Raw genomic sequence first — 72,089 nt, 5'->3', positions numbered from 1 at the left:
TATATTCATTAGCCACTTTTTGTTGATGATTCTGTTCGTCATTGTCTGCAAGGAAGGCAATGAATAAAATACTAAACCATCTTGCTTCAAACCCTAATTTTGAATTTAATAGATGACCCAATGGGTACCCTCAACCAAGTTTCAAAGTATTGATACACCTCTTCAATACTAAAAAATAGTGTTTTTATATATTTTTAGTTTTTTTTAAATTGATTGTTAGATTTTTTTTATATTTTTTTATTTTTTATTAAAAAAGAGGGGTCTTGAAACACTCGTAACGGGATTTGATCCTTGCCATCAACCCAACCCACCCTAACCCTTTTCCCCTAACCCTAATGAGTCGCATGACCCATATTGACCCACAAGTGGAATGGATGGGCATGGGTTGGGGCTTGGATCTACATGGGTCTAAGTTGAGCTGGGCATATATATATATATATATCATGGCTTGAGCTTTCTCCCTTACCCCAAATGAGAACTTTCAACCCCTCTTCATTTTAGCTTTCCTTGCTCCCTCATGAAACAACCTCATCACTCCCTTTTCCCTTTCTCATTTTGACATTTCAGCATGCCTGGCCCATCCCTATTTTCCTCTATGTTTATCTCTTTAGATATCCCTTCTTAAAACTATATCTAAAATCTCTCTATACCAAAATCTAATATAATCTAGCCAAGTGGCACCATTATCCCCCACTTTCTCCTAAATCATCTATAATTCCTATTTATCTCTAATTTCTACTTATCCTATCCCCAACTTTTCATCTATATCTATCAAAAGAAAGTATGAATTAAAAAAAATTAAGAATTATTTAAATATTATAATTAAATTATGTAATAACTTTAAAATATTTATTAAAAACACAAAAAAAATCATAGATTAAATAGTATTCATATTATTAATAATTTTATACTTTTATGAAATTCATAACAAAATTATGTACTAACAATATAAATTATAATTTTACGAATTGTTCAAATAATAAAAATTTAAAATTAAAAAATATATTATTTAAAATTTTCAATAACTCAATATTATAAATAACCAAATATTAAAAATAGATAAATATTATATAAAAATATTTATTATTATGTAATAAACTTAAAATAAATAAAATTTAAATAATGATATTTTATATTTTATTTAAATATTTAAATAACTAAATATTTTAAATAATAAAATATTTAACATAACTAAATTCTAAATAGTTAAAAAACGAATTTATGTAATAAACTTAAAAGTTTATTAAAAATAAAAAATCATTATAATAGATTTCATAATATTTTAATTAATAATAATTTATATTTTATAAAATTAATAACGAAATTATGTAATAATAGTATAACTTATAATTTTATGGATTATGGAATTCGATAAATAAGTAATATTGAAATAACTAAATAATGACATTATTTAAATAAATAAATAATATTACAAATAACTAATTTTAAATATTAAAAAATTAATAACTAAATAATATTTTATTAAAAACAAAAAATAATAATTATAATAGATTTAATAATACTTGATAATAAGAATATATATATATATATATGTATGTATAGAGAGAGAGAGAGAGAGAGAGAGAGAGAGAGAGAGGTAGATGGTTGGGTAAGTTTGCTTTTTGTCAATTTACAAATGACCAAACTAAACCAAAACCCACCAGAAATAATAGAAAACCGACTAACTAAAGTCGAGTTGGATCGTGTTGGTCGGTTTCACTGGTTTGATGAACAACTTAGTTGAAATATTGTAAAAAAATATTAAGAGTATTATATAAAATATAACTAAGTATTAATTATTTAAAAGGTTAAAGTGTGAAGCAATTGTCTACTCTTATGTACTTTTATTATTTAGCTTTCACTTAACAAAGCCCGTGCATTGCATGGGTCCTTGGTAGGTGCAACTTGAGTGGGTTGGGTTGGGTTAGTGGTCAATCCAATCATAAGTCTCAAACCTCAAGCTCAAGCTTGGTCCAAATCAAGGTTAAACTTGTGTTTACCAACCTAGGCCCAACTCAACCATAACTAAGCATCTCAGGCTTAGGGATGGAAACTTCTTCCCTATCTAGTGGATATCCACCCCTACCCACCTCAACGTGGTGAGTTTTTTTGTTTGAAGGATGGATTTTGGGGCAAGTTGGGTTTTGGGATTCTACAACCCGTACGTTACGGGTAGGATACAATATTAGGCTAAACCCAACCCCTCAACTTGCATATTGTTGGAAAGAATATAAACTTGAACTACATGTTGAATTTAATAATATTTTGAATTAGATGTAAAGGACAATTGATAGTTTATGTGTTATTTTATATCTTAATCAAATAATTGAAAATTTTGTTGTTTATTTATGTTATTTGACTTATTTATTGCTTTTATATAACAAGAAATAATAGGAAATTAGGGGAGTCTTGGCAGGTAGAGTCTAAAATTTACAAAACCCTCTTGAACCCACTATATTGCCATCCCTGCTCGGATTAGGCTTGGGTTTGGGCATATTGAGCTTTGTAGCTCAATTTCCAAATAGAATAGGTTGATAATATATATACCATAAAATGTTGGACAAACTTAAATTGCATCAGGTACCCGAGGCCTCAACCTAAGCCCAATTTGAGTTTAGTTTTGGCTCAAGTTTTTTGGCTCAAGCCCATCTTAAAATTCAAAAACTCAAACCTGACTTGCGCAAAAGCTTTGATTGAATTGGGTACACCCCACTTGCATCCCTAGCTCTATTGCCTGAAATTGTTTTAACAAAGCCTGTGCGCACGCATGGGTCCATGCTAGTTTATATATAAAATATAATATAATACAATATAATATGTGTACATATATACATTATATATAAAATATATATGTTTAAATATCTGAAGGCTAGGCTTAAGCACAAAAATCCAAGCCAAAGCCCAGAATTTTTCGACGGGGTTGGGCCAAGCTGAAATGATCACTCCTAAATAGTACCTGATATAAAGAACCTAAGCATTGGGCTTGGGCCCTTGGGCCTAGCCATTTAAATTTTAAAAAATCCTCAACCGTCCAAGTTTTAACCTAAGCATTGGGTCAGAATATGCTACAAAGAAGGCATATACAACATCTTAAGTAATCCAACCAAAAGTGGACAATCAATGATCCATACAACCATCAGTTATACAAATTCGTGACAAGTTTACTCTTCATTGGGTTTTATATCCCGTTGTGTACAACTTAGTTTAGTTGATCCAAGGTCTTTTAAACATTAGTCAAATGGTTCAACTTACTGCTTATAATTGAAGAATTTTTTGAGCCCAAAAATTGAGAATAAGATGGCATCAACTTGGAAATAAAATTGGCTTTTTCACACCTCTACGATCATTAGTAGATAAATATAAATTCTTCCAAGTGAAAGAACTAGATGTTAGGAAAAAAAAGAATAAAATAAATTATGAAAGAGAGAAAGAGAGAAAGGTCTAAAAGGTCAAATAAAGAATGAGTAAAACTCCAACATGGTCTAGGTTAGCCCAAACCCAACCTAAACACAGCCCGAAAAAAAAAAAGGATTATGTTGAATTTCAGGTTAGGGTTAGGGTTGAAAGGTACGGATTCAACTTTACTTTGGGTTGGGTTAGGATTGAGGCCTTGACCAACCCAACCCAATTTGTATATGATTTAACTTCATATTTATAAGTATAAATATGTATTTATACATGCAAGTATTTATGTATATGTGTGTATCAAGGTTCAAAATATTGCTACAACATGATACGTCAGTAGGGGCGTATCGGGTTGTATCAGCACTCGCTACTCTTTTTTTTTTCTTTGTGAACCTAGTTCATAGGGGTCGGTCTAAGGCCCTTCTACCCCTTGAACTGGGATAAACCCCGATACACCCCCCCTTGTAGGGGTGTATTGGGAGGCTCCTGATACATTACGTATTGGCCAATACGATTCAATAAGTATCTAAATTTCGAACCTTGGCATGTATATGCAACTATGCATCAACAATGTATAAATCTATCTATTTGTATATTTTTTCGTTGCTAGTATTTATATATTTTGGTTTGATAAGTGATGGAGCGCAATCCGGCTGGTCTTAGCTGTCAACGGTTTCGCCTCTGAACTGAAGCGATAGGGAGCCTGAAACGGGAAAAAATGAGGGAACTCCGGGGGGAACCCGGTGAGATAACTCCAAAGCTCAAGTTAGTATTCTCTCAAAGGCAAAGTATAGACCAGATGGCGCAAAGTTCACATACCTTGTTGTTGGGGGTAGGGGCCTTTTATAATCACTTTGTGCACTCGCTCCGAAGCCCTTGTCAGGTCGGGTATGATTATCCTTGCATCTGTTAGTTTAGGTGTCGCACTTTCTGCTAGGGCAGAACCATCACTGCCTTTTGCCGGAACCGTCTCTCTAACTGGAGATGGCGGTGTCAGGAGGCGGGGGCAGGTGGTCGTTTGGAATGTGGCCGTCAAGCGTCAGATCCCAAGTCAGTTAGGTGCGCCGCCCTTGGGTACAGATTTCCTCGGTGTCAGGCATAGTACGATTTTTTGGTTTTGGTGCCCTGAGGGCGATGTGGTGGAGTGGTGAGCAAGGCAAAGTCTTGAGTTCGGAGGTATGTCCTGTATTGCTATAGGGCAGGTTAGTTCCGTGAGGTGTATCTCGAACTGTTCTAAAGCAGGCCAGTTCGGCGAGGTGTATCCCGAACTGTTATAAGGCAGGCCAGTTCGACAAGGTATGTTCCGAACTATTACAAGGCAGGCCAGTTCGGCGAGGTATGTCCCGAACTGTTACATGCAGGCCAGTTCGGATTACTGTCTGGTTTGGGGCCGAAGGGTGAGTTCGGGCCCCTAGTAGGGAGTTCAGACCGCTGGTAGGAGGGTTCGGTCAGCCGGTTTCTCCCCCTGGTACTCGCACCTTAGGCATGCTTTTGTGCCGAGCTGTTGCCTTTGCCACGTGTTGCGTAACTGTGAGGTCGGGCCAAATCTTCCCTCATCAATTACCCCCCACTCCTCGCACCAAGGGTCTTGCCCTAGCACAGGGAGTTTTGCGAGGTGGTAGGTGGATTTGTCCCGTTCTTTGAATCTTGATTGCGCGAGGTGCTTTGCCAGGGTTCTCTGGTTTTCTGGAGCGTCCGAAAAGGTGGGAGACGTGCCTATTGCTTTTGACAGACGTGGCGACGTGCGTTTATTTTAAATTTCAAAAAATTCACACCACTGGGACGTGACAACAAATCTTTTAATTTTGAAAAAAGTGCACCACTGCCGTTTTGAGGAGACGTGCGCTGGCAGTTGTCAGTTGTAGAGACGTGTGTGGCATGCTGGCAGTTTCTGAAAGACGTGTGTCGGTGCATCGTCGGTTTCAAAAAGACGTGCGTTGATGTTTTGATCTTTTTGGAAAGACGTGCACCAATGACGTCTCGATCTCAGGGGATGTGCGGTCGGCGTGAATGCGGGCCATCGAATTTGGCTTTGATCTGCACTGCGGTTCTTGGTTACTGTATCTATAAATAGTAGGGGACCCCAGTTGATTTGTCACTTCTGCATTTTGCTTCTTGAGCCCGTGTCCAACTTTTCAGCTCGCATCAAGGCCTTTCAGTTCACGTCTAGGCTTGTTACTTTGCCTTCAAGGTTTTTGGGTTGTTCCAGTCTCCGTAGTCTTCAAAACTTTCTTCCAGTGAGTACTTTCCTGAATCCACCTCTTCTCCTCAATGTCTAGCTTTGATAACTCAGACGATTCTTCAAGTAGGACTGATGTAGGTTCTATGAACCAAGCCGTATCTCTCGACTGCTTTAGTGATCCTGAGGTGGAACTTGAGGATGACTTCGAACCCGTAGGCCGAGCTGCTACGGGAAATTTGGCATCTACCTCTCGTCGAGGTCAGATGCTAGACAGGTTTGGTCCTTCGACCATGACGCCCGAGGGGCTCCAATCTCTACTTATTTCTTACAACCTGCCTGGGGGATACACCTATTTCATTCCTTCGGGTAGTTTTCCTTGGGAACACGGTCCTGATTAGATCGTGATTTTTCGAGAGTAGCTCGCTGTGGGGCTGCCACTGCCTTTCCACCCACTTCTCGTCGAGGTCATAAACCACTTCGGCGTTACCATTGGCCAGCTTCATCCGAACTCTATTTGGAACTTGGTGGGGACAGTCTCCCTTTTTTGTGAACAAAACTTTCCTTTTAGACTTGGAGATATTCTCCTCTATCTTAATGCTCAAGAAACAAGTGGGTTCTCTTCCTAGGGGAAGACGGGCGTATTACCTGTCTCCTCACCTGGGCTTTAAGCTTCTGCACGAACTTCCTAATAAGGTCCCAGAGTGGAAGCGGGACTACTTCGGGGTGCAAAGTGCATAAGGGTGGCCTTTTCAGACCGGGAAGACAGGCGTATTACCTGTCTCCTCGCCCAGGCTTTAAGCTTCTGCACGAACTTCCTAATAAGGGCCCAGCGTGGAAGCGAGACTACTTCGGGGTGCGAAGTGCACAAGGTTGGCCTTTTCAGACCGGGTGGGGTGAGGCCGCTCCTGATTCTGGTGTCACTCTCGATAAAGAGATGGTGATGCTCATTCTGGGTCCGCTCATACGCGGGTTGGGCCCTCGGGTTCGGGAGCTCAAGGGGAGTTCTGGAGTGTGTTGATGCCGAACTACGCTCTTCAGAAGAGTAGGGAGGCTACTTTCCCCGAGGAGATCGCGGCATGGACCGATCTTCCTTTGAATCAGGTCGCCTACCATGCCGTAACTCATGCTATGGTGGTAAGTCAAATTTCGTCTACCTTCTTCATTTTCTATCATTCTTGCTGTTATCGCTCACTTGTTTCTTTTGGTAGGTAAATTCTTCTATTCACGCCTTAGCAGCCCAGGTGGAGAGGAGCTCACGACAGGCGCGAGCTGCTGAGGCGGCCGCTCATGCTGCCGAAGAGGCTTTCTGTGCCGCCGAGGCGAATACCCGAGCTGCTGAGGCGGCCGCTTATGTGCTGAAGAGGCTGCTTGCACTGCCATGGCTAGGCAGGCGATGTCTCAGCGGGATGCCGAGGCCATGGGGGTAGTCGTCAAGCACATGGCGGACTTGAGGTTGGACCTGCAGCATCAGGTCGAATATCTTCAGGAGGATCAGGGAGAAAATGCAGATCTTTTCCCAAGGTATTGAAGACGCCAAAAAGAAGGCCATTGAAAACTACATTGCCTCTTCGCGTTTTGACGACCTGATGGTGGATTCTTACAAAAGGGGATTCAAGCTGAGCCGGTGGATGATCCGGAACACGTATCCCGACCTCGATGTTAGTGCCATATCCACTTCGCGTATAACCCAGGAGATGGCCAATGCTGCCGATGGCGAGCCGGATTCTGAGGGCGAGGCAGGGCCTTCGGGTGTTGTTGAAGTGCCTTTTGATGGGGAAGAAGTAGCTCCGGGCATGTAATTTTTTTATGTACTCTCATTTTTCTTGCAATGGAATAGACAATCTTTTCGGTTGAAGTGTTGCTCTTATTTCTGAACTGATTTTTTGTCGAAGTGATAATATGTCAATATGTTTCTTGCCTGGGTTATTGTACTCGCGCGACCTGTTTCGGCCCTAAGGCTCTTGTAGTGAACTGATTTTTTCCAAGCTGATAATATGCCTGACTTTTCTTTGCTTGCTTATGCCGAGGTTCCTCTTGTTGGCTCTGCATCCTGGCCCTAAGTCTCTTGTAGTGATTTTGTCCACTTCGCTTGGCGGTTTATAGGTAGTATCGCCTTAAGTTAACAATGTTCCATGCTCGGGGTACTTGTTTGCCTTCTAAGGTTTCGAGCTCGTATGCCCCCCCGAGCCCTCTCTTTACTTTATAGGGCCCTTCCCAATTTGGACCAAGTTTGCCCACACTGGGTTCGGGCACCATAATCTTACGAAGGACCAGGTCGCCGACCCAGAAGCTTCGCTGCTTTACTCTGGCATTGTAGTAGTGAGCTACCTGCTGTTGGTAGGCCACTGTATGAATGTGTGCGAGGTCCCTTACCTCATCCAGTAGGTCAAGGTTGGTACGTAACTCATCTCCGTTTGTCTGATCGTCATATGTTTATAGTCGCAATGTTGGTACTTCGATTTCCGCCGGGATTACTGCTTCAGTGCCATAGGTGAGGTTGAAGGGGGTTTCTCCCATGGCGGTTTTTTCTATAGTTCAGTGAGCCCATAAAACACTTGGTAGCTCTTCCGCCCACAATCCCTTAGCTCGATCTAAATGTGCTTTCAGTCCGCGCAGGATGACTCGAACTGCTTGCCGTTGTCGGAGATCAGTACCCGAGGTAACCCGAAGCGACATACTATGTTCTTCCGAAAGAAGTTCTATATGTTTCGGGCCGTAACTGTTGCCAGAGGTTTGACTTCTATCCACTTTGTGAAGTAATCTACTGCCACCACTAGGAAATTTCTCCCACTTGTTGCTGGCGGGAATGGCCCCAGGAGGTCGATGCTCCATTGTGCAAAAGGCCATGGACTGGCAAGGTATTTGAGGTTAGAAGTAGGCTGATGGTGGATATTGGCGTGCTTCTGACACTTGTCGCATTTTTTGACGAGCTTGATGACTTCTACCTTCATCGTTGGCCAGTAGTATCCCTGTCGAAGTGCTTTTTGGGCGGGTGATCTGCCCCCCAGGTGTCCGCCGCACAGGCCTTCATGAGTGTCACGGAGTACGAGCTCGGCTTCGGCAGGTCGCAGGCAACACAAGTAAGGGAGCGTGTAGGACCGTCGGTACAACCGTTCGTCAATTATGACGTATTTGGTTGCCTGGCGCTGCACCCTCTTGGCTGCATTGCGGTCTGTAGGGAGGGTTCCGTCTAGCAAGAAGCTCGCGAGTGGGTCGATCCAGCTCGGCTCTGCTTCAAGGACGGGAGCGATCTCCTCTGCCCCACTGAGAATACTAGGTCGAGGTAAGTCCTCTATGTACACGGTTCTCATGTTGTTGTGACTTGTGCTGGCTAACCGGGACAGAGCGTCAGCCTAAGTGTTCTCTGACCTCAGGATTTGCCTGATGAAGTGTGACTGGAAGTTGAGCAGGGCCTCTTTTACTTTCACCAAGTATGCGATCATGGAGAGCTCGCGTGCTTCGTACTCACTCGTAACCTGGTTGACCACGAGCTAGGAATCGCTGCAGATGACTAAGTGCTTTGCTCTTACCTTTTGTGCTAGGTTCAGCCCGGCTATCAATGCTTCGTATTCTGCCTCGTTGTTAGATGCCGCGAACTCAAAGTGTAGTGCGTATTCCAATTTTGTGCCACCCGGGCCGCATAAGACTATTCCAGCCCCGCTGCCTTTCTGGTTCGAGGAACCATCTACGTGAAGGACCCAGGGCTCCTCATCCCAGTTCGCGCTTGGCTTGACAAGGAGAGAAGCCACACTGGCTACTACTTCAAGGGGTTCAGACTCTTTTGGCTTGAGAGCTCTGGGTTCGCCCGAACTGGGGACCTTGGGCTCAACCTGTTGAGGGGCTTCGAGGCTAAAAGTGCACTCGGCGATAAAATCTGCTAAGGCTTGACCCTTAATTGCGGTCTGTGGTTTGTACTGGAGATCGTACTCGCTGAGTTCGATGGCCCACTTCGCCAGTCGATCGGAGACATCGAGCTTCAGCAAGACTTGTCTTAGGGGTTTGTCGGTTAAGACGATGATGGTGTGAGCTTGGAAGTACGGGCAGAGTTTTCGAGCTGAAGTCACCAGTGCATACGCTATTTTTTCTATCTGCGGGTATCTCGTCTCTGCTCCCTACAGGATTTTACTAACGTAATAGACGGGCCGCTGAACCCGATCTACTTCCTTTACTAGTACCGAACTGACCACCTCATCGCTCGTCGAGAGGTACAGTTCTAAGACCTCGCCCTCCTCGGGTCTGACTAAGGTTGGCACAGTGGCGAGGTAGGTCTTTAGATCGTCGAATGCGAGCTGGCAATCTTTGGTCCATTCGAATCCTTTGCCTTTGATTGCCTTAAAGAAAGGCAGGTAGCGGTATGCCGATTTGGACATGAAGCGGCTCAGAGCGGCTATGCGGCCGTTTAGCCTTTGAACTTCTTTTACTTTCCGGGGTGGTCTCATATCAATGATGGCCTTTATTTTGTCTGGGTTGGCCTCAATACCGCATTGGTTGACAATGTACCTTAGAAAATTACCCGATGTGACACCAAAGACACACTTGTTTGGGTTTAGTCTCATTTTATACTAACGTAGAATTTGGAAAACAGAATCCAAGTCTTTTATCAATTCTTAGGAGAACTGTGTTTTGACGACCATGTCGTCTACATAACATTCTATTTTCGTGCCGATTAAGGGCCAAAAAAGCTTATTTACAAGTCTTTGGAAGGTCGCCCCAACATTCTTTAGCCTGAAGGAAATGACCTTGTAACAGTACAAGCCAAATTCGGTAATGAAGCTGGTTTTTTTTTTGTCGGATTGGTCCATCTTGATTTGGTTGTAGCCTGAGTATGCGTCCAGGAAGCTGAGCAACTCATGTCCCGAGGTCGCATCCACTAGGGGGTCAATTCGAGGCAGGGGGAAGCAGTCTTTTGGGCAAGCTCGGTTCAGGTCGGTGTAGTCGACGCACATGCGCCACTTGCCGTTAGCTTTTTTCACTAGCACTGGGTTGGCTACCCAGCTTGGGTAATGAACTTCCCTTATGAAGTCCGCTACGAGGAGCTTTTCGAATTCTTCGTCGACCGCCCTCCAGTGCTCTGGGGCTAAGTTACGTTTCTTCTGTCTAATGGGTCTGATTGCAGGGTCAGTGCTAAGCTTGTGAGTTATAAGGCCAGGGTCAATACCGAGCATATCCGCCGCGGACCATGCAAAAATATATAAATTTTGAAGTAAGAAACTCACCAGTTCAGTTCGCAAAGGCTCCTTGACGGAAGCACCGATTTGTAGTGTTCGCGTCGGATCTGTAGCCGAGGTCGAGACTGTGACTGTTTCCTCAGTGGGCGAAGCTCGTTCCTCGCCCTGCTCCGCAGGCCGCTCCAGTTCGAGGTCGTCGGCTACCTTAGTTTTTCCCTTTAGGGCAGCAACATAGCATTTGCAGGACTCAAGTTGGTCGCCCCGCGCTACCCCCACACCGAAGTCCGTGGGGAACTTTGCCAGATAATAGGTGGAGACCACTGCATGCAGAATATGCATAATTGGTCACCCTATTATGGCGTTGTATGGGAAGGAGGTCGCGACGACCAGGAAATCGTGGTTGAGTCTTACTACGCACGGCCATGTGTCGACTTCCATAGGTACTATTATTTTCCCCAGGGGCCTGACTTCCTCTCCGCTGAAGCCCACTAGAGGAGTGTGCACGGGTTTCAACTCGCTTTTATGCAACTGTAATTGGTCGAACACTGATTTGAATAGGATGTCCGCCGAACTGCCTGAGTCCACGAGTACGCGCCAGACTTCGAAGTCGCTGATCCTTAGCTTTATGATGAGCACGTCATCGTGGGGGTAGTGAACACCTCGCGCGTCATCTTCTGTAAAAAAGATTGGTTATTCTGTCTTCGGCCTCTTGGGAGGGTTCTGCTCCTCTCGGGCTGCTTCGCGAACTAACATCCGTGTTGCTGCCAAAGTGCATCCTACCACCACCGAACCGCCCACTATCACGTGGATGGTTCCCCAGACTGGCCTCTCTTCTAGGGGAGGTCGCTGCAAGGTTTTGGTCGATCTGCTACTCGACTCGGGGACATCCTTCCCGTGTTCACCTTGCCGACCTGCTTTATTACTATTGTCATAATGTACAAAATTTCTCAAGTACCCGCGACGGATGAGTCCCTCTATCTCATCGCGGAGATTATTACATTGCTCGGTACTATGACCGTGATCTTTATGAAAACTACAATATAGATTTTTGTTCCTTTCGTTTGAGTTGCTCTTTATGCGAGGTGGCACTTTACATAGGGGGCGTCTTTGATCGTCATCAAGATCTCGGTCCGCCTTGTGTTCAACGGCATGTAATCCGTCCGAACTGCTAAGGGAGCTCGGGACGGCTGGCTTGGCTTCGCCTCTCGGGTCTGGCTTCTTTTGTTGCCAGGGTTGGAGGACTCGCCTTCTCTTTTTCTTTTTTCAACCCCACCTTCGGTTCTCTGGTTGATCTCTTCCTCTGTTCTCATAAACTTGTCCGCAAGCTTGAGGAAGTCGGCTACGGTTGCTGGTTGGCTGGCCACCATGTGCCATTTGAATTCTTTATGCGTCACCCCTCTTTTGGCCGCAGCAAGCTGTACCGCAGGGTCTAACCGAGGGATCTACAAGCATGCTTCATTGAACCGCTTGATGTAACTCCGGATTGGTTCTCCCTCTCTTTGGATTACCCTGAAGATACTTTCCTCGGTTTTGGGGCACCTCTTGCTGGTAACAAAGTGTGCAGTGAAGATCTGCACGATCTGGGCCCAACTTCTTATTGATCCGGAAGCTAGGTTCCGGTACCAGGTGTGGACCACCCCTCTGAAGGTGATGGTGAAGGCCACGCACATGCATGACTCGCTAGACCTAGCGAGGTGCATTTGTGATTGGAATGCGTTGATGTGGTCGTTGGGGACAAAGGACCCATTGTACTTGTCCAGAGAAGGAAGTTTGAAGTCTCGGGGCAGGGGGACTGCCAGAAGTTCTGATGAAAGGGGGGAAGGGACTTAGAGAATGGGGACGGTTTTTACCTCGTTCGAGCTCATCTCTTCCTTTCCTCTAAGCTCGAGTAGGACACGGGTAGCAGTTCGGCGACTTCGTCGGTGCCTTCTTTGAGTGGGCCTGGTGCTGGCGCTGCTGGCCTTTGTATTGCCGAGCTTGATGGGCCCGGACTGCTGGCTTGCTGCTAGGGCGCTGAACCGGTTCTCCGTGAGTGGAAACTCGGGCCTGGAGCGCCAAGATGATTGTGGGCGAGGTTCCTGACCCACTTGTGAGCTGCGAGGTGGGGGCGATTTTTCTTTTCTTTCGGCTTGGGGATGAGGCCTGGCTATTAGGGTGGTTCTAGGGTTGGGAAGCTTCTCCTTGGTGAGGTCGTCCACCTTGAGGGGAGACCTTGTCCGGCTTCGAAACAGGGTGCCGGGGGGGCAGTGACTGGTTTAAGGGTAGCTGAGGGAACTGCTGCTGATAATGGTGTTGGGAGAGGTGGTGCAGTACCTGGTGTTGCTGGAGTTGGTGCTGCTTGAATTGCTACATTTGGGCTTGCATTGCTCGCATGCATTGCATTAGATCATCCAGTTGGTTCTACTGGGTGCCAGTGGGACAGCAATTGGTTCAGCGAAGTTCGTTTCGATGGGGAGTGGAAGAGGGATGTTCAACGAATGAGGGTTCAGAGGCACCACTGCTTGTGGCACATTCAAACTGGGGATCCCATCCACTGAAAGAGGGATGGTGAACTGCCCAATGCACACCGCGGAAACATGGAGTTGTTCTCCGGTGGTGGTCGTTTTTGTTCCACGTTCGACACTGTTGGAGGAGGCCATGGGTGTTGGAGTTTTTGAAAGAAGGGTAGGTAAGAGAGATTTAGAGGGAGGCTTTTAGAAGCATTCCCACAGATGGCGCCAATTGATGGAGCGCAATCCGGCCGGTCTTAGCTGTCAACGGTTTTGCCTCTGAACTAGAGCAACAGGGAGCCTGAAGCGGGAAAAAATGAGGGAACTCCGGGGGGAACCCGGTGAGATAACTCCAAAGCTCAAGTTAGTATTCTCTCAAAGGCAAAGTATAGACCAGATGGCGCAAAGTTCACATTCCTTGTTGTTGGGGGTAGGGGGCCTTTTATAATCACTTCGTGCACTCGCTCCGAAGCCCTTGTCAGGTCGGGTATGATTATCCTTGCATCTGTTAGTTTGGGTGTCGTCCTTTCTGCTGGGGCAAAACCGTCACTGCCTTTTGTCAGAATCGTCTCTCTAACTGGAGATGGTGGTGTCAGGAGGCGGGGGCAGGTGGCCGTTTGGAATGCGGCCGTCAAGCATCAGATCCCAAGTCAGTTAGGTGCCCCGCCCTTGGGTACGAACTTCCTCGGTGTCAGGCATAGTACGATTTGTTTGGTTTTGGTGCCCTGAGGGCGATGTGGTGGAGTGGTGAGCGAGACGAAGTCTTGAGTTCGGAGGTATGTCCTATATTGCTATAGGGCAGGTCAGTTCGGCGAGGCGTATACCGAACTGTTATAAAGCAGGCCAGTTCGGCGAGGTGTATCCCGAACTGTTATAAGGCAGGCCAGTTCGGCGAAGTGTATCCCGAACTGTTATAAGGCAGGCCAGTTTGGCGAGGTATGTTCCGAACTGTTACAAGGCAGGCCAATTCGGCGAGGTATGTCCCGAACTGTTACATGCAGGCCAGTTCGAATTACTGTCTGGTTTGGGGGCGAAGGGTGAGTTCGGGCCCCTAGTAGGGAATTCGGACCGCTAGTAGGGGAGTTTGGTCAGCCGGTTTCTCCCCCTGGTACTCGCGCATTAGGCATGCTTTTGTGCCGAGCTGTTGCCTTTGTCACGTGTTGCGTAATTGTGAGGTCTGGCCAAATCTTCCTTCATCAGTAAGAGTACAAAAATACAAATATGTATGGTGTAAAACCTGGTATAATATATTTCTAAACCTTGTATTTTCACTATATATATACATATTCTCGTGTATATATACATATTTATATTTGTACTCTTCCCAAACATAGTCTCATGTATATATACATATTTATCTATTTATACATGTATACATGCATATTGTATGTCAGAAGTTTTAAGTTTAAAGGCAATTTTTTTTTTCTAAAATGTGATAATTATGTTCTTTTACACACAATAATAATAGTACTGTTACTGAACTAACGTGAATCCTTAGAGTCTTCTATATGCTAAAAATATTTGTATGGACAAATTTGAATAGTTTTTTTTTTCTACCAAGGGAATGGACTTTTTGACAGAGGTAATACTTGAATCAAAAGTAGTTGGAAAGAAATATCTAGCAATGGCCATTTTTAATTTTATTTGAAAAGTCCCATAAAAGTTATGACCCTTGATTTGAGAGGCAATGGAAAGCTTATAAAGAAGGGATCATAAGAATGGTAGGAAACGGGAAAAAATGTTAACATCTCTAGGGATATTTGGGTAACAAATGATCTGCGTTACAAATTCTTTGTTAGAGAATAAAAAGCTATTCAGAGGCCTTACCTAATAGCTTAAGCTTTTAAGTTAAACAATTCCTTAATACTCTTGAATGAAAGGAAACTTAGCAATATTACTCTCAATACCAAAGTAGACCAGAGTTGAAGATTCCAGATCTTGGGGTACAGTCATGTTGACCCAAGTGGTACACTCAAGATGTTGAACAATCTAAGGCGATCCACTTCCCTAATTGGACACTAAAGGCATGCCTTGTAGGGACTTGAGAGTGAAAATAGTAAAATCTTTAAACCAGATTTGCCGTTTGGTTGGATGCTATCCCAAAAGTTGATAACCAAATGCTACCCCATATGAAAAGATTTGAAAAATCAAAACCATACCCAAAATCAAAATTTTCTATGGTTTCATCCAAGAGAAAAACTTCCCACCCTTCAAAGATATTGCATGATCCAGGCATGATTGTGAACCTACTATGCAGGATGTGTTAGGAAGATATTGAAAATGAAAATGTCATCTTCTTCAAATGTCAAATAGCCAAACAAGTCTGGTCTTTGATGAATCATCAACATTTTTTTTCCATGAAAAAAGAAGCAGCCTTCATTAAGTTACAGATAACTGTACATAATTGATTACAAGTTGCCCTTTACAAGTTACATGGGCTAATATCACACGGGATCTGCTAGGCCTACCCACAAAATGTTCCCACATCTATACCCAGGAAAACCACTGCTGTGTATTTGGGAACACCTCCCCATGAATGAAAAGGGAGATATTCCAAATTATGCGCAACTGTAATGTCCCGTCGGTAGAGATGTAGGAACAACTTGTGACTGGCAGATCCGAGCCCAGCTAATATATGAGCTGCTGTATTAAAAGATCTATTTACATGAGAGTAGGAAATAAAAGAGAAAGATGACAGTAGTTTACTAATACTTGTCTAGTTAAGCTGCTCAATCCAATACGTAGGCGCTTTATAACTGATGCTCAAAAAGTTTAGCTGTATGTAAGGAGTGTGATGAAACAATATGAAGCTTAATCTGTAAGTCCATGACCTTGGGCTGTTTCCAATACACTGACCAATGACGACCCAACATGGTCTTCCTTATGCTAAAATGATGCCTTCAGAGGAACCTTGGATGATGAAACATCTTCCTTGCATAGCTTGTATGTATTATCATGATAACCATCAATGAGTAACTGGGGTACTGGGCCTATGGTAACTGTTTAGTTTTGTAGGTGGGAGTTAGTGACTATTTTGGTACTGATGAGACAGCTCCAGTTGATAAGTTTTGGCTTTGTCTATTAGATCAATTGGAACCCAAAAGGGTTTAAAAAATGGCTATGTTTCGAGCTTCCCAGATGTCTGTTTGATATTCACACCAAGTCGCTATGGCAAACCGACAAATAAAGATCTGAGATGCTTACTGTTTTTTGTGGTTTGCTTACAAAAGATGCAAAGTAAGTCATCCTTCTTTAACCATTATTTGATACACTTATCTTTGGTAAGAAGACCATCCCAAAGGAGCTTCGAAACTAAAAAGGATACAATGATAGGAGACCTTGAGCTTCCAGAGATTTGACCATTTGAGGTGAGAAACATAAGTAGGTGGGTTTGAGGACAAGAAAGCTCAGTGAGTTGATTCAATAGTATATTCACCACTGTTATTCCTTTTCCAAATTAAAGGAGCTTATCTAATTCTATGCGTGGGTTCGGTGTGACGTGAGGGTGATGATTTTATTGAAAGTAGTTGTATCTTACGGTTCCTGTAACAAGTGGCTATCCTTGCCATGATGTTGTATCACTCAAAAGGTTCGCCATTGTGAACTGTTTAAACTGTGAGGAAACCGAAGACAAGAGCTGTGGTAAAGAAGGAACCCAAGGGTCTTCGCAGGCAGAGATAGATAAACTATCTTTAATCATCCAAAGAGAATTTTCTTTCAAAGTAGGAAGGGACCATAAGGACACTTAATCTTCCTTTTTTTAGCTGAAAATAGGTTACCATTGTGGAAATACTCCTCTCTCATAGCTGACCGGACTCCATATGGAGTTAGAGTAGTAGCTTAATCTCCAAATTTTCTTACCAAATATAGTTTTATTCATTGGTTGCCATTGCTTGAGCCCTAGAGATTTTGGGCTGCAAAAATTTCCCCAAGCAATAATGTGTTTAGTTTGACCATGTTTTCCCATGCCTCCAATAGTCTCTAGATAACTTAAATCGTGGTCACTATTGAGTAGATGGGAATAGCTTGAACCACTGATCGTATTAATGTTGTTTTGCCAACTTGTGAAAGAAGTCTAAAACTCCCAGAATTAATTCTTGAATTGATTTCTCCAAAACATCTTTTGGAGAGGTAATGCGACTTTTGGATGTGAACTCTTGATGGATGATGAGGTAAATATTTGGAGCCAACCACTGACTTTTTTTCTTTTTTTTTTTTTTTTAATTTCGAGGGCATGTGAAAAGAATTTTTTATGATGAATCATCAATACTTAAACCTTTGTCTTCATAACGCATTGGATTAATTATTAAATGACTGTAATTTTAGTTTCAACTAGACTTGAGCAAGTGACTCCAAATAATTTTGAGATTTTGTTTTATATTTATTAGGCTGATCCAGTCCAACATGACCCGACCCAACCATATAAGAATTGGGTTATTTGGGTTGGGTTTCATGAATTGACCTCAACCCGACATAACTCAGCCCAAATTGCATTCACCCCTAAGTGATGGGGAGTGATTGACTGAATGTGTCACTAGAAAGTAGAAACCACTTGTGAAAAATATTCTTAGCAAAACCTGAGACATTGGAAAATCAACAATCAAATGTTGTTAGCCGGTTCCCTTTAGTATAAACACGAATTCGATTCCCATAATCACCAACTTTGGGAATGGGGGAGAAAACAGTCAAATTAAATGTTGTTGAGCCTTTGGAAGCTTTAGAGGAGTAGATGCCCTTAGACCAATCAGAGGAAGCTTGAATATAGGATGACTCCCAACTTGTGAAAAACTGTGTTACTGGAGTAGCTCAAATCCCTTGGAATATAAAAAATATATATCCTCAACAACATAAACATGGCCACTTGTCAACACATTGCAAGGTTTTTCATCTTCTAATTTTTAAAGAAGAAATCAAGTAGGGGGCCATCATGCAAACTTAGGTCAGACAATTCTTGCTCTACATGTCTAAAGACAAACCTTCCAATTCTTGAGGTAGGTGTAGCCCTAGTTTTTTTTTTTTTTTTGGACAAAACTCCAATTGTTTGATTTGTGGATGCTTTTTTTTTTTTTTTTCAATAAGGATGAGGTGCTATGGTACATGCTATATCTGTTAGTGGGTTAGTAGCGTTAGTGATAGGGTGCATATGGAATCCACTGTAACCATCCGTGGTTTAAATCTGCACGTATTTGTTGCGAGGGATAATGCCTAATAACCAAGTTGACTACAAGCGAATTGGCCCTCCTGTATGAAAAAAAAAAAAAAACCTCCATGGAAGTTTTTTAAACCATCTATATGACATAAAAAACAAAGGGGAATTATACTCTTTGGCAGAAGCTTGAAGTTTTAAAAAAGGTTAACTTTTTACAACAACATAAGGCAAAGGAGCACAAAACAAACAACAATATAAGGGTTGCTTTTTGAAAACAAAAAGAGCTGCCGCATCCGAAAAAGAATATGATTTTGTAGATTATCAGTTGCTTTTAGTTTTGGAAATCAGTCATACATATTGATGGAAAACCCCATGGAGTCGGAAAAACAATTGTTGGTTTCATTTCATTTATATCAACATTTTATATATAACCTAAAAGCAGAAGGTTGTATGATTAATTAATGTGCATTTGTCAAATAGAATCCTTTTTTATATAACCTAAATGAAATCTTATAATCGTATAATCTTTCTCTTTTCATGCTTTTAATCATTGCTATTGTATATTTAAACTTCTACCTTTTTCATATTTGTTAAAAATTGTCTTTATCTCTTGTTTTATTTATAAATAAACCGTGCTAGGTCATGCCATGTGGGTTATGCTTTCCTCCCTTGAGATACTTTAAGAAATCGACCCAAGACAGTTAGGGATGATAAGTTTACCCACAAAACCGGATCTCCAATTTGACCCGCCCCGAACAAGATAAATTTTCCCTGATCATAAATGGGGACGGGTCGGGTTCGGTGATTTTTCTTTTGCCCCGGACCGGGGATGGGATCTGCGTATAAATCCCCAACCCCGGTTGTAAATTACAATAATAATACCCTTTTTTATACATGGGTAATAGGTAAATTAGGTTTTGGCATTTTGCAATTTTGTTTCTCTTCAGTCTTCGGCGACTCTTCCTTCGTAGATTACAGACTTTGCCTGCCGCCAGAGAAGAGAAGGTTTTGCACTTTGCACTTTTGGCTTCATTCTTCCTCTCTCCATTCGTCCGCTGACCGCTGGGTGCCACCGCCACCGTAACAGCAATGACCAGTTACAGAGGAACCGTTGTATGCCAGTATCTCTCCATCGTTCTTACTCTCTCCGTTCATCTGCCGACCATTGGGCACTGCCACCACCATAGCAGCAGTGACCAGTTACAGAGGAACCGCACGCCGTATCTATCATTCTTCCTCTCTTCGTTCGTCCGCCAAGTTTCTCCCTCTGTAACTGTGTTTACCGGTGAGACCGGTAAAAACAGTATCCCTCCGATTCATTTTTTCAAAACATTACTTAACAACCAAGCATTATTTTGTAGTAAGTGTTTCTTCTACAATGCTAATGTCAGCATTACACTAACCATATTCCTTATTGTGATACCATCTCAAATTATGTCCACTAGTGACTGCAAGCTCCCAGTTTGTAAAATCTAGTTGTTATCTAAAAATTTCCAATCAGGTTGTTTTAGAGGCAAGAGGAGATTTTGTTGAATGAGGTTTACCGCCCCTTATGATCAAATCCTTATGTACTTCCGTTCTTAATGATTCTCAATTATCATTCAGGTTTTGTTTCTTTTCATGATCCTATGCAGTGACAGAATCCTTTTCGGGTTTTAATAAGTTGAATAATGTGATTTGTGAAATGCTGTTGAGATTTCAAAAAGCTTTAATGTCAAGAACATTTTTTGTTCTCTACCCTCTTGCTTATAGGTGCAGTATGAACTTTTGCCATTAAGTAATACAATGGCATTTTTTTTTTCTTGCATTAAGATTAATAGAATAGATTTTGATTTTCGGAGCAAATTATTCATTGGGGTGGGGATATGTCGACGATTACCCCTCCCCAAGTTCAATGGTTGCGGACCGGGACATGTTGGGGATTCCCCATACCCGACAAGGCCGGGGATGGGGGTTGAATCTTTACCCTGATATCAGGGACAGGGCGGGTATGGATTTTAGGGGATTTTAGCCAGATGGGGACGGGGTGCCTTGCCCCGTACCCGCCCCGTTGCCATTCCTAGACATAGACCTCGGTCTGAGCCTACGGGCCGGGCTGGTTCGTGAGCCAAGTCTTAGGCTAGATCGGGCCACAAATTGGGATAATCCATGTTTTTAAAAATTTTTGAAAAAAATAATGAAAAAATTAACATAAATTAAAAAATAGATTATTTTATATGAATTTGATGTATACAATTGTTTATATATATAATAATAAAATGAAATAATATAATAAAATTATATATATTAATATAATATATAATTATTGTAAATAATATATGACCCGAGCCTGTGCAAGTCTGTGCCGGGCCACGAAGTAGGCTAAGCCATGCTTCTTTAAAAAAAATGAAAATAATAATAAAAATTTTAACATAAATTAAAAAATAGTAAAAAATTAAAGAAGATCTTAAAATTTTGTTCTAGCCCGAGCCCGCACAGGCCCATGCCATGCCACAGGCCAGGTTGGTCCGCGGGCCAAATCTTAGGCTAGGTTCGGCCACGAATCAAACTAAGCCTATTCATGGGCTCGGTAGCCCAATAGTTCAACCCGACCCATTAACATCACTAAATTAATTAATTAAGTAATTCGAGATAGTCTTTATCAATCTTGTGTTGATAATACATAAAGTTTTATTTATTTATTTTACTAAATTATTTAATTATTTAATAATTTAATAATCTAACAAATTATTACTGCTAGCAAAGTAAGACATAGAATCATATATATATTTATATATATTTACTCTCTCACTTGATTGTCTACTTATCTCATTTATTTATTATTAAATTAAATTAATTATTATTTAACTATTTACAATTATTCTACTATATAAAACAAACATACAATGACAAAAGTCATCTCTCCCTCTTTCACTCTATTGCCCAATAACCATAATTATTTATTTATTTTATTAAATTAAATATATTATTATCCATAAATTTTTATTTGTTTTAAATAAATCATGCCCTACCGCTAGTCTTATCATAATTGGGCGAAGTCCCCAAACTTTTAGGGGTAAGCATGCTTTTGAGTTTTGAGACTTCCAGAACATCATTGAATGACAATGGACGCCCACTTTGATGTATCGAAAAAATGAAAAGACAAACACTTTTTTCATGAATTGTCACATCTTAATACCATTTGGATTGGGCTTGGACACTTTTTCTAAATGGTCAGGCATGAGCAACCAGTATGCAATGTACATTTGGATTAGGCTTGTACAACAGATGTTACGCCTATCATGGGACATTGGTCCTGTATATTCCTTGCGAATTGAATTATTTCAATTAAACACACCAATACCCTATCAACCCCCCCAAGCAGAGCATATTAACACCCCAAAAAATGGACAATTGCTTTCTTCCTCTGTCATTGTTTCTGGACTAGGCCCCACATCCACTTCCCCTGCCCATGACCTTGCATTAGAAATTCGCAATTGATATTAGCATTCCTGTGTTTCTATTTGAAAAAGATAGTAATGGGCTTATTTTGTAGCAAGAGTTTTCTTGGCTGAATTTTTTTCATGAAAAATTGGTTTTGAGAGGAGCAAGTGGGGTTCTTTTGGTCTTTCAAGTTCCAACCCAGTTTCATTGGATGGGCAAACTAGTCAAGAAACCTGGCAAAATCTTCCCTAGGGGTGATCATTTCAGCCTAGCCCAGCCTAAAAATTCTGGGCTTAGGCTTGGGTTTTGTGTTCAGACCCGGCCCAAACCAATATCAGACTCGCAAATTTTAGGGTCGGGTTTGAGTTTAATACTTCAAGCCTGGTCTGACTTGCATATATTTAAACTTACACATTTTGCGTATAATATATATATATATATATATATATATATATATATATATATATATATATATATATATTACTTTACATTATATTATATATTTTATATATAAATATTATAATATGACATGTATAATTTATACTATATAATATATAAAATAAAAGTTTATATGCATGTTATGTCATTTAATATAAAATATTATAAATAAATAATATTTTATATATGAAAGACATTGGCTCGGAATCAGGTCCGGCCCGACCTAGGCCCATGTAGACCAGGGCTAGGGCTTATGTTATAGGCCCAAAACCCCAGGCCAGGCCAGGCCCGAGTCTAATTTTTAGCCCTTCCCATAAGTGCAAAGCCCGGCCTAGCCCATGATCACCCCTACTTCCATCTGAGAGAAAGCCAAAATGGGCTCCCAATGTTTGCCAGAGTGAGAGAATTACAGCATGCCATTCTAGGCCAACTGAGCCTAAATCAGCTATTTCCGTATTTAGTTGAGCCAAGTAGGTGTGCCAAATTGGACCTGTTTTGGATTGGATCGATCCCATCCAAATCAAAATCAATTTGGACGGGCCAATAAAACATTAAAATGGACCAGTCCAGACTTAATGGTCTAAAATATTTATTGGATTGGGTTGGACTTAGATGATCCATATTGGATTGGGTCTTATTGAAGCAATGTTCGGTCCATTGATAGAAGATAAACATACAGGTGTCAATTAATCAAATTTGGGTTGGAACCGATTTGAACACATTGAACAGTTCAGACATTAAATTAAACGTGTCCAAAATTATTCAAAGTATTCATCGGATTGGACGGGCCTAGGGCCAAGCAGGCAAGCCTCAAACACATCCCCCTTCGGTTTAGACGGGCATAGTTTTTAAAGTTGGTTCGCTGGGTCTTCGGTCTAGTCCATGTACGTCTAATGTATATACCTGAGTGCTATTTTCTTCACTAGGGGTTAGACTAAGAAGAACATGAGTTAATTTCCTCAATTTTTATTTTAAATGATAATATATATATATATATATATATATATATATATTATTTTTAAAAGCTGGTGCAGTTAAGCTCTGTTATTCTCAAATGGGGCCCTATTCAAGTACTACATAGATGGCCCACCGGCTCACGGATTGAACTAGTTCCTTAGTTGGACGTGCACAGAATTGAAGCAGAGAGACGAATAAGGTTATGGACTATGGTTAATAACTATTGATTTCATGCATTGACATCTGTAAAGCTTAAATGAATTAGATAATCTGATGGTTTCTCCTCTTATGTTGAGGCCCACTTGGAACCATCCGAAACTAAAAGGCAGTTGATCCATATCTAGGGAGGGAACAAAGGACGGGATGGGACAAGCCAACCAGACTGGCACCAGGTTGTATTGTGAAGGGGTTCACGGTTCACCCAGGCTCCACTCCCCATGGTTTCCCTTTCCTACCTACTACTACCGTCCCAGAAGCTTGAGCCCGTGATCTCTCTCTCTCTCTCAAGGAGTGGACACACTGCAAGCATCCAAACAAAGTGTTGTTGGCCTGTCTTGGGTGTCGGTCAATTTGTGGGCCACAGATTGACGATGATGGGCCTTTTTATGCCACCTATGCTCACTCCTTGAGAAAAAGGCAAAGGTTTAGTACATGGGCTTATATATAAACTAAATTTGAGGTTAACTGTAATCTCTTCCCTATTTGAAGGGCATAAAAAGTACATGGGACAAATTTCTATGACCCTCAATGGACTCATTCTATGGCCCACAAACTCATCTACCTCTGAAGAGCCAATTTCCAACCACCCCTTGACTAGTTCTGGCCCATTCATTTACTCCTTGTGATTCAAATTTCTGAGATGTTAGGGATAGAAGAATTCCTTGTCTTGGGTAATAGAGCCTGGATAAGCATTCCAAATAGTGGTATGGAATCACTCTGAGGCCAGAGGACCTGTTTTAACCACTCAATAAGAGACAATATAGTGGGTCCACCAAATAAGAGACAATTTTAGTGGCCAAATACATATCACAATAATCTATTTGTCTCTTTTAATCGTCAAAGCCTGATTGAGTGGTTGCTTATCCAAAAGGAAAGCAATTTAGCTTTTTTTTTTTTTCCTCCATATATTTAGCTTAAGCTTGGGTTGCTGTTTATTATGCATTATTGGATGAATTTGGCTATTTGCTTCAGCTGAGGGAAAACGCGTACAAGAATAGGATAGATTGATTCACTGGGAATTATATATGGAAGAAGAAATCTGGAATAGGATAGATTGATTCTCTTTCTCTCTATCTCTCTCTGCCCCCAAAGAAGTCTGGACATTTTTGTTCTGCCCCTTAGAGAGCATGTATGGATTTTCAAGAGGCTCAAGAATTTATTTTTGTAGAGAGATTAGGTAATGCTTCAAAGTGGTACAAGGCCAAGTTTTGGTAACTGTGAGAGAGAGTATATACATATTACTGAAATTTGTGTAAGGAATGAAGAATCAGGAGAAAATAATCAAACAATAAGAAAACACTAACCATATGTGATCTGCAATCCCAGCTACTACTTGCTCTGTTAGAGAAAGAACCTATGACATCAGTGAACACCATTAATCATCAATTAACCAACATGCATTCCCTTGAGTGAGAGAAAAGAAGCATGCATGAAAATAAATTATTAAATACATTTCATTCTATGAAAGAGAAAAAAATATATATAGACTATAATTTAATCTGAAATAAACAAATTAGTTATCTAAAACTTGGCAGATCAAAAAGTGGATTTTTGTCATGCATCTTCCTAATAGTATTGTAGGTGTTGATTGCTTGGGTATTTTCAGTTTCCTTGGGAGAGAGACAGGTTCCTAGCTATCCCAAATATGATCTTTTACCTCCAAGGGAAAAAATGAAAAGAAAATGAAAAAGAATCATAACTAGGTTTGGAAAAATGAATCTCGAAGACCAGCTCAGCCTATAGACCTAGTCTCCTAGCCCAAACTGAGCCATGAGCAGGAGAACCTTAGAGAATATTGGATTGGCTCTCTCTCTCTCTCTCTCTCTCTCTCTCTCTCTCTCCCTTTTATATTTGATTATCAGATTCAATTCCAAACACCATCAACGAAACAATTGTCAGTGGCCAGTGGATATTATTGTTTCACGATTTCAGTGGATAGCACCAATTTTCTAGGTTGTTCCAAAAGAGCAGAAAATTTGGTTAAAAAAAAAAGAGAAGGAAAAGGAAAATAATTCTTTCTCGTAAGATGATTTCTGTCCAGCCAGACACAAAGGACAGGCTCAAAAATGAATTCCGTATTAAAAACTGATACATTAGGTTATTATTAGGATCAAAATTCATCGATTAAGAGGCCCAAACAGGTACAAAGCATGCCTGTTCATCGCAGGAAGAAGCAGTACACTCACAAGCAAAGAATTCCAACCATATCTCTAGGGACAAATCGAGTGACAGTGGGCCTCCAGACCCTATCTTTAGAGACAAAACCAATCTAAAGCACCTCCAAACTCCAAAGCAACAATCAAGCGCATTCCAAAGCCAAAAAGGAAATTCTAGCAAAATCTCCCTCTCTAAGTGGATTCAATTGCCACCCAAATTCTTTCAGTGTTTTCCTTTAAAGCTGTAGTTGCCTTTAAAATCTTTAAATTTCGAGAAAAGCTTTATTCTTGGTGGATATTTCATGGGTGCCCATTACGTGACGAGGTCGCTTTCTTTCTCCTTCCATGACTATGATTTGATTTGCAGCTCTCCTTATTTCAATGGACACCATTCCTCTCTCTCTCTCTCTCTCTCTCTCTCTCTCACACACACACACGAAAAGGTAACCGTAGGTTTTATTACTGTCTTTCCATCTTTCAATCTATCCATAAGAGAGGTGCTCAGCTGCTTTGCTTCCAAAGCAAAACGAGAATCTTTTTTCTTATTTGTAAATGATACTACGTGGGCACATTTTCATCTGGCTGTTGGATCATAGTGGTCTCTCTTCTTTCTTTTTTCTTTTTCTTTACTAAAATATTACTATAGGGTCGCACTCAACAAATGATAGCTACTTAACATTTTCCTTTTCTTAATATTATCACTTAACCACATGGTACTTTTAATTTGACCAACATGAATCCATCAATCATCAGAGAGAGAGAGAGAGAGAGAGAGAGAGAGAGAGAGAGAGAGAGAGAGAGGGAGAGAGAGAGAGAGAGAGAGAGAGAGAGAGGGAGAGATGATATTGACTAGATTCCATTATCATTCACTAGTGGACATGGACATACGTACTCTTATCTTGTGTTGTGAGAAGTAATATGAATTTGTCACTTACAGAACCTAGTCCCACTGAGAGTAGATATCTGTTAGCCCGCGACACTGTAACATGCACGCATATACTAGCAGCTAATTTCTCTACATTCTCTGCCAAAGCCATTTGGTACGAGATGATTGTTGAACTCACGAGGTCACTTGTCTTCTTCAACGTCGTATGATCCTAATTGCGAAGTCTGTGACTCTGTGTACGATGCTTTACTTGGTTCAGGACGTGAAGAAGCTCTGTCGTCCATGGATATGGTGCCCACGACCCATGGCCCACTCTTCTCTCTGCTCTACTCAGACGTCAGACCCAAACTCACTCACCATTTAGTGGCCCCAGCGTAGTTTAGGAAACAAACGATCTTCTCTGTTGAAGGCAGGCTGTGTGATGATGTGATGGGTTGATTGGTTCGACTAGCTAGTTTCTGTTTGGGAGTCCAAATCTGAAATCCCCTTGCATCCATCTGCTGTTCAACATAAATCATACCCAAGTCAAAAGGAATGCTACTTCAGTTCTGTCATCTGTGCCACTGAAATTATTCATCAGATGCAGCCATACGTGAAAGAAATTAATGGCTCCAGTATATAGTAGAAAGAGTATATACTTAGAAGTCAGTACATAGTAATTACTACCATAACCAAACACCCTTTGACTTAAGGATTAGTGTGTTCTCTGCAACCCTAAATCTTGATTGAGAATGAGATAGGGCGGTTTTTGCTTTCCAGAAGTGGCATATGTCGAGGCTGTTTTACCTGCAAAAACCCTATCCCAGGTTGGTCTTTACAGATCAACCTAACCAGAGTTAGCAAAGAAAAAAACAAAGTGAAGGAAAAAGGATCCAAGGGAAAATACAAAAGACTATCACCTTATTCCCACATAGGATGCCACGACAGAGGAGCCTTCCACATGTCAAATTAATAAAAAATAATTATATTAAAAGGCATTTATTCTCCAATTGCTGAGCACAAGCACGTGTACTAGATCCAGAGCCCCTCCCTTTTTTTAATGGACGATCACTTTGGACAAGATTTTGAGTTTAATTAAATGGGCATCTGCAGTCATCTGCTGCCCCTGGAGTGCACCATTACGATCATATTGTGTCCATATTATAATAGGGTTACTGTAATTAACTATTTAATAGCTTGAATGGGGAAAAATGGCCTTCAAAAACCTAATTTGCTATTTCTTCTTTATCATAGAATGCTGATTTTACTCGATTCTTAATTAAATAACTAAGAAGTGATATAAAAGTATATTTTTTCTTTAACACTCAATGATGCCCGATAGCTGAGATGACGGTCACTCGGCGTCCCTCCAAATAGATGTTTCAAATGCACGCTGAGATATACATGTGGGGCACCCTTTGTGGGGCGCTGATGTGATCTCCCAAACTAAAGGCACACGATCAAGTCTATATAATGGCAGGCTTTCCGTGGTAAGTGGACCTCATATGCACCCTGCTTTGCACCCATCCCCTTAAATACAGTGTAGTATGTAATACCCAGAAGAAGAAAATAGAAACCAAAATGGAATAAAGGTAACAGTAGAATCTCAAATGAACCGTGTATTTGTTCTTTTATGGGAAGCTGATGGAGTTGGGGACAGGTTCACCCTTGGAATTAGAAAATACTTTTGAAGCTTGTTTGGATTACAATAAATAACTTATCTAACAATCCAAGATAAAAAAACAACCACAGAAACAAACATACCCTCGGTGACAACATTTTGCTTTTCCCTAAACCCTATACTCCTCACTGTTTCTAGCCTTTTAACTTGCTAGAGAAGGTTTATTAGAGTAACAATAACAAATTATTTATACAAAGTTACAGACATAGAGAGAGAGAGATTACAAATTACAATAGGACTTTCCCTACTAGAAGTTCAGTAGACTTATGTGGGGGTTTGTAAAAGAATCTCATAAATCTTGAAAGTAGAAACCCTTGAGGGTGTTGGGGAAGGAGAGAATATTCTTGGGCCACCAAAGTTCAACAGCAAAACTCCAAAAATTAAATCATAAAAAATTAACAAAGCAAAAAACATCATTAGATTATGATTAAGGTTATTAGGAAAAGTCAGCCCACAAGGGGACGCCTGCTCACACTTCTAAAAATTCACTGCCTTTGTCAGTTCGCTGTCTTTTAACATCTTCCCTTCTTTGTCATTAACACTATTATTAATCAAATTACATTCAATATTATTTACTCTTATCTTAATACAATATAATATAGTAGTAGTAGTAGATAGCCATCCATTTAATGAGAAATTCCAGTATTAAGTTTGATTTTCCATCAAGTTTTATTTGGAGAAAAATGCCTAAATGGAAAGTTTATTGAATTTTATTAGTGGGGTTGATTTTATTATTTAAATTGGATAAGTTTATTTTAAAAAGGCTGTCAAGTGGGATCACAAATCCAGTCAATGTGAGGTGGAGAGCCTCATGGTCATATGGACGACTATTCCCTTTTTTGGTTGTGCACATTCAAGCCGTTTCCTTCTAATTGTAGTTTTCTCACAGTTCATGAGCACGTGCATGGCCCGCACGGAGTTTTTGAATCCATGAAAATTTTTATTTTTATTTTTTTATACATCCTCTTATTCTTACTCATTAATGGTAGTACTCAGAATTTGCTTTTTACTGACTCGGTTTTATATATAGTACAAATACATACAAAATATAAGGTTTTGTGTATTTATACTCCTTTCAAAATGAGCCTAACTTATTCGTTAATGATCAGATGTTGTAAGCGTTGATCAATTGTATTATAACTCATTTGGGAGGGGGAGGGCTTCTGCGTTGATTGAGCTGCATTGATAGATGACTGGATCTGCTTGTTACAGTGACTTCACAGCCACATTCCACCCTATATTAGGAATATCTCCCATGAATAATAATGTACAAGTATGGAAGATGTTCCCAATATGCAGTTGGAACATGTAAGGTTAGTGTGAGGAGTGCTCTGTGAGGAACAGATTTAACAGATTTAAGATAACTTCACCAAAAAGTAGATTTTATGACTCGTGTAGCTTATATGTTTTTGACTTTCTGGATTTTTAACCAAACATGACTTAATGGTATTTTGGTAGGGCACTTATGTGGTTAAGTGCCCTACCAAACGGGCACTTAACGGTATGTAGGTACGTGTGTAGCTTTAAGAAAAGCAGAGATGATGATACAAAGCTACAGTTGACGAGGGGGACGACGACAACGTACCTTTCTTGGTAAATGGCTAAATGCTTCTCGCTTTCATTTTGACCTGGGAGACATTAAAAAGATGTTGCTTTTGTGAAATGTGAGGAACCAAAAGAAAAGAAAAGGTGTGGAATGGGATTAATTAAGCAAGTAATTAAGGTGTTCCAAATCTAGGCAAGAAAAAAAATCTAGACAAAGCTCCAAAATTGGGTTTAACACTTAAACGATTTTCATGCATGGCAAGGAATTTATTCATGTTTAATAAATACTTGCCTTGGCTTCATGTCCAGATAGGCTACCAAACCAAAAATTATTGTTAGCGCATTTTCTTTTCCTCTTTTCGCCCCCTTCCCTCCTCTCACTCTCTTGCATGATTTATCCCTTTCATGATCAGGATTCAGGATATACAAGCCTGTATTATTTGGTTTAATAAAGTATTAATGCTCAAGGGGTTCGGATTTCATATACTAACTTAATTCTCTTGTGAAGGGGATGACTGTTCAGTGCAAGGTCAGAATTTTTAAGCCTAAAATACAGTTGGGGAAGGTGCTAGTTTGGTATTGATGCCAATTTATAGGTGGGCATTGAAGTATAGAGTGAAGGTATTTAACATTTTAAATGTTTATAGGTCTGCATTAGAATTCAGAAATCTGCATTTGGTCTGTTCTTATTTTTCTGCCCAATTTTTGAATATCCTATATGTGTATTTTAACGAGATCAATTTTTTTACTGAAACTGAAATTTTGAAAAAAAAAATAATAAACTATACCCCTGCAGCAAGGTTTAAAGTATCGACAAGTATCGGCTCGTATCGACTGATACGTATCGTTCTAGGACCCCTCCAATACACCCTTACAGTGAATGTATCAGAGGTCTAACCGGTTCAGGGTGTGGAAAAGGCCTAAACCGACTCCCGTAAACCAGTTATAAAAATAAAAAATAAAAAAAGAGCACCAAAAGCTATATCAATTCGCCCGATATGCCTATAACGGTTAATCGGACATATCTGCCTTGCAATTGATAGACAAGGATGTATTGATTCTTTAAATCATGGTTATAACTGGATCAAACTGTAATGCACTGTAATTTAAGGCTTACGTGCTAGTTTGAGAGAGAGAGAGAGGTGTACACGGCTGGGTACACTCTACAGTAAGAATTGGTTATACATGGGGAGGTGAACGCATATGTCGGTACTGTTAAGGTTTGAAAAGAAAGTGTGTTCGGATTGTTGTTCAATTAATGATATTTAGTTTCGGTTATGGGATTACTGGCAACTCCCGATATATCAATAAGAACTAATGGTGAACTGAAAGAGAGTTAAGAGTTTGGTGAAAAAACAAATGAGAAGTCTGAAGGCAAGAAAATTATGGGATAATCATTCCAAATAGGAAAAGCATGAATATTAGCTTTCTCCCGATCTCATCATATGTGTCATCATGCACCTTTGGGTTTTCGACATCCCCTCTCTCCCTCTCTCTTCACCCCTTCCAACTTTACTTTATCTTTTAACCGCATTCATTGAATATTATTTTTCTATTCAGACTTCAGAGAGAGAGAGAGAGAGACTTCCATTTATCATCAGCTTATGCAATTAACACTGAAGCCATAACAAACCCATGCTTTTGGGTTTCCTCTCGATTAATTTCATCCTTATATCACTCCCTCGGTTTTCTTCTTTTTCTTATAGATTGAGTCAATAGGAAAAAAGATTGAGAGTTTGAGATGTTAGAGAAGATGGCAGGAGAAGAAATCACAAGTAGTGCTACCACCCAGGACACAGTTGTTGGATCCAATCCGCCGCCCGTCGTCAAGAAGAAGAGAAATTTACCAGGAAACCCAGGCAATAATCTTCTCTCTTCATCAAAAACTAGTAGCTTCTGTAATTATTTTCTGTACATGTAAAATTTGGTGATTATTGTGTGTATATTCATAGATCGATCATATCTTCATCATTCTTTTTTTTTTCTTTTTGTGACTGATGATGATGATTCCATTTGACAAATATGGGTGTTAAACAGATCCTGCTGCCGAGGTCATCGCCCTCTCGCCGAAGACTCTAATGGCAACAAACAGATTCTTGTGTGAAATATGTGGGAAGGGGTTCCAAAGAGATCAGAACCTTCAACTTCATCGGCGAGGGCATAACCTTCCATGGAAGCTTAAGCAAAGGACGAGCAAGGAACCGAGGAAGCGTGTGTATGTCTGCCCAGAGAAAACCTGTGTTCACCACCACCCTTCCAGGGCTCTTGGAGACCTTACTGGTATAAAGAAGCACTTCTGTCGAAAACACGGAGAGAAGAAGTGGAAATGCGAGAAGTGCTCAAAGCGGTATGCTGTGCAGTCAGATTGGAAAGCTCATTCAAAGACCTGTGGCACCAGGGAGTACAGATGTGATTGCGGCACTCTTTTCTCACGGTAATTAATTGAGGCTTTTGTTTTCTTATCACTACACCGATCACCGATGATGGGAATTATTCTTGACGCATAAGTAGTTTATATGATACCAGAGAAGAAAATTTAGGCTACAGTGGTTAACTATGAAGCTTGGAATTATTTTTTTCTGTGTCGTCTGCTGTGGAAGAGACACATGACTCTCTCTCTCTCTCTCTCTCTCTCTCTCTCTCTCTCTCTCTCCATCTGGCTTTTAGGAGGAAAAAGAAAGGGTACATAGTGAAGACAAATAATTTGTTAGAAAGACATATTGTTGATTTCCATCAATTGAGATGTCTTCTAACGTTAGGAGCTCTCTATCTCTTGATTGTTAGGATTCTAACGTGTTCCTTTATGATTATCATTCATAATGTTGTTCGTTTTTCCCCTTTATGGTGGACACGCTGCTGGGAACAAACCCACAATCTCATGGTTCCGTTGCAGATGTCAGCCACTTGGGCTACGAGATGGAACCAAAGTAAAGTCTAAGTAGCTGTAAATTTGATCTTCTTCTTGCTGCAATCATGTATATTCCTTTTCTTTTTGTTCACTAGTACATTTTCTCTCGATGTGTTGGATATGAATTATTGTCTAGACGTTTTCTGTGAACAGGCGAGATAGCTTCATCACTCACAGGGCCTTCTGCGACGCCTTGGCGGAAGAAACAGCCAGAATTACGGCAGCTTCTAACATCCACAATGTAACTGCGGGCAACATCAACTATCATTTTCTGGGGACTTCATCAGCACGACCCAAAATGGTGCAACATTTCTCTCCTGTGTTCAAGCCGATCCAAAGTAGTAACGATGGAGCAATCGATCAGAGCAGACCAGGACTCTCTCTGTGGATGAACCAAGGATCCCAGTCTAGCCAAGCATTAATGAACAACAATCTCCCAGAACTACATCAAATTGGCTCTGCCGGTTTAGGAACGTTGTTTGCTACTGACCCATTAATCTCTTCCTGCTCAAATATTCCTTCACAAATGGACTATTCAGTAAATTGGGATTTCGGCAACAAGCTCTCGTCCACCAATACTGGAGAGCTGACAAGCACTTCGCTACCATTAACCAACCTTAAGGAAGTTGGTAGCCCTCGGTTTTCAAGTGCTCCTTCCCTTTATAGCACCCAACACCACCACAACCAGCTGCCTCCACCAATCATGTCGGCCACGGCTTTACTACAAAAAGCTGCTGCAATTGGCTCTACTTGGAACGAACCATCTTTTCTTGAGAGTTTTGGAGTGAAGTGCAACAACAGCCAAGTAGTTCAAGATGGAAACAAATATAATGGTTTGTTTGCTCCAAACTCGGTACCTACAAATCTCACAACTGATTTCGAGAACTCGGCAAGTGATCTCTCCTCCATGAATAACCAGTTGCAGATGTACCCCAGGAAGCGCCAGAATACTCAGAAGGATGACACAGAAGGAGGGCAAACAAGGGATTTCTTAGGGGTTGGTGTTCATCAGACCATCTGCCCATCAACAATTAATGGATGGATTTGATTAGGTGGAGGTGTCATGAACTACATATATCTCAGTGAAAATCATAGTTAATAATAAAGTGCGTTTCGAGGAGGGGGAGGGATTAAATTATTTGGGACCTCTGCAGATAGAAAAAAGGGGGAATGAGTGCTTGATGGGGGCTAAAAGATGTGTCTAGAAAATAATTCAAGAGCTGGAGGATGGGGAGATAGCTAATCCATGAATATTCTGTTGGAACCTCAAAGCTGCTCCTTTACAAATGGTCCCTTTTATTTTGAGAAAAGGGGGTTAGTAGTGGAGGCAAAGAAAGAAACCCCTTTTTAACTCCATTATTGCAGTAGTGTTTCATGCATCTCTCTCCATGATTGCAGTGTTCCCAAACTGGAAATTTGGAATATTTCAGTGGTGCAAAGCTAGAATTGAGTTCATAGCTAGGCTTAGTTAACCCATCTAGCCATTCCTTGCACATAACCATGCATATTTTGTATAATAGAACATAGAGAGGTCCTTGTGTGTGTAGATAAACCACTGTCATACTAGATGGAAATGACACACAAAACTCTTTGATATATGATAAGATTATTATATGCATGACTTGGTTACTTATTTATATACGACCCACTTATTTTTAGATGCTTTATATATATGTATTTGTGTGTTTCTCATTCTCTACTTATCTTCTGTTTAGATTTCCATTGGTATTCAACAAGGAAAACATCCTTGCCTTGGAATTGAGCCCTAGCTAACAAAGTAAATTTCATTTCTGTTCTTGCTCATCCAATTGCACCAACCAGAAGAGAAAACAAGGAAAAGGAAAAGAATATGTGGATGATGAGTGCTTACTCAGTGTCATTTCAAGGGTAGGCTCGAGGTATTTATGGGACATATATGTGCCAAAAAATTTACTAAGTGCTTATTCAGTGTGCTCAGAGAGTGTGCCAAACTGATCCGGACTCGACAAGAGAGCCATGGTTTCCGAATTATTTTCGGAGCTAGGGTTGCGACTTGCCGTGGGGAGTTTATATTTACTCCTTCAAGTGTCCTTCCGAGCATTCTACTGAATAAGCAGTTGTCCCTCGTATTATTTTTCCTCCTTAAGCCCTTCAATGTGAACTTGCAACTGCAACGGTAGGTACCTGTTTGATTTCCACCAAAAAATGACATATGTTGTTAATTGGTGGTATATGTATAAAGGGCCTCTAGTGTGGCGTTTGGACCAGCAACTTCATGTATTGTTGACAAATGAACTTTTGGAGCTCTGAAAGCTTTCACCACAAAATCAGTTTGGTAAAAGCATGGAGGACATCTTTGAAAAAACCAAAAGTACTTCTCGTGTATTTGTACCCTCAGACATACACACATAGTTCCCCGTGAACACAAACACACACATACGAGAGAGAGAGAGAGGGAGAGAGAGATTCTATAAATCCTTTTTTTTCACTTTAGGAAAATAATAATATAATGTTTTCATAATTTTTCACATCTGATACACTGATACCCAAGGGGGTGTTTAACAGTATGGTTGATTTTGTTTTTGAAAACAAAAATAACTGTTACACAGTAAAATTATATTGTTTTTGCTGATGTGGCAGTTGTTTTTATTTTCAAAAAATAAAACCAACCATATTATCAAACACCCCCTAACACTCATGGTAAAAAACAAGATCCTTAGTTATATACCATAAAATAGTTTATAACATGGTTGGTTTTATTTTTGAAAACAACAATAACTGCTGTCATAAAAAAATATACAAATTTGATGGTGTTGCATTTGTTTTTATTTTGAAAAACAAAATCAATCATGTTGTCGAACACTTCCTTAGTTACTTGCAAACCTTAAATTTTTATTGGAGTTCAACTATAATACCGAAAAGACATGATAAGGAAAGCACTTACAGCCGATCAACCGGTATCTTAAAAGAAGTAACCAATTAGATGATATTCATCAAAATTCATGAAGATACTTTTATTGGTCAAAGCTCTTCCAGTACCATGTCTTTACAGATATGGACAAGAAGAGGAAATAATGGGTTAACGAATATGGACAAGAGGAAAGAGCTAAGGAAAATGAAAACAAGCCATGGATATCCACCAACATGTATGACAATCTAAGCAAACTGGTTTTAAGGGTGAGAAAGGAGCACGAGCAGTGGATAGCTAGTACGTAGGGATAAGAAATGGGGAACAAAGGAACAAAATACTCTTTCTCTGCCTTGAATTCTTTTTAATGGAAAAAAGAGGAATTGTGTGCAAATGCATGCTTAATCCTTCTTTTTTTTTTCTTATTTTTTGTTATTTCACATAAAGCTGAATTCTTTCTTTTTTTTTTAGAGAGAGAAATGACCTGAATTGGATTTTCTTGTTTCATTTTAATGAAAAAAAGGATGGGGGAAGAGGAATATTGCATGGAAGAGGCAAACGTGGTCATGTCAACCTCTTTTATATCCCTTTATAATTTCACATATAATTGAAGGTTAACTTATTGCTTTGCCAGAATGGCATCACTCACAACTGAAGGAATTCTTTTGTTCTTCAATTTTTTAAATAAGAAATAATTTTGCACATTACATGCATGCATAGAAGGTTTAAGTGGGTGGGTTAGTTAGGGCCCATATATGCATTAAATGGGTACTAACTAATGAATTTGGATTAGCTGGACGCTTTAACTGTTCAGCAGGAGTTGGAGAGGCTCAGGTTAGCAATTTGTTAAAATTTGAATTGACCCGAGCCAGGGCAGTATAAATTAGTAAATTCTTAATAAAATGGGTGCCTAACTTCCACCTCTAGTAACTAACGAGTTGTGGGTGAATCACTCCCAATCGAACACAGATTTCTTACTCACTTTTCCTATCCATTTTCTGCCTGCTGTGAATTGCAGCCACACATCTCTCAATTCATAATAGAGATGTGTGGCTGCAATTTACAGTGGGTAGACAGTGGATAGGAAAAGTGAGTAGAAAATCCCGTTTACTCCCAGCCCATCCAGTTTCCACCCTTTCTCATGTCCTAATACACGCTCCTGTTAGATTCATTTTAAGAGTGTATTCATCCTTTTTTCTTTTAAGGCTGCGTTCGGTTTAAAGTGCATTGCTGTAAATGCATTGGGGGTGTAAATAGGTTGAGTATATGTTTTAGTTTACTTTTGCTTCAGACTTGACCTTACCTTGTTTGTTTGTGAGAAGTAAAATAGAAAGTAAAACGGTGCATTGCATCTTATATGCAAAGGTAGGAGGAGGATTATCTGTTTGGGAGTGAATAGGAAGCAAGACAATGTTGTCCCCCACTTTATATGAGAGAGGACTGAGATAGAAGGAAGCAGGGGCAGAGCTAGAATTTTTTGGTAAGGGGGCCAAAACCTAGAAAACATGGATATGGGGGACCAAAAGTTAAGAAATATGGATAAGGGGGTCAAAATATAAGTGGAATTTAAATGGATTTTGTGGGAATTTTGAAGTCATGGGGGGTGGGGGGGTGGGGGGGCTCCCCTCCGCCACCCCCTGGCTTCACCCCTGGAAGGAAGGTAATGCAAATTTTTAATTGATGAGAGATAATTTGGCCTGACCTGTTGGCACGCAAACACGTGGATCGACCTGATGACATTGTGACGACTCAACATTCCCTGCCACCTCAACAGTCCAGGCCAGGTCAGCTCGGGTACCTCAAGCACCTCGGCCAAGACCAAGGTCCGAGCAGCTTCTGATGGTCCAACCTGCCGAGATGACACGTAGCCAACTTCTAGAAGCTAGCCAGATGTCTCTGATCTCTCCAGGATCATGCCACATGTCTGCAAGCATTACCCTTATCCTACCCGGATCGAACAAACTCAATAAGCCTTATTAGTTCGCACGAAGCCCACCTCCAAGTGCGGAGCTGACTCCTAGCAGTGCGGGCTAGAGATCTCAGAGGTGTTATGTAATGCCTATGGCAGTTCGCCTATATAAGGGCTTCAACCCCAATGCTATAGGGCTTACACGATTATTTGCTCACTATCTCTCTAGCTTACTGAATTCTTCAGCTTGTAAATTCTATTCACTAACTTAAGCATCATAAATCACCCCGGGTTCTTTGGTTGTGTTTTCTTACAGTTTGACTGGCCAACTAAGTAAACCGACATCCGAACTGCCATCTAGCAGCTAGGAGCATTCAGATCATGCACCATCACGATACAAATTTAACCAAACACTGCCTAAAGATGTATGCTATAATTTGTATTCTGGTTTATTTTTAACCCCAATTGCTTGGGGAGTTTTATGAATTGCTGTTGGATTTTGTATTTGCATAATTGCATCAGCTTCGTCCTGGTCTGTATTAATTGACGAGAATTAACCCCTCCGGTACCCATCAAAGTTGCACCTCAATCCCTTGACTCTGTTTGATTTGAAAGAAAAGGTAGGAAAAGGATGGAAAAGGTTGAAAAACCTTGTACGGGTTGAATTAAAATTAGTGAAAATCTGTGAATAGGTGCAGCCCAGTGGTGAGTAAATCCTTGAAGTGAGCTAGCAGACATGCATGCAAGCCCTACCCTCATCAATAATTGTATGGTGCGAGCTTTAGACCTCTAGTGCTCTACCAGTCTATACAAAACCAACATGCATGGTCTCACGGAAATTGGAATAGGTAGAGCACACGTCCCACGATGCAGCCAATAATCCAAACACAACCTTATACGGGAATAATTCACCTTTTTCTTTTTCGCATTTCCTAGCATGTTCTTACTCCAGACTGGACGACAGTCGTGAAGAACATCCAGATCTAGTCCTTAATTAGGTTTGTTTCATTCAACAAATAATGTGATTTATAAAAGGACTGAGAACATCATCCAAACTTACTCTACAGTAACAGCAGATATATATGGCTCTAGGGTAGTAGATTGGCTGGGCCAACAATTAATCTACGCCGTTTGATGCTTTCGTTGAAGGGTAATGGTGCATAGATTTTGTTGACCAATGTACACGTACCCTATCCAGAGAGAATGAACTGAGCTACTACTGCAGCCCAATACAGCAATAATACTTGCCTTGTCCCTACAGTTCTTTGCCAAACAGAAAAGCAATAAGCCCTTCAATTCAGCCATATAATAAGTCCCTAAGGCTGTGTTTGATTTGAAGGAAAAAGGTAAATAAAAGAAGGGAAAGATAAGAAAATTTATATAAAATTTGTAATGATTTTCCTTCCTTTTCCTACTTTTTTCTTTAAACCAAACATAGCCTACTAAAAGTGATCTCTGTTTCTTCACTACAGCTTGAACCTTAAGATGGTAGTACAACCTCACTACTTCAGAGAAGAAGTAGAGAAATTTCAGCGCGAAATGAAACTCATGGACATACACATATGATCAAGCTTCTGGTGTGCCTTGCATAACGTACGTTGCCGCATCTATTTCACCCTGCTGTTCCCTTGTCCTCGCCGTTGCTATCTTATGCCGTTATGCCTCGCATAATGTACGTCGCCGCATCTATTCCACCAGAGGGGTGGAAATTTCTGACCCAACCCACCCATATGTTATGATCCACCCAATCTATCCGCTTATAACCCATCCAAACCCATTTTAAGAATTAAAATGCAAGTTGACTAAAGAAGGGTATTTTAGCTTTTTCCATCTAACTAATGTGTTACTTATATGCCTCCTACATATGAAGGGCATTTCTGTCTTTGTATATTTATTTGTCAAATTTAAATATATGATCGACTGGGTTAGACTCTTTATCTTCTCAGTTCAACACTATTCTTCTTCTTCTTCTTCTTTTCTTTTTCTTTTCTCAATTTGACTGAATAGTACTAACATGATATCAGAGTGCCATTGGTAGAAGTCAATTACAGCTTTCTATGGATCTCCATTCTTCCCTTTCTTCTTCTTTTTTATTTTCGGTTTTTTTTTTTTTTTTTTGGTGTGAGAAATCTGGGATAGAAGAACTAAGGGGAAACCCATATTTCTGTGGCAACCTCTAGGGTTTCTGTGGCTTGACTTCTGGTGACAAGGGACGAGTACAACAGTTCGAGTGAACAGAAAAAAACTTTTTTTTTTTTCGTGGGGACTACTGTCACCATGCATGACATCTGTGGTGGTCGAGTAAGTGCAATCGTGGTGGTCTGGACCCTCTAATGAGCAGTTTCAAGAGGGATTCTCTATGGTTTTAAATCTGCAAGTTTGCAGTACTGTGGTGTTTCAAATGTATGCTAAGGCAAGTTCGTGGTGATTACAAGTGTGTTGGTGTGGTAGTTGAAGAACGGTAATGCAATGGTGGAACTGAATTATTATTATTTATTTTTTTTTGTGTTTGACGGGTAGAACTAACTTCATGGATTAAAATGGCATCGATGAGTGATGTGAGTGGTGACCAGAAATCGAGTGTGATGATCTCCTCTAATTTTTTAAGCGTCGGAATGACATCCATCAAACTCAATGATGAAAACTATGTTTTGTGGGCCAAGTCAGTGGAAGTGTTTCTGAAGGCTAAGAAGAAAGTGAAACATGTATGGGAGGAGAAACCTAGTGTTGAATCCCCAGATTTTAGTAATTGGGAGCAAGATGATGCTCAAATTATGACATGGTTGTGGAATAGTATGGAACCTAGAATCAGTGTTAACTTCATGTTTTTAGATACAACAAGGGATATATCGGAACATGCCAAGAAATTCTATTTTGGATAAGACAACACTACAAGGGTTTATCAGCTTTATCATGAATACTTCAGTTTGTAGCAGGAAAATCAGACTCGTGAAGAATATTATGCTCGTATGAAAAATCTTCAGAATGAACTTGATGTTTATCATCCCTTGACTCCGGACATCAAAATTTAGTAGCAACAAAGGGAACAACTAGATGTTACACAGTTCTTGGTGGGACTGAAAGTAGAGTATGAACCTGTCAGAGCACAGATATTGGAAGGGTCTGCTCTCCCTACTCTAGAAGAAGGGTTTGCCCGTCTCCATAAGATATCTCTTACCCCCACAGAGAGTAACATACCTTCCAACATATTAACATTTGTTGGCACTCGAGGTGGTTCTTATGGGTACAAAGGAGGTGATTGTACAAGGGAGGCCATGGTAACCCTATGGGTGGTCGTAGCAGTGGTGGAGGTCGTGATTCAGGGAGAGGTCGTGGTAGAGGAAGGGGAGCACTACTAGGAAATGCACACATTGTGGGAGAGAATGATACATAGTTAACTTCTGTTATGATTTGCATGGCCCACCATCTACATGGACTAATCATGCAACTGTTGGTGATAGTCAACTCAGTAATACTCAACCAGTTGATCCAGCATCTTCTATAGTCACAACTACTTGTGGGAAGGAGATGATGAGTATTCCAAGATAGGAGTATGAGGGATTTCTTCAGGCCACTTCACATCATAATACTGCCACCCTTGCTCATTCAAGTATAGCTTACCTAGCATCCAAACCTTTACCCTGGATAATTGACTTTAGAGCCTCTAATCACATGATTGGGACTATAGGTGTGTTTTCCTCCTTTCTCCAGCCTCTACACCAAATAATGTTACCCTTGCCAATGGATTTACTTCCCTCATTTATGGTGTTGGTAATTGATGGGGGATGATTTGACCCAACCCCTTTGGATAGTGACACATGGACATGACTGAGCATAAGTAACAACTCAGCACCACAGCCTGACCGCGACTAAGTAGCGGGCTCGTAGGATAGGCTCGCTACAAGGGGAGCTTGTTACAACATGAGCTCAAGGACCCCCGATGTACTAAAAGGGAATACTCCAAGACAAGTTTATCCCAGCTTGTGAGCTAGGGTAACCAGCTCGCTCCAATACTTGGGCAGAAAAACTGCCTCAAGGGCTAATTCAAGAGGAATCACCTCGCAGTACCGTCAGGAGCTCGCTACAAGGTAGCTCGCGACAGGATAGCTCGCTACAAGGCAGCTCGCTACTAACCGACGCAATGTTTTCAGGAATCTTCTATCTGATAAGACCATACCTGTCAAACTGCGCCACCTCTTCTGATCGCCGATGCAGTCCCTGCCAGCCCGACAAGTCTTTGTCCACGTCTCTTGACAGGTGGTGGCGTGTCTGCCCTTCCAGGACATGTCACTCACCCGATTGTATAGTACACTGCAACGGTTATCAGCGCGGCCCTGGCAGATAACGGCTGCGACAGAGGTCTAGTGGCAGTTACACCCAATTTGACAAGAGCGCTCATATATAAGAGCCCCCTAGTTGAAGGGGGGGATGCTCTCTCGAAGATTTGATATCTTATCTTGAATGTACTTGAACTTTCTATCGAGCTAACTCAGTGATCTAGCGCGACCTACACTCTTAGCCTTCTTTGCACTCTTTACTATTTTCTCCAGTGTTCTAACTTAAGCATCAGAGTATTCCCACCAGGCAAGTCACACGGGAATCCTTCACCGCTCTCTTCTCAGGTACCGTCCGTCGCCAGTGAGGAGCCAGCCAGCTGCCAGCTAGGAGTGCTCGGATTGTGCAACATCATTTGGCGTCGTCTGTGGGAAACGCTTCAAAAAAAGCCTTCCTCTGAGTTTCTACATTTCCCTTTCGAGAACTTAGCATTCATGGCCTCCTCCAGCAACGCTGGGCATGGTGCCAACCAGAACGCTTCTAGAGAGCAACCCCAGCTTCCCACTGTCTGTATCTGACAGTTCACCATCCCCCTCTCTGTGAACGGGATTCCTAGCTTGAGCGTGCCCCTCATAGTGGCACCCGTGAATGCTCCACTTCCTTCCATGGTTGGAGCGACCTTTGCTGAACCTTCGGTCGTGCCTCTGTGACCAACCAGAATCAGTTGGAAGACCTAGTGCAGTGCAGGCGAGCCATGCAAGCTCAAATCTAGTAGTTTCAGCAGTTTCAACTCTACCAGCAACAAGTGCTACATCAGGTCTCCCAATACCAGTATCAGCAACAATTTTCTTCCTTGCCTCAGGCCTAGCAGCCGCTTCCCCCTAGGCATCCAGCCTCGAAGCAAACCAAGCCCTCCTGTCAGAGCGAATGACCTCACCGGGGAAAAGCCTTTCAGGCCTAGGATCTCTCCAAGAGCCAAGTCTCTTCCCATGGCAGGAAAGAGAGGCCAGCCACCCCCGCCTCGTAGCTTGTGGGTAGGTCGGGGGCCTCCTAGCCAGCCAAGCCCGTATCGCCCCAGCACTCGTAGTTCAAGGTCCCACTCATAGAAAATCCATTTGAGGTCCTAGCCGCAGACACCAGGTAGGACCCTTCGGTTTAGAGCTACCACTAGCAGTCCGAGCCCAGTGAGCTCGGTAACACTGAAGCAAGAAACACCAATGCTGAGCCGGCAAAGTAGCAGCGAAGATGTTGACGAGCTCGCCGAACTGCTACCCATGTCTCTCCCAAGCTCAAAGGTAAAGAGGAGGTGAACTCAGGTGAAGTAAAAGCTACTCCTCTCCTCTCAATTCCTTCCCCACTGCCTCCAAAACTTCTTGTTGTCCCCATGCCAAGAGACTTCAAGCTCCCTTCATTGGATAAGTATGATGGATCATTCGATTTGAATGATCATGTGGATGCCTTCCAGTCCTAGATGCACGTAGTAAGGGCCAGCGAATCCTACATGTGTGTGGCCTTCTCCACCACCTTCAAAGGGGTAACCCGCACATGGTACCGAAACCTCGCGCCTGGTTCGATAAGAAGCTGGGTGCAGTTTGTGCAAGTTTTCACCCCCCACTTTGTCACCAGCAAGAGGTGCCCAAGAACTCAAGAAAGCCTCCTCGACATAGTTTAAAAGGAAGAGGAGTCCATTCGGAGTTACATCAAGCGGTATAATGACGCTTGTCTATAGATACCCGAGCTGGACCCTACAGTTTGCCCCACCGCATCCAAGCGAGGTATTACCCACAAAGAGTTCAAGTGGCACGTGGTCCTCAATCAGCCCAAGACCGTGACCAAGTTCCTCAAGCTCGCAGATCGGTTTATCGGGACGGAGGAAGAGATCAACTAGAAGGGTGAGTAGGCCCTCAAGAAAATAAAAAGGGAACCAAAGCCCTTAACTCAGGGCCACAGCAAGAAGAAGAAGGACCAAGCTCGGGGAGCAAATCCAAATCTGCCTTTTCGAGCTCCAGCAGCAGAAAGGGACTACACGCCCCTCAACGTGAAATGGGCCGAGATCCTCATGGCAATCAAGGACACCCCATATGTGAAGTGGCCACCTCGACTAAAGGCAAACCCTAATGTTAGAAATAAAAACTTGTATTGTAGTTTTCATAAAGATCACGGTCATAGCACCGAAAATTCTAAAAACCTCCGTGACGAGAGAAAGGAGCTCATCCGTTGCGAGTATCTGAGAAATTTTGTACAAAATAATAATAATAATAATAATAATAATAATAATAATAATAATAATAAAGCAGGTCGGCAGGGGGAGCATAGTAGAGATGTTCCCGAGTCCAGTAGGCAAGTAGAACAACCATAGAAGCAGCCCCTCGAAGAGAGACCAATTAGGAGGACCATCCACGTGATAGTCGGAGGATCGATTGTGGCAGGTTGCACCTCAGCCGCAGCTCAGACATCAACTCGTGAGGCTGCTAGGGAGGAACAGAACCCCCTGAAGCGGCCAAGGATGGAAGACCCAATCTTCTTCATAGAAGATGATGCGCACGAGGTCCACTACCCCCATGATGACGCACTCGTCATAAAGAAGAAGATCAACGACTTTGAAGTCAGGCGCGTCCTCGTCAACTCAGGCAGCTCAACGAACATCCTATTCAAAGCAGCCTTCGACCAACTTCAACTCCAAGAGAGCAACCTGAAGCCCGCAAACACTCCCCTGGTAGGCTTCAGCGGAGAGGAAATCAGACCCCTGGGAAGGATTACAGTACCTGTGGAAGTTAGCACTTGGCCTAGCATAGTGAGGCTCAACCACGATTTCTTATTGGTCGCAACTCCCTCCCCGTATAATTCCATAGTAGGTCGGCCGACCGCCCATGCCTTATGAGCTGTGGTATCCACCTACTACTTGGCCATGAAGTTCCCCATGGATTTCGGAATCGGGATAGTGCAAGGTGACCAGCTTGAGTCTCGCAAATGCTATGTCGTCGTCTTTAAAGGGAAAACAAAGGTGGCTGATGACCTCGAGTTGGAGTGACCTATGGAGCAGAGCGAGGAGCCAGCATTGATAGAGGACCTAGCCCGGATACTTCAGATCGGCGCCTCCATTGAGGAGCCTTTGCGATCTAAACTGGTACGCTTCTTACTTGAAAATTTAGATGTTTTTGCATGGTCTGCGGCAGAAATGCCCAGCATAGACCCCAACATTATCACTCATAAGCTTAATACTAATCCTGTAGTTAGGCCCGTTAGACAAAAGAAACGCAACCTAGCCCCAGAGTGGTGGAAGGCAATCGACGAGGAGGTCGGGAAGCTCCTTACAGCCGACTTTATCATGGAAGTCCATTACTCGAGTTGGGTGGCCAACCCCATTTTGGTAAAAAAGGCTAATGGTAAATGGTGCATGTGTGTTGACTACACCGACCTGAATCGAGCTTGCCCAAAGGACTGCTTCCCACTCCCAGGATCGACCGTCTGGTGGATGCGACCTCGGGGCATGAGTTGCTGAGCTTTCTAGATGCCTATTCGGGCTACAACCAGATCAGGATGGACCCGGCAGATGAAGAAAAGACTACCTTCATAACCAAGCTTGGCCAACACTGCTACAAGGTCATGCCCTTTGGGCTAACAAATGATGGGGCAACCTTTCAAAGACATGTAAATAAGTTGTTTGAGCCATTGATTGGCCAAAAAATAGAGTGCTATGTAGACGACATGGATGTCAAAACCCAGTTTTCGCATGAATTAATACAAGACTTGCATTCAGTTTTTGAAATCCTGCATAGATTTAACATGAAGTTGAATCCGAATAAGTGTGCCTTTGGTGTCACCTTGGGTAAGTTCCTGGGGTACATCGATAACCAGCGCAACATTGAGGCTAACCCAGACAAAGTAAAGGACATCCTAAACAAGAGACCACCCTGAAAAGTGAAGGTGGTTCAGAGGCTAAATGGCCAAATAGCTGCTCTGAGCCGCTTCATGTCCAAGTCGGCAGACCACTACCTACCTTTCTTTAAAGCAATTAAAAGCAAAGGGTTTGAATGGACCCAAGATTGTCAGTTTGCGTTTGATGAGCTCAAAAAGTACCTCGCTAGTGTACTGGTCTTAACCTGGCCCGAGCAAGGAGATGTTTTCAAGCTATACCTCTCAACAAGTGATGAAGTGATCAGCTCGGTACTAATAAAAGAGGTCGATTGGGTCCAACGACCTATCTACTATGTTAGTAAAGTGTTGTAGGGAGCAGAGACGAGATATCCAGAGATACAAAATCTGGCCTACGGACTGGTTATCACGGCCCGAAAGCTTCGTTCATACTTCCAAGCTCATACTGTTGTCATCCTCACCAACAAACCTCTGAGGCAAGTTCTGCTCAAGCCCGAGGTCTCTGGTCGACTGACGAAGTGGGCCATTGAGCTGATGAACCTACAATTTATCTATATTTTATGAGGTTTTTGCATGAAATTTTATGATGGTTTAATTAAATTTTGCCCTATTTTAGCTTGATTGCAAGAAAGATTTCAGGGGAGCCAAATCAACAAAAAGAAGGCAAAAGCAAGAAAAGAAAACCCAAAAATTTATCAAGATCAGCCCGGCCCAGCCAAGAGAGCAAGAGAATTTCATTCGGCCCAAAAAGAGCAAGTGAATTCCTTGAGAAAACCCAAGAAAATAAAGCCTAGCTATGAGGAGAATTCGGCCCAGCAAGGAAGGCCCATTTTTAGCCCAAATAACAGGCTAGAGTGTAGCCCACATGAGCTCAAAAACAAGCTAAGTTGTAGCCCAAATAGCAGCCCAAAGGGAGCTAGGGGCGGCAACTTCTAGGAGTTTCTTGAAGAGAAGGAGGGAGCACTCTAGAAGGTTCATGAGGGGGTGTAATACACCCCATTCTAGAGGCTTCAAGAAGGGGCAAGAGCCCCCTTGAAAAACTATATAAAGAGGCCTCTAGGAGGGGAGAAAGTTGTTCAATTGCTTGAGAGAAAGGCTCTCCCACTCTTAGAGGTTCGGCCACCTTGAGAGAAGAGAAGAGAAGAAGGCTAGGCGCAAGGAAGAAGAAGAAGAAGGGCTGAAGGAAGTTCAAGACAAGCAAGCTAGAAGAAGAAGGTGAGTTCGAATTGAGGGATTGTGATTCAAAGATTTTTTGTAATAAATCATTTGTAGTTTCATTCTCTTTTGATTTGAATTCAGTTTCTTAGTTATATGTTCTTTCTTCTTTCTCCTTGTTTCCATTCTTCCTTGATGTATTTCAGCTTGTAAAATTTCAGTTCAGCAATCTAATTCTTTTTGATTCATTCAAATGGTCATGCATTGTACTTGAAGTTTCTTGAATAAGGGTGTGATTGCAGATCAATTCGGCCAACTAACCTTCAAAACTCAGATCTGAATTCTCAGATCTGAGATTGCAAGATCTGAATTGCTTGAAAGAGAATTCAGATCTGCAAATTTCAGATTGGGCGAATTAATCTACAGCTTGGAATTCCTAGAGTGCTTGAGAGAGACTAAGAATTTAGATCTACTATTCAAGAACTAAATTGAGTGCAAGGTTAGAGATAACTTGCACAATTCAGTTGGTGATCAATTCAGATTTGAATTGATGCCTTAGAAGTGTTTGAAGAAATGCATGCATGGGGATTAGATTCTTGCTAGAGATAGAAGAACCGTCACTCATGCATAGGATGAACATGCGCTTGAGAGAGGCTGTTCATGACCTTGTGGTTTCACCAAACCAAGGCTCAATCATGATTCATTCGAATGATCCAAATTGATAGATTGCTGAATTCTGAGATTGACATTTACTGCTTACTCTTCTAACCTGAATTGAAGGCAATTGGGCCAATGATTTAGATAGATTTTAATTTAGGATTTCTTAGCTTTCATTAGAGTTTTGATTTATTTGTTGATCAGATAAGAAGTGTTCAATTTAGTATTGGTAATTGTTTCCTAAATCCTCGTGGGAACGATACTTCACTCATTACTTTATTACTTGAACGGCTAGTGCACTTGCTAGTGTCACAATGAGCCACACATCATGAGCTCAACGAGTATGACCTCCAATACAAGCCATGAATTGCTATCAAGGCCCAAGCCTTAGCAGACTTTGTCGCGGAATTCTCTCTCAGTCCGAAGTCCCTAGGCCAGTTGAGCACGAAGCCCCCAGTTTGGGCGAGCTCTAAGCTCCCAGGTCAGTTGAGTTCGAGCATCGTGAGATAGCAACCAATGTGGCATCTCTCCTATTAAGGCCAAGCGCAAACTAGGATGAGGAGTCATGGATCCTTCACGCAGATGGCTCCTCGAACCAGCATGGCAGCAGAGCCAGAATCGTTCTGCACGGCCCAAGTGGCACAAAGTTGGAGTGCGCACTATGCTTCGAGTTCACGGCATCCAACATTGAAGCAGAGTACGAAGCGTTGATAGCCCGACTGGCTCTAGCCAAAGAAGTAAAAGCAAAACATATCGTCACCTGTAGCGATTCCCAGCTCGTGGTCAATCAAGTCACGGGCGAATACGAAGCTTGCGAACCAACTATGATTGCCTACTTAGCCAAAGTAAGAGAGGCTTTGCTCAACTTCCAATCACACTTCATCAGGCAAATCCCGAGGTCGGAGAACGCTGAGGCCGACGCCCTGTCTCGGTTAGCTAGCACCAGTGATAATACCATGAGAACCATGTACATAGAGAACCTGCCTCGGCCCAGCATTCTCGGGGGGCAGAGGAGGTCGCTCTTGTCGTTCAAGCAGAGCTGAAATGGATCGATCTGCTCGCGAGCTTCCTGCTACACGGGACCCTCCCTGCAAACCGCAATGCCGCCAGAAGGGTAAAGCACCAGGCGGCCAAATATGTCGTGATAGACGAATGGATGTACCGAAGATCCTACATGCTCCCCTATCTACGCTACTTGCGACCTTTCGAAGCCGATCTCGTGCTCCGCGACACTCATGAAGGCATGTGCAGAGGAAACTTGGGGGGCATGACCCTCGCCCAAAAAGTGCTACGATAGGGGTGAACTACTGAGTAGACCACGAATCACTCTTAGAGCCTAAGGGCCAAAAATGTCGAGCTAACAAAGACTTCAGCGCGATAAGACCCAGTTGCCTATATGGCATGGGCGAACTACTGAGTATACCACGAGTCACTCTCAGAGCCTAAGGGCCAAAATGCCGAGCTAACACGACCTCGGTGCAATGAGACCCAGTCGCCTCCATGGCATGGGCGAACTCCAAGAGTGGACTATAAGTTACTCCCTCAGCCTAAGGGATAAAACATCGAGCTAACTAAGACCTCGGCACGATGGAAGACTAGGCTGCTTCATCGATAAAGGCAAAGTATTAAGTATCAGAGGCGTAGACAGCTCAGATCTGAACCCTATGAAGCATAGCTCGTCTCAGTATATTGGCTGAACCTAGCAACCTACGAACATACAATTCGAGCATACATGGTAATTACTTCAAGATATACTATAAAAATACCTCAAGCATTAAGAGATAGCTCGGGGTAACAGCTACCGAAAAATCCTACTTCGGGTATGTAGCTCTAATAGCTTGAGTGACAAAGTTGCTTCAGCAGAAAATAAAGAGCACACCATACTTAGCGAAAAAAGATAAAAATTCCATTACTAATTCATAAATAAAAACCAGGCTTAACAACCCGGAGAGAGTTCAACAAAAGTAAATAGGGCCCAACCGCCCAAGAAAAAGATTTTGAAAACCGGGTTCTGACACCCAGGAACCACTAGAATTCAATCAGAAGAAAATAACAGAAGAGCTGCCAGCCTCAAGGGTCCACTTCCTCCACCTCGTCGTCGTCCTCCGGGGAGTCAGGCTTCTCCTCCTTTGCCTGGTCCGCCGTCTTAGGATCTAGGCCCTTCATCGTTATGCCGTCGACATTAAGCCCAAAGAACTTCTTTCAGATCAACCAGCGGCAGAGCTTGAATACGGAGTAGTAAGAGCTCGAGCCATACTCCACTTGGAGGTCGTGATACTCCTGGGAGTCCTTGAAGTTCCAAATCGCCTTAGCCCGCTCGGCCTCCACCATAGCGTCGAAGTTTCGAGTTCGGTCCTGAATCGTGGACTTCGTCTCAAACCTGCTGGTGAAGAAGCTCCCTCTCTGCTGCCACCCTCGACGAGCAGCTCTTGGGCCTCGCTCCCCTTTTGAACCAGAAGGACTTCACCTCGGGCCCGGTCGAGCTCGCCTTGGAGCTTCTGCAAGGTTGACCTCTGATTACGAGCATCACCAGAGTGGATGTTGGTTTGGAGGGCCATGGCGTGGATGGCGGAGTTCACCTGCCAATAGGAGACTAAGGTAAAAAAAAAAAAAAAAAAAAAAAAAAAAGAAGAAGAAAGAAGGAAGAGAAAGGACACTTACCACCATGCAGTGGGCGGAGGCAAACTTGGCGAGCTCCTTGGGGTCCATCTCTCCCCAGCTAATGATCTCCTCGTGGCAGATCGCCCTTCTGCTCTTTTGTGCGGCCACGATGTAGTCATTGACACCCTCCCAGTTCTCTGTATGGAACTACGAGAAGGGAAAGGGGCATGATGGCCTAGACAAAGGAAACTGCCCTTGCGTCGAGAGCTCGGGCCCTTCTATGCCACCTTTCGTGGCGACTCCCTCGAATGAGACAGATGGAACCTCAAGTGGTGGAGAAGCGAAGGCCGAGTCAGCAGACTCGAACTCAGCACCCCCAAAAGTGGAGGCTTGGTCAGGACGCGACCTCTTCGCCTTACGCTTCTGGTTGCTGGAAATAAGGCGGCGTGTGTCAACACCGGACATGATGGTTGCCAAAAAACCACCAGGTATTAGTCCAGTAAATAAACAAATTACAAGGCACTACGCGACCTAAAAGGCAACCTACCCGGGCTCAGACCGGCCTGTGCAAGCTTCTCCTCGATCAAGTAGTCCGACTAATGAAAGCCAACTACTGCCCAGGACTGCAGCGTTTTCCGAACTTGGGGTCCAACTCAACCCCTAAATCCTGGATGGCGGCCCTCAAGTGAGTTGGGAAGGGCCACCCTTCAGGGTTGCAAACAACAAAATAGTCCCACTTCTAGGCCGAGATCCAGTTCAGCAGCTCATATAAGAGCTTGAAGCCGTGACAAGGAGAAAAATAGTAGGAATGCCTTTCTGGAGGCACTCTGAGAGAAGCATTCTTGATGCATAGGATGGTGGAGAGGATGTCAAGATTGAGGGAAAGACAGTACTCATAAAATAGAGAAATAGTCCCAACTACATTTCGAATGGAGTTGGGGTGAAGCTGGACAATGGTGACGTTGAAATGATTCAAAACCTCCACTATCAGATGATGTAGAGGAAGATGCAGGCCAGCCTCGAGATGTTCCTGAGAGATCACTATCTCATTGGGACCATGCTCCCAGGGAAAGTTACCAGAGGGGAGACTGTAAATGAGGTCTCCAAGAAGGTTAAAATGAAGAACTAAAGATCTAAGTCTCTCCATCGACATAGAGGAGGGACTGAAGTTGTCGGGCTCCCTACCCCGAGGAGTGGAAGCTGTCTTGCCGGAGGCCTCCTGAGCCTCTGGAGCTTGCCCCCAAGCTCTCCCTGAGCTCGAGGGGGTGCTATCTTGGTTACCGTCCCAGGGATAGATGTGGTACGGATATCCAAACATATTGAAAAGATGATAAGACTCACCAGAAAAGAAGAGATGGTGTGAACGAGAAAAGAGCTCGGGCAGCTAGATGGATACACGACCTCAGAATCCAAAAACACGACAAGTTAACGTAAAAGAAAGTGAGGCATGGGGCCCCCCTATTTATAGCCACTGTGCCCTCAAAACAATGGCTTGGATTGTGACAAATTTAACGGTCCGCAGTCAAGCTGACCGCACGTCTTCTGAAACTGAAATGTGACTGGCTGCACGTCTTCCATGATTGAGGTAATGACGGTTGCACGACCTCTAGAGTTAAGAGCCTCTTTGGCGTGTTTCTCGGCATTCAAAAAGTCAAAAATCCCCTGACTTCCACACGCACATTTAATGCGAGCAGTCAATCAAGTTTGAACTTTAGTCAAATCCACCCACCACACTTCATGAACTCCTCACGCTAAGGTAACACTCTTAGCCTGAGGAGTGGGGGCAATTGATGGGGGTGATTTGACCCGACCCTTGGGACAATGACACGTGCACATGACTCAGCATAAGTAACAGCTCAGCATCACAGCCTGACCGCGACTAAGTAGCGGGCCCGTAGGATAGATCGCTACAGCACGAGCTCAAGGACCCCCGATGTACTGAAAGGGAATACTCCAAGACAAGTCTATCCCAGCTCGCGAGCTAGGGTAACCAGCTCGCTCCAATACTTGGGCAGAAAAACTGCCACAAGGGCCAATTCAAGAGGAATCACCTCACAGTACCCTAGCTTGCGACAGGATAGCTCACTACTAAGTGACGCAATGTTTTCAAGAAGCTTCTATTCGACAAGATCGTACCTGTCAGACTGCGCCATGTCTCCTGACCGACGGCGCAGTCCCTGCTAGCCCAACAAGTCTGCACCCATGTCTCTTGACAGGTGGTGGTGTGTCTGCCCTTCTGGGATGTGTCACTCACCCGATTAGGTAGTACATTGCAACAGTTACCTGCACAGCTCTGGCAGATAACAACTGCGATAGAGGTCCAGTGGTGGTTACACCCGATTTGAAAAGAGCGCTCATATATAAGAGCCCCCTAGTTGAAGGGGAGAGGCACTCTCTCGAAGATCTGATATCATATCTTGAACTTACTCAAACTTTTTCTCGAGCTAACTCAGTGATCTAGCGCGACCTACACTCTTAGACTTCTTTGTACTCTTTATTGTTTTCTCCAGCGTTCTAACTTAAGCATTGGAGTATTCCCACCGGGCAAGTCCCCCGGGAATCCTTTACCGCTCTCTTCTCAGGTACCGTCCGTCGCCAGGTAGGAGCCAGTCAGCTACCAGCTAGGAGTGCCCGAATTGCATAGCATCAGTAATGTTAACACAACATCTCTTTCTTTGTCTTATGTCTTATACATTCCCAAGTTTCCTTTTAATCTTATGTCTGTTAGTAAACTAACCAAATCCCTCAATTGTTCAATAACATTTTTCCCTTCCTCTTGTGTTTTTCAGGATCTAACGACGGGGAAGAAGATTGATGGAGGGCATGAAGCTGGTGGATTGTATTATCTTGATGGTGGTGGCTCTATAGTTGCACTTCAAAACTCATTGACTCTTCTTCAGTGGCATTGTAGACTCAACCATCCATCTCTTAAAGCTCTCAAGCTTCTAGTTCCATGATTGAGGTGTCTGTCATCTTTGCAGTTTGAGTTGTGTAAGTATGGGAAACACCATCGTGTTTTCTTCAGTCCTAGAGTTGATAGTCGTATGTTGAGTCCTTTCGATTTAGTTCATTTAGATGTTTGGAGTCCAATCAAAATTAAGTCTTATAATGGTTACAAATATTTTGTTATCTTTGTTGATGATTGTTCAAAAATGACATGGCTTTATTTAATGAAATAAAAAAGTGAGTTATTTTCCATTTTCCAAAAGTTTCATGCTGAAGTGCATACACAATTTGGTGTTTCACTTAAAATTCTTCATTACGACAATGGCTAAGATTATTTTCTTTCTTTATTTCAACAAATACTTGGAACAATATGGTATTATTCATCAAACATTGTGTGCCCACACCCCTCAACAAAATGGGGAGGCTGAGAGGAAGAACCGACATCTACTTGAAACAGCTTGGTCTCTTCGTCATATAAATGTTCCTAAATGTTTCTGCAGTGATGCAGTCCTTACTTTGTTTTCTGATTAATTGCATGCCCTCGTTCATTCTTGATGGTCTTTCTCCGTTCTCTATCTAATTCCCCACTTTGTCTCCATATCCTCTAACTCCCAAGATCTTCGGGTATGTGTTCTTTGTTCAAAGTCTTGGTCCTAGGCTAGACAAGTTGGATGCTCGCTCAATTAAATGTATCTTCCTTGGCTACTTTAGGATCCAAAAAGGGTATAAATGCTGCAAACTTATTACTCGGAAATCCTTTGTTTGTCTTGATGTTACATATTTCGAATCGGTGCCATACTTCTCTGGTTTTGATATCCCTCCTTCTCCTACAAAGGTTTATCTTCCTCTTCCAGTTGATAATTCTATTCCGGTGGTGCCCATTATGCTTGAGTCTCCACCTTCTCCAATGCAGAAGTGTACTGAAAGGCCACCAATCCGTCAAGTCTACACTCATCGACAAAGGCCAATACCTCCACCACCTTCTACTCTGATAGTTGATCTAGCTCCTTCCACAACCGAATTGCCTTCTAATCTTGACCTTCACATTGCATTGTGGAAAGGTAAACATGGTTGCATGCTACACCCCATATCCAATTATGTTTTTGTATCTCACCTTTTTGCTTCTCATCGCGAGTTTATTACCCTGTTGTCCTTTGTATCCACACTTAAGGATGTTTAGGAGGCTTTTACCTCACCAGGATGGCAAAAAGATTTGGAAGAAGAACTCTTTGCTCTTATCACAATCATACATGGAAACTCACCAATCTTCCCCCATGTAAGCATGTTGTTGGTTGTAAATAGGTATATATTATTAAGTATCTACCAGATGGGAGAGTGGAATGTCTGAAAGCCCATTTAGTTGCAAAAGGGTACTCTCAAATTTATGAATCCTTTTCTCCAGTTGCAAAGATTGGCTTAGTATGTATATTGATTTCCTCAGATGTCATGCATGGTTGGCATCTACTTCCGCTTGATATTAAAAATGCCTTTCTTTAAGGTGGTCTTCAAGAGAAAGTGTACATGGAGCAACCACCGGGGTTAATTTCTCAAGGGGAGGATGGAAATGTGTGTAAGCTCAAGAAGGCTATTTATGGGCTCAAACAGTCTCCCCATGCTAGGTTTGTCAAATTTAGTGAAGTAGTGAAGGAGTTTGGAATAAGACAATGTCAAGTTGACCATTCAGTATTTAGCTATGGCTCTTTGACCAGGAAGGTCTTGCTAATAGTGTATGTTGATGACATAGTCATAACTAGCAGTGATAAAGTTTGATTGATAGATTGAAGATATTCCTACAAGGTCGCTTTAAGACAAAAGATCTTGGGAAGTTGAAGTATTTCCTGGGTATAGAAGTTGCTAGACCAAAGAAAGGCATAAACCTATCAGCGAAAACATGTTCTTGACCTGTTGGAAGAAACAGGGTTTCTAGGTGCTAAACCAGTTAAAACTCACATAGAACTAAAAGTGAAGTTGGGAAGTGACACAGGTGAATTGTTTGATAATCTTGGAAAGTATAGAAGGCTAGTGGGAAAACTGAATTGTCTAACTATCACTAGGCCTGATATCTCATTTGTTGTTAGTGTGGTAAGCCAGTTTATGCAGAGTCCTCAAGTGCCTCACTGGGATGCAGTTCTTAGGATTGTACGGTATTTGAAGGGGGCTCTAGGTCATGGGTTACTGTACAAGCCAAGAGGTGATCTTGAAATAGTTGGATACACCGACATAGACTGGGCTAACTCTATATCAGACAGATGATCCACTACAGTTTATTGCACCTTTCTTGGAGGAAATCTAGTGACATGGAAGAGCAAGAAGTAGACTATTGTAGCAAGGAGCAATAAAGAAGCAGAATACAGGGCCATGGCACACACTACATGTGAACTAGTGTGATTGAAGAATCTATTGTAGGAAATTGGGTTCTTAATAAGCAAACCCCATGAAACTATACTATGACAATCAGGCTACAATTCACATCTCATCCAACCCTGTATTTCACGAGAGAACAAAACACAGAAGTAAATTGCCATTTTGTAAGGGAAAAGGTCATCAATGGTGAGATAAGCAATGAGCATGTGAGAACAGGTGATCAATGGGCAGATCTGTTCACAAAAGGGTTTAGTTCGGGAAGAGTGAGTTATATATGTAACAAACCGGAATTATATGATATACACTCTCCAACTTGAGAGGGAGTGTTAGAGTCGACTAAAGGGGGTATTTTAGTCTTTTCCATCTAAGTAATGTGTTAGTCGACTAAAGGGAGTGTTATGTAGGGGCATTTATGTCTTTGTATACTTATTTTTCAAATTTAATTATATGGCCAATTGGGTTAGACTCTTTCTCTTCTCAGTTTGACACTATTCTTCTTCTTCTTCTCTCCCTTCTTCTCTCTTTTCTTTCTCTTTTCTTAGTTCGATTGAATAGTACTAACAAACCCCAACTCAAACATGGGTTGCATTATCCATATTGGGGATTTGGGTTGAGGGTACCCATTATTAGATTATAGTTAGGTTTAAAATTTTCATTTTCAAATTGATTTTTGTTTGTTTGATTGATTTGATTTCGCTTTCTACACCTTATACCTCTCTCCTTCCCTCTTTTGACTGGCTAAAACCCAAGTCAACCTTTTTAGCAGATGCATGGATCAACCCAAATACGTGGTGCCATGTGTCACCACATAGCAAACCAAAGCATTGTTAAATAAATTATCTCAATTTTTGGGTGAATTAGTCAACCTGATCCTTTTACTATACATTTATTACACAATAATCAACTTCATCTTAATTTAGTTTTAAATAGCTGAATGGGTCATGGATGGATTAGGCGGGGCGTGGGTTAGAACCTATTTACATGTTGTAAATATGGGACTTTGATGGGTATGGATGGTTATCACTCGATGTACTAATTCCGAACCTATTAGCCAACTAGTGATTTGATATGGTGTGTGTTTCGAACCATGGGTGTTTATAGAATAAATGGTGTCACATAGGTACCACTTCAGCATTTTCCTTATTATGTGCAATCTTTACACATAGAGACTTGCAAAAGCAAGCCTTGATTTATGTGCACGTCTACCGTTGGGGGAAGTTTCATTTTAGCGCTTTCCCCAACGGGTAAGCGTTTATCCACTGTTTTACTGATGTGGTCCCTAGTGGCGCCTAAGTGGCAATAAACAATTTCATTATTATTTTTCTCAGTTTTGTAAACAAATCAAGTACAAACATTTAGTGACTAAATGCCCACGGTTCCAAACACACGCATGATCTCCCACTGCCATTAGGGTTGTGGTTGAGGGGATAGGGGATGGGTTATCCTCGTGTATATCCCCGTGAAGACAAAAGGTTGGGCATGGAACCAATAATTCAGATCTCCTACCCACATGACACTATAGTTGTACATTGGGAACATCTCCCCATGAATGGTAACATACAAATATGGTAAATGTTTGCAATGTACAGCTGTAATGAGTAGACCCCTGGCCCCCAGACGGGCTTGAACAGATATATGAGCCCTCAGGCTTAACCTCGGGCCAAAAATCCCAACCCGCAATAAATTTGAGCTGGGCTCAGGATTTGCCAAAATAGCTCGGTCTGACTCGACCTATAATTAAACCTAAAAACCCTAGTTGAATACCCCTCTTTTTTTCACCTCTTTCCCTTATTTTTCCAGCCGAACCCTTCTTCTCCACATCCTTTTTCCCTTCTTTATATTCTTTTTTAATATAAATAAATTTAGAATTTATATTCTTTTTTAATGTAAATAAATTCTAATTTATATTGATTATTGAATAGGGAAAATTTCTATTTTTTTATTAGATCGGGCTTCAGGCTTTTTATCAGGGCCAGGCTCGGGCCCAAATTGTAGGCCCATTGGTCGGGCCGGGCTCGGGCTTGGACCTAACATATTTCCATTAATAAAGAGTAAAAGCCCGTCTCAAGCCCGAGCCCGGCCCTGCCCGACCCATGAACAGGTCTAGTAATCAGGTGTGGGTAGGGTTCTTGTGGATAAAAGATCTGAAATGTGAAACCAAAACCCAAGGAAATTAAACCTACCCATTTGCCACTCTTCAATTTCTCCAATAAGCATTGACTCAGTTGAACTGATCACTTGGCAGTCAACGTTAGTTTCAATTTAAAAGCATGGGATCAAATCCACATAACTGCAAACTCTCCATTATGGGTGATCATTTCAGCCCGACCCGGCCTGCACATGCCTAGCCCGAAAATTCTGGGCATGGGCCTGGGTTTTGTGTTCAGGCCCGGCCCTGTCCGACCCAGCCCATGATCACCCCTACTCTCGCCAATGGGCTTCATGTACACCTATCTCTCACCCACCTCTGATTCCACTGTCCATATGTAATACCAAAAAAAGACATAATTTTCGTTGATATGATCATACTACAGCCCTCAAACACATACTCAAATGAAATAACCCCAAACATGCAAACATCCTAAACCCTCTTTTCAATTTTGATGGTGTTGGCGATGAACCTAGATTTCCTGCTCATTTTTTCTACCCACATTCTACCTGCTATAAATTGCAATCACACATCTTACAATTCAAGATGGTGATGTATGGCTGCAATTCAGGGTGGGTAGAGTGTGGGTAGAGAGTAGTGGGCAGGAAATCTGATTTGGTTTAAGTTTGGCAATCTAGCATAATTGAGCAGGACACAATAGAGTTTTCATGATTGAAAAGGCCTGATGCGAGGATTTGTAGCCAAAAATATTTATGCATACGAGGGACAACCATGTTTGACATTTCTTGGTGCACATTTATGTTTTAAATGAAGCATTTGTCGCCTTCTTATCATGTTTTTTAAATGGGATGTATAAGAGTCAGATTTAGGGGTGGATTCGAGCCGAACCTAGCTGAATATTTGTCTATTCGAGCTTGGCTTGCCAGTAAATTATGAGGTTCGAACTTGAATAAATGAGCAAACAAGCCTATATATTGGGCTCGGGATCGGCTCAAAGCTTGATTTAAATCGAGTCAAATCGAGATTTTCACACATATCAAGCTCGAATAACTCATAAAAACTTCGAGTCATGACCACCCCTAGTCAGAACCAATGGATTTCTAATTAGTTTTTGGATTGATTACTTATATATCTTATATATACATTGAGAAACTACTGAACTTTTTAAAACAACTTATATATACCTTATTGCTCCTCATAACACAAATATAACCTCTATCATTGCACCATTTAGAGCCACTAACAACTCACTCCAAAGGTTCTCACAATACCAATTTTTCCCTTAAAAGCAATGCTGGGGAGAGATTAAAGAATAAAATATTCTTCTCTCCCTCCCTCCCTCTCTCTCTCAGATTAAAATTGATGGCAACCATCGAGACGGCATTAAAAAGGAAAGGGTTGGCACTTCATCCATTACCCACCCACTCCCTTGCAAGTCTCTGAAATCGCTTCATTTCATCTCTCACTCTCGTTCTTAACCAATAAAAGAGGAGAATTTTGTAGATTTTCATTTTATCGTTCTAAACACAATCAACATTTTTCCAACAACCAGACTGATGAATCAATTTTTTGTGCTAAGTACCTCGTCATTTGGTCTGAGCTGGGGGCAGATTAGGTGCCGAGTTAACTAGGCCAAGCTGGGCAAGTTAGGTGCCAAGCTAGGCAGGTTAGGTGATGAGCTGACCAGAGTGTCGAGCTGCCTATTAGGTGCCAAACTTACCAGAGTGTCGAGTTGCCTATTAGGTGTCGAACTGACCAGAGTGTCGAGCTGCCTGTTAGGTGATGAGCTGACTGGAGGGCCGAGCTGCCTATTAAGTAATGAGCTGACCAAAGTGCCGAGCTGACTGGTGGCAAGCTAGATTGATTGTCGAGTTTCGTAGTTCTTCAGAGACCTGCAAGGAATCAATGTCAGAGGACCCGGGGTGGCTAACCCGGCGAGGTTGCTCCGATGCTTAAGTCAGTACTCTCATAGTAGACTATGAGCTAAAAGTCACAAATTATGAGAGCTAGAATATGCTTACTTGCCCCCCTCCCCAATGCCATTGGGGTTGGTGCCTTTATATAGGCATTGTTTGGCGTGGGCTTCACGCACTGCATCTGAGATTTCCACGAGGTCGTCTAAGTGGTCCGAGATTCCTGCAGGTAACCGCCATGCACGTTGACCACCCTTCGGATCGTTCGACATGTGGGCCAACTTCCAAGGATCGGATCATCGGCGAGTATATCTCACAGGCCGCCAGGGTGGCACCTTTGCCAGGCTGCCAAGTCGCGCCTGGGCCAGGCCACTAGGTCGATGCCAGTGCCAGGCCGCCAGGTCGTGCCTAGGTCAGGCCACCAGGTCGGCACCCGTGCCAGGCCTCCAGGTCGCGCTTGTGCCAGGCCGCCAGGTCGCACCTGTGTCAGGCCGCCAGGTCGCATTTGGGCCAGGCCACTAGGTCGATGCCTATGTCAGGCCACCAGGTCATGCCTGGGTCAGGTTGCCAGGTGGGACACCACCAACTTGGCTAAGGAAAATTGTTTCTTAAATGGTTTTGAGTGTCATCTACTTGTCCTAAGGTGCCATGTGTCACAATATCGTTAAAGGGTCAAATTTGCCCTCATCATATACAATTGAAACTTCCTCCTCGAATGTGTAAGTTGTTGCAATGAAATCATGATTTTTGATTCCATGAAGAAGAAAAGTTACATAGAAAAGTTTCTTGTCGAAGTTCTCGTCTGAGGGAATCTTCGATGACCCAATTGGCACCTAGCAGTTACCGAAATCATGGTTCCAACTAATCCATTCATTCTTGTGTTGGCAGTCACCGGTGTCTTTTTCGCCCTTCGACAGGTTTTGTCTGGTATGGCTCTGCTACTTCTCTTGAAGAAACTGTGTCAATCGATTGAAGATCTGTGTCACGTCTATCAATTTTACAAAGTTCCCAAATTTAACCAAAGTTACTAAGGGAACCCACTTTACAGAAAAGTACTCCACCAATCAAGAGGTTGATAATAGACTGCTCCAATGGGAGGATGATGTGGCTTCTCATGCAGAACGAGTCTTTCACTTTACGTGATTCCATCAGTTGCAAAGATGAGATCAAGAGTCTCCAGGCGACGTTCATAATCGGAACCTCAAAAAAGAGAGAAGAGAGAAGAAAAAAAAAAGAAAATAACATATTTTGAAAATTAAAATAATAATCAGGGATACTTTTGCCTTTTACATTTTATCTTGTTAGATTTAACTTTGAAAAGGTCAGTAAGATACATACAATTTTCTTTTAAAAATTTGGGATATACAAAAGTAATTTCTCAAATGGACGTGGTATATAAGTAATTAATCCTTAATATTTTCCCTTTGACTGTATTTATTTTTGGTGAAAATTTCATCTAGAACTCAACCGATGGATTTAAAATTTTAGGGGACCGTTGGAGTTCTTGGATGTGATAATCGATAATCGATGTCAACAGAAAAGTCGACCAATGGGAACAAAAACGTTACATTGAACACAAACGCATAAAAAATACGGACCAAGAGTGGAGTTTACACTTACACTGAAAATAAACGTATACAAATGCAAACCAATGTTGACGTTTTATGTTGATTCGCATTTACACCAAAAAGAAATGCATCTTTGTATTTAATTTGATTGGAAGCATGGTTTTTAAAAACGAATCGATCAGGGGTCCAGTTATCGGTTCAAACCGTCTAACCATTCGAATGGGCCTGAATGACCTGCCCATTCTGACAAAAAAATAAAAAAATTTACAAAAAGAATTAAAAATTTGGAAAATGGTCAAAACCATTCAAACGGTTAACCGGCCGGTTCAGCGATTTACTGACCAAAATCAACGGTTTTAGAAGAAAACAGAACCGATCAAGTGACCGGTTTCCAGTTTTTCCGGCCTGACCGTCCGGTCCAGTCTGATTTTAAAAACAGTGATTGGAAGTGTCACTTGTAGACGGCCAAAAATCACACTACTCCTTCAGCAAGGAATAATCTCTTTCAGTTTTTTTTTTTTTTTTTTTTTTTTTAATACCATGAAACTTTAACACAACCTAGTTTAAGAAACTCCTAAGCAATGTATAATAAGGTTGCTTTTTTTGAATAAAAGTCTTTGAAAGGAAATAAATATAAGAATTTTTTTTTGTAAGGCTTCTTTAAAATGAATACTGATGTAGGCACACATGGCAGACCCAAGATGGCGACGTATGGCATAGGACACATCACATCCTGGTCATCTACTCGTAACTAACTCCAAGCAAGTTCAGCTATAAATAGGTGGCGTCGCTATGAGGTAATCCATCTTGGCATTTATTGCTCTAAGCTCTTCAGTTTCTTGGTAATCTCGTTTGAGCTACTCTATACTCAGGCCTCGTCTGACTACTTACAGCTTTGTTGCTAACTTGACTGTTGGAGTCTCTGCTCCTACGATAACACCCAAGGCCTCTGACGTTCATCTCGAAAGTATAATTACATTGTTGCCCTTGACCCATCTTGGTAGCAATAAATACAAATACAAATATGTACAATACAAAATCAAGATTAAAATACTGATTACAAGGTTTTGTACTATACATATTTACACATGCACTCTTTTCCAAACTATGCCTAAAGGAAAGACTCATGCGGGAAAGGACCATAACAACAATTGAAATTAGAGAGACTGATTTACTTTTCAAGACTCTACTTTCTCCCATTTTGGTTCTGATGATTAACCGAAACCCTAAATCACCGAATTGGCACTTCATCTTATCTCATGGCCATCACAAGTTGTAGCCCAAGTTCTTTTAAATCTTTTAATTCTATTGCTTTCTTATGGGGCTATTTGGTATGCCTTTATGGGTAGATCTTTCAAATTTCAACAATTAGACAAAAAAGATGCATTCTTATGGGGCTATGGGGCTATTTGATAAGTCTTTATAAGTAGATCTTTCAAGAGCTCAATAGACAAAAAAGACGCCATAAGCCTATGGGATCTTGTTTTTAAATAATTAAGACTGTTTGGTTCTATCATAATTGGGGTTGTTAAAAACAGTTGAAAAGGCTATTTTAATGCAAAAAGGCGAAAAACTTCATTTAAAGCTTCCTGATTTTCTTTTTTATTCTGCCTTTCCGTACGTTTGTCTTCAATCTTTCGCCATGCCGAAAAGACACACCAAACACATACCAGGTATCCAGAGCTTTTAATTTACTGTCACTGTTCATCCAGACTTCCTTAGTTGAATACCAACATCTAATGTACACCGGCCATAGCTAACTTCATAGTACCTCTCTTACATTCTATGTACTGTTTGTTTACACATAGACTTATCAATGTCAATGTGTCCAATTATGAGCCTCTCCCCGGCCCAGATCGTACCCTACAAAAAAACTACCAGATTAATATTAAGACATTGCAGCCAAGGTTTTGTTTAGATGCTCTCATTAATTAACCAACATAATCTATTTTATCACTCTCCTGATTCTTCAAATTGGCTTTATCTTATAGGGCTGCCATTTGTCTAGGTCAACCAGACAGACCCTATCCTATTATATGCATGGGTCTAGGTTTGCATCTTGAGCTCCAATTACTGATAGGGTCGGTTTTGGGTCTCTCAATTATAATTAGGTCAGGACTGCTTTTACATATTCTAACTAATTAATAAAATCAATATAAAGCAACAGAGGACAAATAGAGAAAGGAAGGAAAAGGTAGGGAAATCTTTACAAACCTTATATAAATTTCTCTACTTTTCCCTTTCTTTCTCTACTTTTTCTTTCAATCTAAACATAGCCTAATTGCGTGAGATGTCTAAAACTATAATAGGTTTATTATTAAAATACCAAGCTAGGCTTGTCCAGTTTAATAGGTTCTTATGAGTCCGGCATCCACGAGACGCTACCAACGTTGCTTCTAAAATAGTAAAATATGATGTGTGGTAGTACATCATTATCGTCTCTGTAAGGATGCAAATGAATTGGATTGGTTTGGAATTATGCGGATAATTTTATCGGTAACCAATACGGATCCAATTTGATAAATATATTTGCAAAAATATATATTGGACTGGACCAAATAAGAGTGATTTGAATTCGACCCGATTTCAAAACAGATCCCATTCTACGATCCGATTTGATTCGAAAATCCAGTTGAGGTGTCCAAATCCAGTAAAATCCTTACTCCACACTAAGACGCTATCAATGACATAAAGATGGTTACATTTAGGACTGGATCCTGATTAACGATTAGTATGGTTCTAGACCGGCTACAAGGCAATAGATAGTGTACCCAAGATGTGTTAAGAATCTGAAAAATGGTCAAAGGGGCAGATATTTCAGAATAGATGGTGTGAATGTGTGATACTTGGGTCCGGTTGGGTTGGTAAGTTTGTTTAATTTATAATGGGCCCGAGCCCAAAATGAAGCCCAATATAGGTGGAATTCTTTAAATGGGACATTCATGCTTGCTATCTGTAAAAGATGTGAGAAGAAAGGCAAAACAAAATAAAAACAACCAAAAAGAGTTTTTTTTTTTTTCTTTTCTTTTATAAATGAAGGATAGAATTGTATTATATAAATAAATATATATCATAAAAGAGGAACCCTTTGATCCCATTATATAAGTGAGATAATTAGATACATTAATATATTCTATACAGGGAAAACCTATGCTGCTGGAAAGACGTGATACTGGAAGGGCTTTGATCAATCACCCCCCCCCATCTTTTTTGTAAGAAAAAGAAAAGAAAATGTTTATTAAATCAGTACAATTTATAAAATGAGGATGGTGGAAATGTTTTGTCAAAAAGACTGATATTCACTTTCCATTTTTACCCTTTATGCTTTTTATTTTTCTAATTTTATTTAATTAATGGTTAACACTTGTAATTGGATAAAGCAAATAAAATAATAATAAAACCGCTATGGAACCTACTCCTCCCATCCCTTAGGCCTTATCTGATCTTCTCCCAAAGCACCTACCTGACGAACATCTTCACTGATTAGAGCCAACACATGTCAAGTATTGGATGGTTTGCCTAAATCACGAATTCGAATTGTAGGAATGGATTTTTTCGACCTCTCTACATTCATCATCGAACAATCAATTAGATGATTAAATGATTTTTTTTGTTTCCTCCCTATTTTTCAAGTATTTTTCTCATTTCCCTTCTATTTTGATTGTCTCTGTTAATGTAATAAGTTATATTTTATCGGAAAATGCTTTTATGTTCATTATATTGATTTTCATTTTAGGGTATTTTTTCTCGAAGATCATCAAGCCAGTCTAATAATCTAACACCCTACCAACGTAATATTGTAGGGGTTTGGAATGAGTTTTGTTAGTAGGAGATCCAGACTCTTCTATATAAACCGGATGGATGTTTGATTTGAATCTGAAGTGAATAGGAGATCCCACCATTGATGAACAGAATAGGAGGCAAAATGCCAAATGTCATTGTTCACACATGAAGGGAAGACATAAATTCTAAAACCCCAATTCTCTCCTTTGAACCCCTCTCTGTATAGTGTATATCTTATTCATTCCCCCTAATTTACATTAGGAAGGAGGAAACAAAAATGGCGTCTCTCTTATACTATGCACCTTTCTCTTCAAAATGAAAAAAATAATAATATAAATTAAGAAAAAACAAAGAAATGCACAAAAAATTACAAAAAATATAGAAGATCATAAAAATTTTTATACCATACTAGAAAAACGAGTATTTTGCAATTGGTTTGATCAAAACACCATGATTTTACTTCCAAGTTTACCCTCAACTTTCTATTTTTTTCCCATTGTATATATTGTCATTGCAAAATAATTATGAAAGGCATAAAATGAAGAAAATAATATAAATTACAAAAAGCAAAGAAATACATATAAAATTTATAAAAAATATAGAAAATCATAGAAATTTCTATGCCATACTAAAAAAAATGAGAATGTTGCAATTGGTTTAATCAAAACGCCCTAATTTTACTTTCCAACTTACCCTCAACTTTCTGTTATTTTTTTCCATTGTATATATGTCATTGCAAAATAATTATGAAAAAACACAATAAATGGAGAAAATAATATAAATTACAACAAATAAAGAAATACATAGAAAATTTGCAAAAAAAATATAGAAAATCATAAAAATTGAAGAAAAATAACATAAATAACAAATGTATACCATACTGAAAAATGAGAATGTTGTAATTGGTTTGCAAAATAATTGTGAAAAAACACATAAAATGAAGAAAATAATATAAATTACAAAAAACAAAGAAACACAAAGAAAATTTACAAAAAAAAAAAGTAGAAAATCATAAAAATTGAAGAAAAATCATAAATTACAAAAAATAAAGAAAACCATAAATTACAAAAAATGAAAAAAAATTGTAAAATAAAATAAAAAAATTATATCTACTTTGATTTATAAAAAAAAAAATGAGAATGATTCAATTAGTGTGGTCAAAAGACCCTGATTTTTCATATTAATTCTACCCCTTAGTTTTTTGGTTATTCAGACATATCCCAATTCTATACGAGGGTGCATGATAGTTGTTGGGAAAAAAAAAAAAAAAACATTGTCTTTTCTTAAAAGCCATTGGGTGGGTTAGGTACTTAGGTTTGGGTTGAGATTCAACCTAACCCACTTGACCCATCAACCCACTAATGCCCCATTTTGGGTTCAACCCAAACCCACCATAACCCAACCTATTAATTTTTCACATAATACATAAATTCTAGAAAATATAAATATAAAAAAATGCATAATATATGAATAAAGATAGAAAAAGTAGAAAATAACATAAATTAAAGAAAAAATAAAAATTACAAAATAATTACGAGAAACATAAAATGAGAAAATAATATAAATTACAAAAAAAACAAAGAAATATGCCAAAAATTAAAAAAAAATGTAAAAATCATAAAAATTGATGAAAAATAACAAAAATTACAAAAAACAAAGAAAAGCCTTAAATTACAAAAAAAAATGAAAATACAAAAATTTCATTCCATGGGCATTTGGCCACTAGGACTGTATGTTATCATATGTGTGATTGGCCATTAGGATCGCATGTTATCATGTGTGCGGTTGTAAGTAGGGCCTGCAACTCATGTCCTTAGTGGTATGCAACACTGTGACACATTATGAATTGTTCGATTATTTTATTTTTGGACAAATGTGTGGAGGTGCTCAAAATGCCTAAAAGGTGTTTGCATACATGCTACTTTAGTTGTTGGTTGATAAATTTTACTTACAACTAATTTTTTTTACCTCCTCTTAATTAAAAAGTAAGAAGAAAATGTTTTTAGGATTAAATGTAAGTTATTTAATAGTCATATTGAATAATGACTTCTGCCATTCAATGGTTACTTGAATAAATTAACATAATAGCTTTGTTTACTTCTAACCATTACTAGGCCTCCTATTCTCCATAAATTTTGTGTTTCATTGGGATGAATTGTATTATATATAATGTTGTTGAATGTAATTTTATTTTTTGGTTTGGTGCATTAATGTTTCAATATGATGCATTTGCAACTAACATTATATGCATACTATAAAATCTAGATCTTGGCATTTTGTAAGGATAGTCTTAGGACTTGAACGGTATGTAAACTTTCATCTATGCCTGAGATATAAAAGCATAGTCAAACATCACCTTCAATATCAAATACCCAGTGCATTGCATAGGCCATTCCACTAGTAATTATGAAAAACGGGGACATGTAACTTGACCCTAAAAGCTCAATATCTTATAACTAGGAAAAATAATTCTCAAGAGCAAACAAAGCCCCCCACCCTCCCCCATGATATGATACTGGCTGGCTCATTCCAGTTTTATAATCAAACCCAAAATATAAAAATCAAAGTTAATAAGTAATTAAGGGGGGGTATTTGTCACATCAGCAAAAACAATTAATATGATTTTACAGATGTAGTATTTGGTTTTGTTTTGTAAAACAAAATCATGTTGATCTAGATCTCATAAACTTAAGGCTTTGTGCTAAACTGTACAATACCAATGAGAATTCCTTAAAATTCACAAGGTGCATGGTTTTGATTGGTTAGGCTTTCAAAATGAAAGCTGGGTGAAAATATTTACTTGTTTTCTCCTGTTTTTCTCTCCCTCGATCATCAACTCCCCGACCTTGGCCTCCTTTTGTGGTATAAATGAATGCAACAATGGGGGACCAAATCCAGAAGCTCACTTTGAGCATCTCTTATATATCTTTGTTTGCCACCAAATGAAGCTCCTCATAGATGAGGATCTTTCCACGACTGCAATCATGAAGGAAAGGATTTCACCGATTAGATAATTGTGGATAGTAAGATCAACACAGTTCTTCCCTGATGGCGAAATGGCGGTGACTCTCTTAGATGCTCTCATTTGGCTGTTCCGAATTGCTTTCATTTGTTCTATCCGACCTCAACTTCACCCCAACTTGCAGTTGTATTGATCCATAGTGGTCCACAACACACTCCCACAAGCTTTTTTTCTTATAATATTTGAGGTTAGAATTTCCTGATTATGGCTTTATCAAGCTTTAAAAAAGAAAGAAAATGAGATAGTTCGGAATAGAGAAAAACCTACTGCTCCTTTCACCTCTTAAACTACTCAAGTAATTGATTTTATTTGCATGGTCTGATCTCGTGGGGTCAAACCCAGCTAATTATCCAGCAAAAGGTGGAATTTGCGGTCAACAATGGCTAGTCTTCTGAACCTCTCAGTCTAAACTACTGTGTAAAAGTAAGGTTATAATGAGACGGCTCAAAAGTATTCAAGCCAATTTTGATCAAGTCTGGAGGCCTGAGACTCTGAGTCAAAACAAGTTTTAGACTTTTAGTGAACAAATTGACTATCTTTACAGTGCTCATCCCACTTGGGGACAAATATCGAATTTGAATTCATCCAGTAGAATTTTATCTGGTCTATGTGCAAGTGATGAAGAAGCAAGATATCGATAAGAGTAAGGACAACATTGGCAGTAGACAACCGAATTCATCAATGGGTCCCCTACTGTTAAGCCTTCAAGCATGTGGACCCAAAGTAGTGACGTGAAATGCACCAAGTTCATGCATTCTCTGAGTACAGGAATCTTTATTAAGTGTCATATTGCTTTTGTATGAAAATGAGAGAAAATGACTTGTCTGATACAATAGGACAAGCACATCCTTAATGGGACCTAAGACGCTGCAACCTCGTCTCTGAAACTTTTATTTAAGCAATTGTTGCTTCAGTGATTCAGTAACAATTTGCCCATCTTTCTGGGAAAAAAGTTCAGAATTTAAAAAGATCTATCAAACAGATGGGCACATTTCAAAGTTAACAAAGTAAACATATCTAATTCAACCCAACTCAGCCTTAATCCCAACTTTTTGGGTTTTGGAGTTGGTTACAGGAACTAATCCTATCTCGCCATTGGCCATGTTCTCTGTCATACTTAACAAACATACTGCATGCCCAAAAAAGATAAACGCCAAGAAATGATTTATTCTTCATTTCTCAATCACAATAACACAGCTTTTACAGTAGTAGCTAATAGCTAGCTAGCTAGTTGTCTCTACTTGATGATATACATAGTCACAATCTCTGCCGTCTTCGTCAAGATACAGGGATCGAACAAGGAGATCATCATGGCCATTTCAATTCAGCTTTCCATCTGGCAAGTTTAGAGCTCATGACCATTTCAACTTTGAAGACTGAGGATCACCTCCCATCAGGCAAGCATAGAGCTCCTCCACCTGCAATGCCCCCGATTTCTCCCAGTAAGAATTACTGGGCAAGTTAGATGTGCCATCCTCATCACAAGAATTTGAAATAGAAGTGAGAGCAGGCGGAGTGGAATTTGATCCTCCCAGAAGCATCCCCTGAACCTTTTCTAACTCTTCTCTGAGCTTTGCCATCTCCCTCTCGAGCCTCCTCTTATCAGCTAAGGCTTTTTCCAACTTTAACTGAAGTGCCTTGTAGTCCAGCTCAAGGGTCTGGGTCTTCCACCGAACTCGCTTGTTCTGGTACCAGATTGCAACCTGCCTTGGATGCAGACCTAGATCCCGTGCAAGTTGCATCTTTATCTCTGGCTCCAGCTTCTTCTCATTGTTGAAGCTACTCTCCAAAAGCCTCACCTGCTCTTGGGTGAGCCGTTTCTTGCTGCGTTTGGGTGGCCGTTTTTGGCTTTCTGATTGAAACAAATCCATAATATCTTTTGGGACACAGAGAAGACTGGGAGTTCAGAACTTTTGAGAGTGGCACCCTTTAAAGGAGGGCTGGTTTTTTATCGCAGAAAAGGGGAGAGAGAGAGAGAGAGAGAGAGAGAGAGAGATGGGGCGGCTGACTTCTTCTTCATGCTGGCGCATGGTGTTCACGTGGGGGTGGACCCACTGGTCTGAAGTAGGGAGAATTCCCTTTTCCTAATCGTTCTACTTCCTATTTGAGCTTGGTTTACATTATTATTATTATTATTATTTTTTTCATTCAGATGATAACTGAGACCTGAAACTATGAATTCATTGCTATTTTTGGTGTAAACTGAAGTCTTTGCAGAGTGCAGAGAGACTATATAAAAGCTTTGGATTTACGACCCATCTTTACCCACCACTGCACCAAGTTATAAATTCAGGTCTTGTTTTGAATGATAGATCACTGACAACAAGAATCCCAAATACCCAAAGCTAGCTTTTGATTTGAAAATCCAAAATTTTCCTAAGCAGAAGCTTTCTGCAGTTGTTCTGTTTGTGGGTTGGCACAAGTGATTATTCATGGGACCTACCCTTATGCGAAGAGCTACGTCTCCTGATTGGTTTACACAATGCATTCCTCTACTGCTATACATTGGCAATTAATTCCCCTCGTCAGTAAGAAAACCGGCCCACCCAAATATACAAACATACACGCAAACGAGAAAAAAAAAAACAAAAACACACAAAGTTATGTGAGATATATGGCCCACTCAATGGACAATTCACCAACACCAAATGGACTGTGAATTTTTTTTTTTTTTTTTTTTGAAGCTGGTGGGCCTTAATTCCATTGCAGTCCGGATGCTCCCATCTCTTTCTCTCTTTCCTTTTTCCTGTTTAATAATGTCACTACCCACTGTGCGCTGATAATATTTTTCATTTGTATGGTTTAGATTTTCTTTTTTTATACAAGATGGATTTGATGTGTCTAACAATTCTTTCCTTTTGGTCGGGAGGTATAAACCAATTGAAATATGAATACATTGACACTGATCTCATCGTGCTTCAGCCAAAGAAGACATTGAAATTTGTGATTGATGGCATACAGAATTAATTTCCTGTTTTGAATTTCTTTCTCGCTGTTCTGATCTGATCAGATGGTGATGGGAATCAATACCCACTTGCTTATATGTTCATTATTCCTGTATATGCTTTGGCCGTAGTTTATTATTTATTATTTATTTTTTCTTTTTCTTTTTTGTTAATGTAAATAAAGGTGGCGTTTGGTAAGTCTTTCACGTGGTCTTACAAGATTTTTAAATTCGGATTAGACAGGGAACTGTTATGGGTTTGGTTTCCGGGTTGAATGGTCCAACCATTCAAACTAAATGGGCGGCCTGTTCAGACAAAAAATATAAAAAGTAAATAAAACGGATAAAAACCATTGTCTGAGTCGACAGGTCAACGGTTCAACCTCCCGGGTCAGTGGTTCATTGACCAAATCAACGTTTTTTTGCCAAAAAGTGGTTCTGGGCTGAAGCGGAATCAATCAGATGACTAGTTCCCAGTTTTTCCAGTCTGGCCCGATTTTAAAAACATTGGTCTTTTGGGCTTCAACAAGTTCGAAAGACCAAAAAATCAACAATTTTCCATTTGGTAACCAAAAGTTAGTAAGACTAAGAGACATATACAGAAAGACCCAAAAACACTGAGGACACCAAATTTTAGAAGCTTCAAATGAAGCTTTTTGGTTGTTCTTCATGATAAATAGCTTCTAAACATGTTTTTAAAAGCCCGATAGACCTAGCCACTTGCCTAACGATCTTTGTCTTTGAAGTCAGGACCAAGGTTCAAAGTATCACACGTATCCGCCTGTATCGGCCGATACGTATTGTGCCGATGGCTTCCCGATTTACCCCTCCAGGGGTTGTATCGGGTCAGATCATGGTTCAAAGGGTAATCGGGACTTAAATCGACCCCTCTAAACCGGTTTTAAAAAAATAAATAAAATATTAAAAAAAAACATCGATACAGGCCGATACACCAGTAGCTTGTGCCAATACTTTGAACCTTGATCAATACCCCCAAAACTCAATACATCTTTTGGACATCTGAGCAACTGAAAGATCATTCTAAAAAGACTTCCCAAACTGCAGCATATATTAAACAATTTAGCAACTAATGAAAACTTTGTAACTAATTTATTTATAGAGAACACTAATCGTGCCTAAGACAATTATTATAAATTTACATTGACAAAGACAAAATTTAGTAAGGTTTCATTCTGGTATTTATCTTTGCTCACAATAAGAACTTAAGGTCTGTTTGATTTGAAGTTGGAATTGAAATCGAAATCCTTCGGAATCAGAATTGAAATGATCTATTCCTATAGTCTGTTTAGTTCAAACAAAAATTGGAATGAGAATTAAAATCAGCAGGAATGGAATTTCATTCCCAAGGAAGGGGCAAGGAATGGCCATTCCCTCAAATGGAGGAATTCCATTCCAGAAAAAAAAGGAATGAAGTTCTAATTTTGACCAAATAAACAATTGGTATTCCTATTCCAAATGAGGCCTTAATCTTGG

At 40.9% G+C, this 72,089-nt stretch overlaps 1 protein-coding gene and 1 pseudogene across 2 annotated transcripts; one reads left to right on the top strand and one right to left on the bottom strand.

Moving 5' to 3' along the window:
* The first annotated feature begins 30,978 nt into the window (after positions 1-30,978).
* LOC148876000 (zinc finger protein MAGPIE-like) lies at positions 30,979-34,222 on the top strand. The gene is made up of 3 exons (XM_088980812.1): positions 30,979-31,536; positions 31,715-32,111; positions 32,739-34,222. The coding sequence occupies exons 1-3, from the start codon at positions 31,419-31,421 to the stop codon at positions 33,631-33,633; spliced, it is 1,410 nt and encodes a 469-aa protein (XP_088836938.1). The 5' UTR covers positions 30,979-31,418; the 3' UTR covers positions 33,634-34,222.
* Positions 34,223-68,798: 34,576 nt separating this feature from the next.
* Positions 68,799-69,904, bottom strand: LOC148875999 (homeobox-leucine zipper protein ATHB-52 pseudogene; annotated as a pseudogene). The gene has a single exon (XR_016105434.1). The product of XR_016105434.1 is annotated as a homeobox-leucine zipper protein ATHB-52 pseudogene (transcript).
* Positions 69,905-72,089: the final 2,185 nt, after the last annotated feature.

This window comes from Nelumbo lutea, chromosome 1, assembly GCF_056320005.1.
Source record: "Nelumbo lutea isolate HS-2025 chromosome 1, American lotus-T2T, whole genome shotgun sequence".
NCBI classification, from domain to species: Eukaryota; Viridiplantae; Streptophyta; class Magnoliopsida; order Proteales; family Nelumbonaceae; genus Nelumbo; species Nelumbo lutea.
Note: the sequence above shows the minus strand (reverse complement) of the source record. Positions and strands in the feature narration are given on the sequence as shown.

Coding starts and splice junctions, on each gene's coding strand:
- LOC148876000 (XM_088980812.1), top strand. CDS start 31,419: ATGTTAGAGAAGATGGCAGGAGAAGAAATCACAAGTAGTGCTACCACC. Junction 31,537..31,714: donor AAATTTACCAGGAAACCCAG/GCAATAATCTTC, acceptor GGTGTTAAACAG/ATCCTGCTGCCGAGGTCATC. Junction 32,112..32,738: donor TGCGGCACTCTTTTCTCACG/GTAATTAATTGA, acceptor TTCTGTGAACAG/GCGAGATAGCTTCATCACTC.